This window comes from Alligator mississippiensis, chromosome 1 (genome assembly GCF_030867095.1).
Source record: "Alligator mississippiensis isolate rAllMis1 chromosome 1, rAllMis1, whole genome shotgun sequence".
NCBI classification, from domain to species: Eukaryota; Metazoa; Chordata; order Crocodylia; family Alligatoridae; genus Alligator; species Alligator mississippiensis.
Window position 1 is genome coordinate 251,429,002 of NC_081824.1, and position 60,948 is coordinate 251,489,949.

General features: G+C 45.9%; 2 protein-coding genes across 5 annotated transcripts; both read left to right on the plus strand.

The window, feature by feature from the left end:
- Positions 1-22,614: 22,614 nt before the first annotated feature.
- Positions 22,615-30,113, plus strand: TEX55 (testis expressed 55). 2 transcript variants are annotated; one of them, XM_014603919.3, is made up of 4 exons: positions 22,615-22,742; positions 25,302-25,790; positions 26,211-26,273; positions 27,060-30,113. In XM_014603919.3, exons 1-4 carry the CDS (start codon positions 22,725-22,727, stop codon positions 27,141-27,143), a joined length of 654 nt encoding a protein of 217 aa, XP_014459405.1. In that variant the 5' UTR covers positions 22,615-22,724; the 3' UTR covers positions 27,144-30,113. The 2 variants fall into 2 exon arrangements, 1 of the variants encoding a protein (XP_014459405.1); XR_002086750.2 differs by lacking the exon at positions 25,302-25,790 and having other exon boundaries at positions 22,621-22,742.
- Positions 30,114-43,152: 13,039 nt separating this feature from the next.
- On the plus strand, positions 43,153-59,877 carry UPK1B (uroplakin 1B). 3 transcript variants are annotated; one of them, XM_006271528.4, is made up of 8 exons: positions 43,153-43,259; positions 50,116-50,203; positions 51,056-51,256; positions 53,249-53,323; positions 54,001-54,123; positions 54,736-54,915; positions 57,201-57,284; positions 58,299-59,877. In XM_006271528.4, exons 2-8 carry the CDS (start codon positions 50,135-50,137, stop codon positions 58,347-58,349), a joined length of 783 nt encoding a protein of 260 aa, XP_006271590.1. In that variant the 5' UTR covers positions 43,153-43,259; positions 50,116-50,134; the 3' UTR covers positions 58,350-59,877. The 3 variants fall into 3 exon arrangements, with proteins under 3 accessions (XP_006271590.1, XP_059576460.1, XP_059576459.1); XM_059720477.1 differs by lacking the exon at positions 43,153-43,259 and adding an exon at positions 45,090-45,184; XM_059720476.1 differs by lacking the exon at positions 43,153-43,259 and adding an exon at positions 48,607-48,820.
- Positions 59,878-60,948: the final 1,071 nt, after the last annotated feature.

Genomic DNA, 60,948 nt, shown 5'->3' on the forward strand with positions numbered 1-60,948 from the left:
AATTCATGTGGACACTATATTCTGTTAGCTGGTTCCTAATTAACTTTGCCAAGTGCTTGGGGAAGATTCTTGATTTGAAACAGAGAGAAGGGCTTGATGCAGGCAGCTTTTGCATCAGTTTGATTCTGCCTGGACCAAATACTCTGTGCATGATGCACAGCACCTTCCACTGCAGCAACTAGTGCAAAACCTGTTTGGATGGCAGCAGCCCTTCTCAGGATTAGAACATTCACGTGCACCTTCCAAAACAGAAAATGGGAGAGAGGCATTCAAGTCTCCCCTTGAATTGCTGCCTATAGCCATTTCTGTGACAGTCTTGTGGGAATCACAGAAGCTGGGATGGTTTCTGATAAACTAAGTTCTTGGAGGCCAGGAAGTAAGAAACCAAACTCCTGCATTTGACCTCTGCTAGTTGTTCAGGTAGCTTTCTCTGTGGAGAAGACAGCATTCTTCTTCCAGTTCTTGATATGATAGCATCTCAGAAAGCTACGTTTTCCTGGAAGAAAATGGTCTCTTCCAGACCTCTTTTCCTATGAGTGTATTTCCTCGTTATGTGAACATCAGATGTTTAAACACTAGAACTGGTCACCTTCATTCTCTCTTAATCCCGACTAATTCTGAATGTATGTAATTACCGATGTGCCTTTGGTTTGAGCTGCTTCCCTGTATTCTGGCTTGATTTTTGAGCCAGGTTCTCACCACAGTTTACTGGTGTAACTCCACTAAAGAGCTGTCCTATGCTTTTAAAAACTGTCTAAGACCCAGGTGGTCATGACAAACAATATAATGCACAATCATCACAACCATTTCAAAAAAAGTACAATCCACCAGGAGCGCCACACCCACAGTACCATGACTTACACAAATGGAATGGGGAAGGTTGCCTTGCAAGGCAGATGAGTGTAATGGATACATTTTACTGGCCAGTCAGCCCTCATTGTGTACCAATACCACAAGGCTGGATTGGGGATGCATGAATGAGCAATCAACTAGTGAACTCTGCAGGCTGCTTCTGCCTTCCTGAAGCACTCCATGGAATTCACAGGAGCTTGGTTGTGCAAGAAAAATTGCCCCGGGCTCTGGGCAATTTAGATGGGGAGAAGTCTAAAATTTGGGAATCAGAGATCTGTCCTGACTGGATGTTATCCATATAAAATTCATTTGTGATGGTGGAGGCAATTACCAGTGACAGCAGAATTCGACCTACTAATTCTGTTGTTACCCATGTCTCACCTGGAAAACACCCATTATCATTAGGGAGTTTGCCTCTCACATAGGGATGCTATCACTTTGATTCCTCTCTTCAAAGGAGCATTGCAAACAACTCTTTAATGCACTGCCACTTCTAACCATTTAAGAGCCATTTTCCTTCTCCTGCTAACCTGCAATCTGCCTAAATATCAACAGTAGTCACCAGAAGCAGAAACCGCACAAGATTCCTTTGCACTCAGACTCTCTTCCGGGATGCTGCTACCCCGCTATTTCTCCCTGCGCACAGGATCTGACAGACAGGGTTTGCTGCCTTGCAACAGAGCTGCAACGACAGAGTCTTGGAGCCAGCCTACTCCAAGAGTTTAGCAGCTGGACTTTCACCGGCCCATACAGAACAGGGTCTTGGATGGACTTTCTTGGTGCTGTCTGTGACATTCGCTTGTCCTTTTCACATCTGTCACAGCCAGTTGCCAGCTCCTTGACATTATGGAGGATGCAGAGAATCTTCAGGCAGGGCATGAAGGAGTCAGCCTGCTGTTCTCCACAGATGTCACATCATCCACGGTAAAGTTTGATGAGGGGCGGGGAGAAAAGAAGAAAGGATCTGGGGAGGGAAAATGGGTTATTTATGTCCCCTGTGCACAGAGACGAGGAATAAGGGAAGGGATAAGCTGGTGGGTTTGAAATCCTTGTAAACATCTGGACCCAAACCCCCCAGAGTCGAAAGGCAATTTAGTCTTACGTAATGATTTAGGCTTATTTCTACCAGAAATAGGCTTGGCCTGTCCAACCACAGAAGGCAGCAACCCCAATGACAGGCTGAAGCTTTGAGGCCAGGGAACCACCCATTTCTACTGAAGGCCTTTTGAAATGCATTTTGAAACACTCAAGATGCAATTCTGAGTCACTCTGAGGAGTTTGAGCCAGCAGAGGCTATACTTATCTTGTCATATGACCCTTCTCAGGTGCTGTATACCAAAATGTATCCCTTTGCATCACCATCCCCCTTTGCTGATTCAGTCCAGAGAGAATCATTACCACCAACTCTAGTTTGAGCCATTTGCTGTCTGAGGAAGTCAGGTCAAAGATACTGTTTGGAGTTGACAAGGGTGCCCAGCATACATGCCCCACTATGCCAGCTACGGTTCTAACAACTGCGAGGCAACATAACATGTGGGGGGAACAGAATTTGCCAGTTGGACAGCGTAATGTAACCTGTCCCTTCATCTCAGTCCAATCCCCTCCTCCATCTCTCTCAAATCTTTCTTCCAAGACCTTCACAGCTCTCCTAGAAGTGACCCTACAAGCCTGCCATCTGTAGACTGCAATTTATGCAAGAGTACAGGGCAGAACTTCCTCGCGCGTCTAAGCTGTTCCTTTGCCATCAGGCGTGCTTCAAAAATGCCCTGGACCTCAACCAAGAGTATATGAAGATTCATCAGGAATACAGCCCCCACTTCCAGTGCCCCAGCTCAGCCAACTGACAGACAAGAAGAGACTGGTAGCCCCATGTGCAATACCCAAGAGGGTGCACCCAGTAGCCAGCACCATGATGCTGCTATCTGTCTCCCTCAGCCAGCTGAGCACCTGTGTGAGATCTCAGAAAGGAGGAAGGGTTGGGTTTGGCTGTTTGGCTGTTTGCCACAACTACAGAGTGAGAAGAGTGAAAGTGATCCTCCTGACAGAGTGAGGAACTGCGAACAAGTAACACCTCTGTAACTGGTGACAGATGTGTGCCGCTCTCTCTCCCCTCCTGCCTCCCCACCCCCTTCTCCTATGACCCCCCCTGCCAAACTGCTCTTTCTATCTTTTCCATTGCAGAACTGAGAGTGTTTTTCTTTCAAAAACAGTTCCACTTCAATAAATTGAAACTGGAAAAATCAAAGCGGCTCCCACCTCAGAAGTAGCCAACACAACTGGAAAAGAAGTCATCTAGTGGTGCTCAATGCTGAGCCCACCAACAGCAGTTCAGATCCCAAGTAACTTCCCTAAATGCAGTGGGGTTCTTCTGCATTTAATGGTGTGGGTGTAACAGTGTGGACTGCGTAATTAGTGGCATAGAAATAATGAATAAATGAATGAACATGCTAGCCCTTCAGAAGTGAACTACTCTTACTGGAGATAAAAAGTCAGCCCAGACTTTTATCAGGCACTTTTGCTTTCTTCTCATACAAGCCCTTAAGCTCATATTAAGTCTTTGAAAAAATTATCAAGGCTCACATTTGTGAGAGCCCAGCAGGACAAATTATGCTGAGGGGAAATCAGCATAGGTTCGTGGCAGGCAGATCGTGCCTGACCAATCTAGTCTCTTTTTATGACCAGGTTACGAAACACCTGGACACAGGAGGGGTGGATGTCGTATACTTAGACTTCAGGAAGGCCTTCGATACGGTATCCCACCCCATACTGGTGAACAAGTTAAGAGGCTGTGACTTGGATGACTACACAGTCCGGTGGGTGGCAAATTGGCTGGAGGGTCGCACCCAGAGAGTCGTGGTGGATGAGTCGGTTTCGACCTGGAAGGGTGTGGGCAGTGGGGTCCCGCAGGGCTCGGTCCTTGGACTGATACTCTTTAATGTCTTCATCAGTGACTTGGACGAGGGAGTGAAATGTACTCTGTCCAAGTTTGCAGATGACACAAAGCTATGGGGAGATGTGGACACGCCGGAAGGCAGGGAACAGCTGCAAGCAGATCTGGACAGATTGGACAAGTGGGCAGAAAACAACAGGATGCAGTTCAACAAGGAGAAATGCAAAGTGCTGCACCTAGGGAGGAAAAATGTCCAGCACACCTACTGCCTAGGGAATGACCTGCTGGGTGGCACGGAAGTGGAAAGGGATCTTGGAGTCTTAGTGGACTCCAAGATGAACATGAGTCGGCAGTGTGACGAAGCCATCAAAAAAGCCAATGGCACTTTATCGTGCATCAGCAGATGCATGACGAATAGGTCCAAGGAGGTGATACTTCCCCTCTATCGGGCGCTGGTCAGACCGCAGTTGGAGTACTGCGTGCAATTCGGGGCGCCACAATTCAAGAGGGATGCAGATAACCTGGAGAGGGTCCAGAGAAGGGCCACTCGTATGGTTAAGGACCTACAGACCAAGCCCTACAAGGAGAGACTAGAGAAACTGGATCTTTTCAACCTCCGCAAGAGAAGGTTGAGAGGCGACCTTGTGGCTGCCTATAAGTTCATCACGGGGGCACAGAAAGGAATTGGTGAGTATTTATTCACCAAGGCGCCCCCGGGGGTTACAAGAAATAATGGCCACAAGCTAGCAGAGAGCAGATTTAGATTGGACAATAGGAAGAACTTCTTCACAGTTCGAGTGGCCAGGGTCTGGAACGGGCTCCCAAGGGAGGTGGTGCTCTCCCCTACCCTGGGGGTCTTCAAGAGGAGGTTAGACGAGCATCTAGCTGGGGTCATCTAGACCCAGCACTCTTTCCTGCTTATGCAGGGGGTCAGACTCGATGATCTATTGAGGTCCCTTCCGACCCTAACATCTATGAATCTATGAATCTATAAGCCCCTGCTTATTTAATATTTGCTATTTTGCTTCTCTCCTTCCACCCCCTTCTACTTTTATCTATATCAAATTCATCCTTATCTTCCCAAACCCACCTTCTTAACACACTGGAACCTCAAAGTCTATGGGCTTATCTATGTATGACATTTGTAGAAGACTAGAAGAGGTAGGACATGACATTTAAAACCTAAGTAGTTATACTGCCATAATGTTCCTTGCGATGGTCTCTTGTGTCGCTTTGGAAGGGAGTTACTGTTAATCAGAAAAAAGCACTTATTCTAAAGCAAGAAACCACCCACAAGAAGAAACAATTACACAATTTTTCCCCTTAGGAATGGTGTTAGTTTCTGGAGACTGGGATTGGGGATTCACCTTCTTTAGAGGTATTGGGATGTTGGCCACAGCAAAAGGGTTTTGACTGGGGTGCAGCTGGAATTCAAATGATTGCATCAGCAATTCAGCTAAAATGCCTTTATTAATTCAAAAGCCAATAGCAGTTATACAGTCACGATAAACATGTGATTCTCAACCAGGGTGCTAGGACACCTTGGGATCCTGCAAGCAGTGATGTAATTTAGGGTGGGACGACCAGGGCAGCCGCAGAAAAAAATGGCTGCAGCCACAACCATGCAATTGCATCTGTGTTAGTGGCAACCTGAAGTAACTGCTGCCCTCACATGTGACAGGTGCCCTCAGCACCTGGCCTAGTCATTACACCTATGGCTGCAAGATCTTTTGAAAGATACCACAAGGTATGTGGAGATAACTATGACTCAGACTCGTACTTGCCTGCCCCACTGCTCCTCTGCAAGGAGGTAACCACTGTAATAAATAAATGAGCTTTTGAAGTGGGGTGCTGCTCAATTCACAGGAGGAACGGAGGGGTGCCTTGAGTCATAGGAGGGGTATGTCGAGTCTAAAAGTGATGAGAAGCACTGCTTTAAATGAATGATCTACCATACTATAACAAAACACTAACCCTCCATTAAATAGCAGCATTACAATACTTACTAATGACTGTACCCCCACAGTAATTACAGTCACAAAGCATTGGCTCAGGATACTTGCAACCAGATTAGCGAGGGGGGTTCTAGCTGCCCCACACGTTGGTTACCTCCAGCAGATCAGGTCTCATACTCCACTTTAATCCCCCAAGGTTTCTCATGACATCCCCTTCCTCTGAGTTCTAGAAACTGGTCAGAACTAGACAGACCTTCCAAAGAGACTTATTTTCTGCCTTGTAGTTCTGTGTAGTGATGATTTTAGGATGCTAGGATTAATAATAGCCAGCAAATGCAGGGGACTAGATGCCTTTTGCCATCCTGTGTTCTTAGGTATAGCAAAAGTATACTTTCTTTTATAGTTATACTGGTAAAAAAGAACTTTTCCAGCTGGGTATCCCCAAAGACAAAGCCAGTTCAGTCAACAAGGCTATAGCATAGGTTGTAGGTGAGCTAAGCTGACCCTTGCTGGAACCCTGCAATGGGAGTAAAAACTTCTGGCACTATTGGGATCCTTTCCCCCCCCTCCCCCCCCCCCCCCCCCCAATGCTAGTGGGCATGACAGAAACAAGTTTTGTTTCAGGAAAAAATATATTGATATATGAGAAGGGACTTTGTTTACTTCTTTAAAAAGTGCATCACCAGCATGGATGAAGCAGGACTTAAGCTGTCGTGAGTAACAACAGTATGGGAGTGAGAAATGTTTCTCTAGGGAGGGATGAGTGGGAGATTTAAAATAGTCTCACATGAGCCCCTTATTTCTCACCTTCAAAAGAGCTTGTTTTGGCCCTCCTGAAATGAAAGGAAGGAAGCTCTCATCAGCATTCTTTGCTGCTATTGCTTTCTTCTTCAACAGGGCACAAAGGTGTAATATTTCAAAGGGCAAAAATTTAGCATTCAGAACTTTAGGTATTGTCAATTTGGGGATGAAGAACTTTATGTGCAAGCAGGTTAGGCCAATAAAATCTTTGGCCATGAATATTTGGCTATGAGTGGCACATCTGATGGGTGCTGGAAACAAGCAACCATCAGATGATGAATTCTCCAGTTTATATGTTTCTTAATATAGTACTAATTTCTGTCTATTACCTTAGAGGGCCCTTTTAATAATTTTAACATGTATCAGCACTGAAACCTTTGTTACAGACTTATTGTAATAGTGATGGGAACCCAAAAATGTAACCTATGTTACAGAGTTTTTGTCAAGGTGATGGGGACAATGATCCTTGACTAGGAATACCATAATAGAGAGAAGGAAGGGACTAACTTGCCCATGGGGCAAGTTTCTTCCAAATGCCTACAAATTTACCTTTGACTTGTGTGTTGCAATATGATAATTCAGGTCCTTTAATAATCTGGATCATAAATATGGTCTGATGCAACAGGTGACAATCTGTATCTTATAGGTAACATATTTTAAATCATCTCATTAGATATTTGAATGCCATAACCTTTGTGAAACCAGTGTACTCAATGCTATCTTGGATCTCTGAGTCCACAGGTGAGCAGGGATGCTTTTGCTGCAGCTCCTTCTCAGTGACTCAGGGAAACCCTCAAAAAGTCAACCAAAAAAGGCAATTCTGAGGGCCATCCACCAGCTGAATTACTTCCCCTCCTCCTAAGTTAGGAATCAAGCCTCAGGTACACAAGGGAGCAAAGTATAGCAGCACTCAGCACTTTCACACCTAACTCTTAGGCTTCCAGATTGCAACTCATGAAACTTCAGGTTCAGTTGAAGGAAGGGTTCAACGTTAAAATTAAACCAATACTCCAATTTGACTGCTCCAGACTTTGCTTACTATCACCTCCCTGCAGCCGCCATAAAATTAAGGCTCTCTCACTTAAAGCTAGCCTTGGTATATCAACACACTACGCTGCAATATAGACATACCCACTGTAAATCCCAATGAATCTGGCTGCCCAAAATTATATAGCTAGTATGTAAAAGATGTATGGGCCAAAGTCTCCTCTTATAAGCCCAATCTAGGGACAGTGTAATTAATTTACCTCAGGGGTGGCTAACCCACAACACTTGTGTCATAAATGGCTCAGGCAGCTACTGTGTGTGGCAGACAAGCTCTGGGCACTCAGTAAAGTGGCATGCAAGTGGGGGGCCTTGAGCAGAGTGTGGGCAGGGGCAGGCCAGTACTGTGAAAGGATCTGGTGTTATCACCGCGAGCCAGGTTAATCCTTCTCTGGCCCTGTGGCTGCTTGCTGAATTCAAGAGTTTGAATCCTCACTAGCCATATAAAGTGGTTGTGGGGCCAGTGGAGGGTTAACCTGGCTTTTGGCCATGACATCTATCTCACAGCAGTGTCCTGCCCCTACTTAGCTCCATGGGGCCAGAGGCTCAAGCCCCATTGCAGTGCCCCAGGCTACAAACTTGAAGGTACACCTCTAGGGGTAGAGATCAGAGCACCCCTCGGGGGGGGGTCAGGGCTCAACTTGTGGAATACCTGCCAAAAACGGAAAGCTTGTCTAACTTTATTCCCACCAGGCAGCTGGTCCAATAAAAGATATCACCCCCCAAAAAATCCTTGCCCCTCACATAATTCCTGGACCATCACAGCTACAGCTTCACTCTAACACTACCATTACCTGATATAAGATACTTGAAAGGATGACAAACAATATCAGCTATATGTTCAGCTGTAACATTCACCATTCAAACTACTGCTAGACCAAGAGTCAGTCACAAATGTCCTTGTTGACTACAAAAGATGAGTTTTCTGCAAATTCTACAAACACTGCCCAGTCCTCCCCCTTCTCCCCAGTGCAAATAAAGGTGTTGGAAGGTCAATCCCTGGTTAACCAGGACAGAAAGAACAAAATCTAGAGAATATAGCAGTTCTTAGAACAAAAGAAGTATCTCTTTTATTGTAGCAGGATCCATTCTGCATATTCCTTGTTCCTCAAGCACAATTAAAGTCTTTATTTCCCTTCCAGGAACCCAGATTGCAGATCAGGGTCAAACCCCTGCTTAAGTACCCTCCTTTCAAAAAAAGCATGTCTCATTCTCCAGTGCTCTGTTCCATCCCACTCCTCAACTGCTCATCTGTCTGGATGCACCCAGCATCCACCAGATACCAGACACAGAATAGGCCCTTCTTAAAAACAACTCTCTTACCACTTAATGTATGATGATCCCAGACTCCGCCTGTCCCAGTAGCCTTGCCGAATATGAATGGTTCATTAGAGTCAGCTGGATTGTGTCCTGTTTCTCATTTCCTGTGGGTAGGAGTTCAGTATCTATTGCTGCTAGCGTATACGAGGATATGCAGGACAGTTAAGGTAAATTAATTGAAGAGGTGAAATGAATGTTTATAAATTAACGTGCACTGGGCTGCGTAGGGGATATATCATCCAAAAACAAACTGTCCTGGGTTTAATCCTCATGACAATGAACTAAGGCCACTTCACTTCTGGCTTACGGCACCCACTCAAAGTTTTAATGCCCTTCAATTTATGCACATTCACTTACACCTTTAGTTAATTTGTCTTAGCTCTCCATGTAAATAAGCCTGGAGATGACTTGAGGTTTTTTCCACCCATGTGACAGTTCACTGTATCACAAAGTGAAATGTGTGGAATAAATGATTTGCTGTGAATGCTTCCCTCTGTTATATCTGTGAAGATCTTCCTATTATCTGATGCAGATCTCTTCCCTGATTCTAACCTTCTGTCTGTTTAGACATTTTCTCACAACAGCAGCTGTACATCTCCCGGTAATTGAAGGACCTTCTCCTCAGTTAAACAGCAAAGTAGAAAATGTTTCTCCCCATTTCACAGATGGAAAACTGAGGAACAGAGTAGATTTAATTCCTTATCAAAAGCAACACAGGAATTTTGCATTTCAGACAGGAACTGAGCCCACATCTTTTAGTCCTGACTTAAAGTCTGATGCCCTTTCCTTCACCTTTTGCTGTTTTTCTTCCTTATCAAACATGGCTGATGCACTTCTTCAAATCACAGCTCCATGTCAGAAATGTGGGAGAGAAATAAACAAAAGCAACAGCCATCTGCATGACTCCTGCATGGAAACAAACCTTCCTCTCTAGCTGTCTTTCTCTCCTTCCTCCTTTCCCTCCTTCTTGCTGGAGAGCAACAGGATAGCTTCCCATTAAGAAACTGAACCCAGCACATTATGAAGAGACAAAGCCAGAGCAAGAAGGGGGGCTGAGACAAGGTATTTTTAGTCACTTCGATAAATTATGGAGATGTGAAGTTGATAATTTATTGAAGAAGGGAAACGGGGGACTCTATGTAAATGTTTTCAAATGAATAATTAATGTGGCTTTCTAACATCAGGGGGTCTTTAATTAAAGCCTCTGTTAAACAAGGCAAGGCAGACAGGCCTAGCTAACAGAGGCAGCTAATTACACCTTTCCCATATATGGTGGCAATTCAGAGATGAAGCGCCGCTTGCATCCTTAAAAGAGGTCAGATCCCACCTGGAGTGAGCATTGTAATGCTGTCCAGGATAACCCAGTAGCCCTGAGGCTGGTGTGCCACAGGTCACGTGTTCAATTTGGGTCAGCATCTGTGCCAGGTGCTGGGCAAGTCAGTGGGTGCAAGGCTTCTGAGGAATACAGAAAGCAAAATGTAACCTTAAAAAGGGTGCCAGGGCACTTCCTGTTCTGCATCTGACAGTCCTCAAGGCCTTCACCTGCCCCACATCTACCTGTTCCCATGGGCCCATCTCCCTCCATGCCTGCCATCCTGGGCAGTAGCTGGGGGTGTGGGTCGTGAGGAGTGGAGCACAGATGTAACATCCCCAGTGGTGCCGTCATAGAACTAGCGATGGCTTTTCCCACTACCCAACTGCTGAAAAGCCCTTTCTCCCCAGCTCAGCACCCCTCTGTGAGGCTTCAAAGAAGCCCTGACTTCTACTGGGGCTTCTGTTTTCTTTGGTCAATTCAGATTATGCCATCTTTCTCCTTGTTATTTTAATTCCAACTCTGGTGGCTGAGGATGGGACTTTGGGGGAAGGTTCATTACAGCCAAGGCAGAATCCAGCAGTGGCTCCATCCTCTTCCTCCTGTCCCTGTTAGAGTGCAGTTCTGCGCATTAGCCACATATCGGGCAGTGGTGGCTTTTGGGCTCCCTGCAGCACAACTAGCTACCAATTGCAATGCATCTGGCTGGCAGCTACGGTAGCTATTATTTTGGTGCCCCCACCTAAGTGTGTGCCCATGGCTGCTGCTCCAGTCGGTCCCCCTTAGTTACACTTCTAAGGAATAGTTGGGAGGAGTGTTGGAAGAGGGCTGTCTGACCTGGCACTGCATCCTTGGCGATGCAACAAGGAAAAACAGAAGGGCCTCGTTGCTTTTGGACTTTGACGACAAGAGTGGAAAAATAATGGAAAGACAGAAGTGGCTCCAGAGTTAGGACTGCAGTTGACTTTCTACCATAAACCCAATGTGGGTTCCAAATCTAAACAGCTACAGATGGGCCTCCAAGCTGACAGGTTAAAGATGGGTCCAAAGGTCTTTTTTTGCCTAGGAATCTCAACTGGAAGGAAGAGATGTTAAATCTCTAATATGTTTTCCTTCCTTTGTAGCAAAAAGCAAGAGAAACAGAAATGAGACAGAGGAAATCTGCTTCACTAGACTCCCCTAGTTTAGATTTAGTGCCCAGGACTGTTGTTTAACTCATTTCAAAACACAAGCTTTCTTGTGTTTAAGCTTTCTCTTCAGTAGTATTGCTAAGAAACATCCTCTCTCTCCAGCTGCCATGACATCAGGATAATCCATACTCAGAGCAGATCTATACAACTTCCCTCCTGGCCTGTGGCCAAGGCTGCCAAAATAGGCACCACGTACTCATTCCCGCTGGGTACAGCAAAGCCCAGCAATTAGGTTGAGTAGACATTTTACAGTGGCCCTGAGCACACTTTGTTTTGGACAGTTGCAGAGCGGTGCCAAAGGCACTTTGAGCTACTCAGGGCTGCTCCAAACATCCAACTGGCCCAGATGCTGTTCTCTGCTGCACTCCAGCTGGAGCAAGATGACAGGGCTTAGTTTGTCAGCAGGGGTCCCCGAATTGGGACATGGCCTGACAAGCACAGAGAGGCATTGTGAGAGTCAAGGGGGGCTTTAGGGATGGAGAAGGGAGCCAAGGCAAGAAGGGAGTCAAAGGGGGCTTTAGTTTAGGAATGATACGTATGTGCTTCATCACCCTGGGCCACAATGTAGACCAGACTGTGTGGATGCTCAAAGGTCACCCAGGGACACTGATGGGGTCAAAGGGAACCATTATCTTTTCCCAGCTTTCTCCATCCAGCAAAGCTCCTGTAGTTCCCCCAAGAACATTCCCGCTGCTGGAAACCACAGGGATTTCCTTGGCTGCAGAAGTCATGTTTGGGGACGCCTACTTTTGGCCTGTGAAGCAAAGGAACTAAGAGGCTGGCATTTCCATATTCTCAAGGTAGGGTAGTTTGGGTGCTTTCTCTGTGACTTTCAATGTTTCAAAGGGTTGAGATGACTTTTTCTTTGTTTGCTTTTTGTGAGTTTAGCTCTGCCTTCCCTGGATTTCAAGCACATGTTGGTTCTTTATTTGTTACTTGTTAATTGCTGTTACGTGTTATTTGTTAAACATGCCAGTGTTCTTGAGAGGTATGATTCCTGCCTGCCACCTGAGCAAAGTTTCTCTGTAGAGGAATGAACTATAAAAAGTAGTGGAGAATACATTGTCAAGTCCCGTCCTGCAGTGATGATCTTCTGCTGCCCTCTGGAGGGGAGAACTGGAATAGATACTGGAAGTGACTTTCTTTACTTAGTAAAGGAGTTGTTTGGGCTACACACACACTCAACCTCTATGATACTCAGCCAGTAAAAAGCTACATGAATGCATACAGCTCTGTTCTTGTGCAAGAGCTTTAGAGAATAGCACATATCCAAACATTTCACAGTCCTGCTGACTGCCAAACCATCCAGGGGTCTACTATGCTGTGAAGCCCCCTACTCATATGTCTTCCCTTTTCCCTGCTTCCAGCATATTCCTCCCTTTTCTCTTCCCCTGGGAATCTCTTCTCTCTTTCCCTCCATGAGCTCATTTGAGATTAAAATAGGAAAAGTTGCTCAGGGGAGGGCTTCAATTTTGAGTTTTGCTCCATCAAGTGGGAGGCCAGTTGAAGGCATTTTGGTTGCCGTTTCGGTGACATTAGCTGCAGGACCAGAATTCAAAAATTCACAAATTCAAGAAATTCAAGAAGTCAAGAGACCGTTTAACAGGGTGGGCCATGAGAAGGCTGTCACATAGTTTCATAGTTGGTAGGGTCGGAAGGGACCTGAGCAGATCATCAAGTCCGATCCCCTGCCATGGGCAAGAGAGAATGCTGGGGTCAAATGGCCCCAGCTAGGTGATTATCTAGCCTCCTTTTGAAGGCCCCCAGGGTAGGAGTGAGCACCCTTGGAAGTTGATTCCAGATCCTAGCCGCACTAACAGTGAAGTAGTGCCTCCTGATGTCTAGCCTGACCTACTCTCAGTCAACTTGTGGCTGTTATTCCTAGTTACTCCTGGTAGCGCTCAGGGCAACAGGGACTCTCCCATTCCCCACTAGTCCCCCCGGTGAGTTTATAGATGGCCACCAGGTCCCCTCTCAGCCTTCTCTTGTGGAGACTGAACAGGTTCAGGTCCCATAGCCTGTCCTTGTAGGGCCTGCCCTGCTGCCCCCTGATCATGCGGGTGGCCCTTCTTTGGAGCCTCTCAGTGCTGTCCACATCCTTCCTGTGGATGTATGACAAGGTGCGGTTAGCCCTACTGACGGCATCCTCACATTGGCGGCCCATGTTCATCTTGGAATCAATAATGACTCCAAGATCCTTTTCTGCCTCTGTGCTGACAAGAAGGGAGTTCCCCAGCCTGTAGGTATGCTGCTGATTCTTCCTCCCCAGGTGCAGCACCTTGCACTTCTCAGTACTGAATCCCATCCTATTCTCATCCACCCACCCCTGTAACCTGTCCAGATCTAGTTGTAGCCTGTCCCTCCCTTCTAGCATGCCCACTTCTCCCCACATCTTAGTGTCATCCACGAATTTGAACAAGGTGCTTTTCACCCCATCGTCCAAGTCGCTGATGAAGATGTTGAACAGTGCGGGCCCGAGGACCAAGCCCTGGGAGACCCCACTGCCCACATCCCTCCAGGTCAAAAATGACCCGTCCACAACACTCTCTGGGTGCGGCCCTCCAGTCAGTTAGCAACCCATCTGACTGTGTAGGCATCGACACCTGAGTTGCCTAATTTTTTAATGAGAATGGGGTGAGAGACAGTGTCGAAGGCCTTCCTAAAGTCCAGAAAGACTACGTCCACCGTGACACCTGCATCTAAGGCTTTTGTGACCTGGTCACAGAAGGCCACCAGGTTGGTCTGACAGGACCTGCCTCTAATGAACCCATGCTGGTTGCCCCTAAGCATAATCTCCCCTGCTGGTTCCTCGCAGATGTGCACCTGGATAATTTCCTCAAAGAGCTTCCCCAGGACCTAGGTAAGACTAATGGGCCTATAGTTTCCCGGGTCCTCCTTCCTCCACTTTTTGAAAATGGGAACCTTTTCCTGTCCTCTGGCACCTTGCCAGAGCACCACGAGTGCTCATAAAACTATGCCAGGGGTCCTGCAATGACCTCTGCCAATTCCCTCAGCACCCTGGGGTGGAGGTCGTCAGGACCTGCTGATTTGAACACGTCCACCCCTCCACAAGTTCCCTGACTAGGTCCTGTCTAACCCTAGGCCTGGGTGTGCCTCTCCTGAGTCCGTCCAAAGTCCCGGTGGGGGGGGATGTCCCAGTCCCTGCTCAGAAAAATGGAGGCAAAGAATTTGTTAAAGAGGTCAGCTTTATCATTTGGTGCAACCACCAGATTGCCAAGCGTGTCCTGCAGGGCCCCACATTACCCGGTGCCTTCTTTTTACTCCCTACATATTTAAAAAAGGACTTATTTTTGATCCTGGTCGCTAGTCCTAGTTCTGTCTCTGCCCCCTACAGTCTCAAGCAATGGAGGTATAATCCTCCTTGGTGATGGCCCCTCCCTTCCATCAGGTGTGCATCTCCATTTTAGCTTTCAGATGTTCCTGAATGCCTTTGGTGAGCCATGGGGGCTTTTGAGCACTCTTGCCCCATTTGATTTGCAAGGACTATCACCCTTTGGGCTCGGAGTGTCGTCTCCTTAAGGAACAACCACTCGTCTTGGACTCCCAACTCCCCTACCCTCTGGGACCTCAGTACCTCCCCGACTAATCTCCTTAACACATTGAAATCAGCCCTCCTGAAGTCAAGGGCTACTGCCTTGCTGCAGGCCTTTGACACCCTGCACTGGATGGAGAATTCGAGTAGGCAATGATCGCTATTGCCCAGGTGGTCGAGAACCTGCAGTCCCCTCACCAGGTCATCGCCTGTGGCCAGGACCAGGTCCAGCAAGTCACCATCCACTCCACAAGCTCGGGTGCAAAAGCCATCGTCCTCCACACTTCTGCTATACGCCTGGTCTTCTCAACAGCTGAGTACTGTGTGCACCCATCTGAGCCTCAAGTCGACATGCCAAACACATGGACACATAACTCTACTCGGTAATGAGGACTATCTCGGGAACTTCAATATCAACTCCAGTGCAGTGGCTACCTGTATTTTCAAACATTACTCCTCCCTCTATTTGACAGAAGGCAGAAACATACAAAGAAATAATGCATATCAATAGTAATCCAGACCTTCCCATTCACAGAGACCTGCAAGATCTCCCAACTCAACACATGATTTCACGAAAACGTTTTTGGACACAAACTGAGCACCTCCTATACCGCAACACTGAAGAATCTTGGAGGAAGGCTTGGGCAGAAAACACTTTCCCAAATAAACACCTTGTTTCTGACCCAACAATGCAACAACCGGGCTTCAACCTTCCACGGGGCATGTGGACAACCCTTAATAGGATGCACACTGAACATGGCCGGTGTGGCCACCTGATGTATAAGTGGCGCCTAAAAACCTTGCCTGGCTGCAACTGTGGAAACCCTGACTAAACCATGGAGCCCATAATAACATCCTGCCCCAGATACAAGTTTGAGGGCAACACCCTAGAGTTACACTTGCTTTCCAGCAGGGCATTGGTCTGGTTGGGGAATTTGGAATTAAAACTGTGACCAAAGCTCTTGCTCCTAAAACCATACGAAAGAAAGAAAAGAAGAAAGGGGAAGGATGGGATCTCCTTTGTTGGAGTTGCAAGAAGAGACTGGGTGGGTGTCTGTCTAAGGACGGGTTAGGAACAAGGGATTGGACTAATGATCCCTGAGGTCACATTCCCCCTACCCCAACTGTAGGAGTCTATGACTTAGAGAACTCATAGGATACCAGTACTGCAGTATCCATGCACCTCACAAGTTTTAACACCCAATTCCAATCTTCCCCACACTTGGGAAATAGGCAGTGCTCTTATCTCCACTGGATGTAAGGGGAACAGAGACAGAGGCTCTGCCTGCATTGATAGTCAGGGTCATCCTTAAGCCCACACCTACCCGTTGTCCACACTGCAAGAGGAGCTTGAGCATATTAGGTTTGTCTACACTGTATTGGCAGCATGTTCCCACCAGGCTGTTTCTGAGCATGCCCTGCCCACTGACACCCACTTCTAATGCCAGTACACTGGTGAAACCACTCCAGGGTCATCCCCAGAAGTTGCTCTCGACCACAGCAGAGTCCAAGGTCTGGGGAACAACTATGAAGGGATGCCCAGGATAGAGTTCTGGATTTGGAGCATGCCTGCAGGCACCGGTTGGTAGGAAGACACTCAGAAATACCTGGCCTGGGACAAACCACTGCTGGTGTTTATCTCAGCCCCATGTATATGATTTTGGTGAAGGCTCCAAGAAGCGATGCAGATGAGGAAGATGACCTTGGCTGATTGAGGGGCAACCTCACAGTTGTGCCTAAGTATCAGAGTTGGCATTTCCTAAGTGATTTGGTCACTCAGGAAGGCTTTGGCAAAATGTGGACTTGAATGTAGGTCTGTCCTATCCCAGGACAGACCATTCTAAATGCCTTTCCTCTTAAAGGCTCTATAGGGTCAGTGAGGAAAGTCTTGCTTAACCATCTGGACGTGCTGCACAGTTGCTCTTTTTTTCTCCAGTACTGTATATAAGAGGGGATGGAACTGTAGCCACCTGGAGCTGTTTGATGTCCCAGACTGAGTGTGTTTACAGGCTTAATTTAAGATTGTGTGGCTGTAAGCAATTCAACCTACTTTTTAAATTAAAATTATTATGAATATCAACATTTTCCAAAGCAATTTGGAATGGGCACTTATGGTATGTGGAATTTACACATACCACCAAACACCAAACTAGAATAAATAAGAACTATTCAACATGCACAGGACATGAAAATATTCCCTGAATACTTGCAAAGAACAAGTACTATCAGTGCAAGTCAGAAGCGAGTTGGGCATTATTTGACAACGAAAAAGAGGCTCCATTGGTAACCAGCATTATTTACAATGAACAGCGCAGCCAGCTCTCTCAAATGACGTGTGCGTAAAAACGTGGAGAACAAATGCTAGCAGTGACTTACTACACAGACAGGACAAAACCAGCATCTGCTCTCTGGTGCAGCTGCAAAAGAAGTGTCCCCGAGGGAGAGAGACTGAATCTCTAACGGTTATCTTATTTCTCTGACAATCTATTTAAGTTTTAACTCAACAGCAGGAATGATGGCTCTGGCAACACCGTGACTCCCAATAAAAGAGTACGTTGCTGAGCTGCAGCTGGTGTTTTCTTATTTATCACAAAATGTTTAAGTTCCAGGCCTAGCATATGGCGTGATATAAATAATAATATAATAATGCATTTTTACTTTCGGTGTGCCTGGGCAGAGGAGGCCGCGTGATTTATGTGACGTGAGCATTGTGCGGAAGGCATTATTTTACTTAGAATGTTAATGTATTTAAAACGCATCTTCTGCTTTTTTGTAATCTATTCCTTTGAAAGAGTAAACAGAGTGGTGATGTATATTTAATGGAGTCATTCATCTTACTTCCTTGTACAGAATCCCAGGTCTCTAGGCCCAGCAGCCAGATCCCAGCAGCAGACATGATGTTACAAATGAAGAGATCTGCTGTTTACCAATGAGGTTCAGAGGAAGGGAGATGCTGAAAACACAACATGGTGCTCAAAATATACCACAGCAGAGCTGCTTGAGACTGCCAAGGCAGTACTGATCTGTTCAGTGCGGCATAAGACGAGGGTGGCAGGAGGAGACTGGAGCTAAACACCAATCTCCATGAGGAGTCATCCTGGGGAAGAAACAAAATTTTTAACTTCTAACACTTGCCCACTTTGCCTATAAAGCCAGAGTAAATATGTACTTGGACTAAAATGAACACTACTTTGTAGTAGATGCTGCCCCTATTGTGTGACAGGGAAATTACATCCTCACCTTTACGACAAAATTAATCAAAGCAGCAGCTAACAATGAGGATACTTACATTGTTCACAATAGGTTTCAGAGGGAATGTCCCAATTTATGAAAAAGGAACATTTCATACCACACACAGCACTGCAGTTTCAGGCCATCTTTCTTCCTTTGCAGTGTACCAGCAGGCATGTTTAGCAAGTTTTCTTTGCAACCAAACAAGTTAGAAGCTTAACTTGAAAATATAATGAAAGCATAGAGGAATATTTAATAGCCACAGCAAAAATTAGAGCTTCGATTTTAAGACCTACCTGCCCACTTCCATGTCAAGGTACTTTTATACCCTCCGCCAGAGTATCCAAGGATGGGGTTTTCAAAGAAGACTGAAAAAGTCAGGCACCACAACCTGACTGAAATACAATACAAGCTGGTTCCTAATACCCTTGGACCTGACTGAAAATCCCATGACTACCCAAGTGAATACAAGCAGTGTGTTTTCCAGCTCTTCCACTTGTTCCATGGGTTGGCTTGTAAGTATGTGGTACGTTTTTGTGAGGAGGCTCAGCTGAAGACATTTGCTTTTGCTTTGAGGTTGGTAAGATTTATGCTCATACAACTCTTTTCCAGAAATGTCTTCCAGACTCACAAGAGTCATTGAAAACACTCCATCTACTACACATGCCAGATCTCACGCAGTACGTTGACATTGACCTTATCTCAGTAGAACATGGCTATCACAGGATATCACGATGGTACAGTTTGAGGACCCTCTCACACAGTATCAGCCAATCTCCCCTGGGAAGGGCTTTGAACATGAGGACCAAGGCCTGGAATGTGACCTGGGATACCAGAGTACAGGTACTCCTCACTTAAAGTCATCCTGGTTACCATTGTTTTGTTATTACATCGCTGATCTATTAGAGAACAAACTCGTTTAAAGTCATGCAATGTTTGATTATAACGTTGTTTGGCCGCCACCTACCAGTAGGTAACTACTGTGACATAATTGGATTCGCTTAACATCGTTTCACTTGAAGTCGCATTTTTCAAGAACATAACTATGACGTTAAGCAAGGAGTAGCTGTATGTGAGTTTGGAGCGCAGTGCTCTAGGCTGGTGGGTCTATGTTATTAAGATGGGCCACAGTATTCTGAAAAAACCCACACCCTTTCTGAGTTTAAAGGTCAGCCTGATCATGTGAAAGCCACATACAACCTGAATGGCACAGAACCTAACCTATGTCTTTTAGCTTACCATGCTTTTTAAGCCCTGGGTCTCTCTCACTCTCCCTCCCAATGGCTACCCTAGACACTCCTGCTGTTTGGCTCTGTCATGCTGAAGTGTGAACTGAACTACTTCAGAAAGCCAGTTACTGTGGTAACACAGCACAGCTTTTATCTCTGTTCCTTTCATTTGCTCTTTGGGGGAAACTGGCAATCTGTTTATTTGTGTCTTCTGAGGAGTCCAGAGCACAATGCGCCAACTGTCAGGATTTGTATAGCAGGGGAGGAGAGGAGGGAAAGGACATGTCTCTCCCATGTAAGTGTACACACACCCCGCTTCTCGCTTTACACCCATCTGTTCCACTGTACTGCTGATGCTAGCCAGCCTCATTGGCCTTCTTCCTTTACCAGCATCTTTATGCCTGTTCCACACTGCCACACTCATGAAACTCTTCTCTTTCTTGATTTATAAGGGCTCCTACTTTCTGGGTCTTCAACTCCCTTGTCAAGGTCCACTGCAAGACTTGCAAATAATAAGGGTAAAAGTCAGCTTGAAAGACAAGCATTAACTAACTTGTCCTTTGCACAAGCTTTTCAGGGCAGGAGCTGAGTGTGAAACAGTGAAACTGTTGACAAATGAAGATTGTTATATAGGGAAGATTGACACTTGAGAGACCTTAGACTGAGAATAGACTACTAGATGGAGTAAGAATGGCCACTAAATTTCACTGTATTCAAACCTAATGCAAACTTTAGCTCCTCTCCCTAGTTATCCTGCAGCAGAATTGTCACTCACTCCAACACTCCCAACTTGATAAGAATTTTTTTTTTTTTAAAACTCAGTTTTTCTTGCTAGCAAGGAAGGGAAAGAATATTCCTGCCATTTTTTACCCCTGAGAGATATGCAGATGCTAGCGTGACAGGTACTATTATAGGAAGATAGATTAAGGCAATCGATCAATCTTTTCAGACTCAATTCTACCATTTCCATGCTCTGTGCACTATTTTGTCTTTGGTTTGCCCTCTAGCATCCAAAATGAAATAAAAACTATCTAGAGGACAATTCACAGCAAAGACAGCGAGCCAAGTTCTGCTTTTGGACACAACAATGGGAAGCTGGAGCAAGTCACGAAAGTCAGGAGTCAATCTGCGTTTACACAGACAAAATTGAGAGTGGAATTTAATGTGTTCATTCTTCAGGCAGTGGATCACAGCAGAACTCTCCTAGTTAATGTTTCACAAGGTATTTATCCCAGCAGCAGTTGCAATAAAGTTATTGGCAGGAGAGGGAGGAATAACACTGAAACGTTTGGCGATACCGTGAGAAAGGAGGCAAGAGGTCTAGACATGTAGAATTAATGGAACTTACTGGGACTCTGAGCAGGTGAAGTGTGTGGGCATTACCTAAATCACCCTCAAACCCCAGGAAGCCCAAACAAGGGAAAAGCCCCAAGGCCACTGATCCTTGATACATCATGGTACAGACTGCATTTGCGCCCCCTGAGAGGGAGGTGTAGCAGATGCAGTGCCAGTGTACATTGTTGTCATCGGCAGCAGCAATCCTTCAGTTAGAGGATGATCCACTGATGGGTCTCGAGGTGATTTAAGAATCCAATCCTTGAGCCACAAACACATCCGCAGAAGTTGCAGGTCTTTCCACAGGGGACCAGGATTTCTCTGTTCCTTCCTCCACTGATTTGAGGGCAAGACACATTACCTCAAGATGCTTGGTTGAGGTTGCTGTACTATTGGATTTGGTTAGCAGCCAGCTCCTCCCAAGTCTTGATGTTGGCATTCGTTTTCTTGAAGTGTGCCTTCAGTGTGTCCTTATAGCATTTCCTCTGACCACAAGATCTCAGGCCATTACTAAGCTGGGAGCAGAGCACTTGTTTTGGGAATCGTGAATTAGGCATCTGCATGCAAAGTCCGGTCCAGCAAATTGGTGCTTGAGGATCACTGACTCAATGCTGGTAATACTGGCTTCAGCACAGATGCTAGCATTTGTGCAATGATCTTCCCATTTGATGTGGAGAATTTTCCAGGGACATCGTTGGTGATATCTCTTCAGGCTTTTGAGATGACAACAGTAGGTCACCCAAGTTTCGCATCTTTAGAGGACAGTGGGGATGACGACTGGATCTTGGTGTCTTTCCAGATGTTGTGATGAATAAAGACATGCCTAAGCAATTTCCCAAAGGAGGCACTTGCACACCAGATCCTGTGGTGGATCTCTTCATCAATGTTCACTCTCTGAGAGCGGTAGCTATCAAGGTCGAAGTGCTCAACTAGCTCCTGGGTCTCTCTCTCAATGGTAATTTAGAAAGGGGGGGGGGGGGTCACATTCATGGCCTGAGGAAGGCTGATACCGCTCTTTCGTTTTCTCAATGTTGAGAGAGAGGCCCCAAGTTTGGTAGGCTTCTCCAAAAAGATCCAGAGCAGTCTGGAGGTTGTCCTCAGTGTGTGCAAGGACGGCGCAGACATCTAGGTATTGAAGATCAAGGATGGTTGTTTTGAGTGTTTTGGCCTTAGAGTGAAAACATCCCAGACTGAAGAGCCCTCCACCTGTTCAGTGCTCTCGCTCAATGCCAGAAGGAAGGCGGTCCTTAACAAGGACCAAGACGACTGTCAGAAAAATGGAGAAGAGAGTTGGGGCGATACACATCCTTGCTTGACCCCAGTTCAGATGAAAACGCATCTGCCTCTGATCCGCTCCATATTGCCGCTCCTACGTAGTGCCAGTGAACGTGACTATTGTAGCACCCGGGAGTCACGGGTCTCGGGGCTGCCATTTCAGCCAAACCTAACATATGAAAGTGAAGTCAAGGTCTGACTTGGCCAGCCTTGAAACACCGCGTACGTTTTTCCGTCTCTCTCTAAGCTACCTCCTGCTAGGTCCCTGCAGGGTCCCCGCAGCCCCCGCACAGGCAGGCACTCGGGGCTTTTATACCATGCTGCAGCAAGTGCGCTGTAATTACAGCTGCTCCGTAATTACAAAGCGTTGCAGCAGCTCCCTGCTCCTCTATAGCCGCCCTCAGAGTCCAAGGGGCTGCTACCATTCTGGCAGCCAGGCTCCGGCCAGAGCTCCGCCCCCGCACCCAGGCAGCGCGTGGCAGGAGCCTGCCAGTCCACTCCTTGCACCACCCACTTTCCGCCCGGTTCCAAAATGGCCGCTGGGGTGACGCGTGGGGCTGTCATGTGACCTGCCTGGGCTTCTCCCTGGATACTCACCCCCACCGGCTGACCAAGGGGGCGGGGCATCGTGGTGGCGTCCGTCCCCATGGCGACCGTCGCTAGTTGGCGGCTACGGGGCTCGCCGAGAGTCATAAAGCCTCCGGCGGGTGTGGGGCGGAACGCGCTCCCGCTCCAGCATGGAAGGGCAGGCGCAGGTGAGACCCAGGGAGGAGCGGGCCGAGCTTCCCCACCCCCACCCCCTGGCTGGCCTGGCCTGGCCTGGGAGATGTAAGCGGTGTGGGGTGCTGCTGCATTATTATGATTCTAATTAGAATAGTTATAATGACCATAACCACAATTTTTAAAATTATGATCATTATTGTAATGATTATGACCATCGTCGTTATTCTCATGTCCTTAATTACATGTTGTATTTTATTAGTCGATATCGCACGCATTACGCGGGCTGTTTATCAAGCCCTCATGCAACTGGAAACTTCAGTAACTTTGCACGTGCACCTATGATAGGAGCAAACTGTAAGTGGTGACTGGAAGCATCATTCATTCCAGTTTTGCACCGCATAAGCTGCATGGAGGGGCAGGATCTCACATGCGGGTTGTGACATCGCGCACCAGCACCTGGAATATTTTTGCTACAGGTTGCGTGTTTTCTACAGTCCGAGGTGGAAAATTGGGTTGAGCAATGATGTGTCACGAAAGCTGGCGGTTATGTTGATGTCTAGAAATCTGAGCCATGCTGTGTCAAAACTTAATGAATGATGCTTTAGGTTGCCATTTACAGTTTGTTTGTATCATGTGTGCATCCAAAGTTTATTAAAGTTTCCAGTTGCACAAGGACTTTATAAACACCCTGTATGCTATGTACTATGTGTTTGTAATATAATATTTAATAATGCCATAATCATTATTATCATCATTACGCATATCATTGTATTTTATTATATGGCAATTATTATGGCTATCGTTATCATCATTATTATATAATACATTGTTATATTTTTCTACTTTTATATTATATAATAGTTACTGTTGTTATTGTTATCATTATCATCACTGTTGTTGCCCTTATTGCTCTGATTATTAATATCATTGTTACTATTCTTGCTATTATTGTTCATGTTAGCATAGGGTAATAATACATAAAATAATTAAAATGTGATTATGATAAATAATGCAATGACCAGTATTATTAATCGGGTGACTGTAGTCATTATTCTCGTGACTGTTGTTGTTTTGTTGCTGCCCATGCATGTCAGATGCAGCCCCAATCACAAAGTCACACCGCACAGCCAGGCAGGGTAGTGACACCTTTGGCACTGGAGCAGCGTGGCGTAGTGTGGCAACTTGGTGGGTGGGGAGTCAGGGAAGTTGCTTATCACTGTACTTAGTGTTGCCCCGCTCTGCAACGGAGAAGGGCAACCTTGTCTGTCCCCACAATGCAACCCTTGATGGAAAGGACAGGGGTGGTGCTGTAGCCATACTGGTTCAGGAAGCTTAGGAGAGGCAGAGGATTTTTGTGGTATCTTTTGTTGGGCTAACTGTGCAGAGAGTCCAGTGTTGTTTTTTTCTTTCTGTATAGTTGGTCCAATAAAAGATATCAAAAAAGCACCCTTGTCTCTCCATGAAAAAGGACCACTGCCCTTCTGCATCCCATTTGTGTACCAGTTTCTTCCCTGGGATGTTCCTCTTTCCAAATAAGTACGTGCTGTAGGGTTTTCAAAATCCACACCTGTTGGTGGCTGTCTGCTGCAGTTCTTTGATATGAGGATAACCATCTTCCAGTAGATAGGGAAGTCATCAGTGAGTTTGGAGATGACCAAAGAGGACAATACAAGATCTACGTGTTCAACTGCAGACCTGGCAAACAGTTTCAGAAGGAAGGAGTGGATCCTGGTGATATCAGGTCACAGCTCTTTTCTTTGCCTCTCTCACTTACCTCCCTCCAGAGTGAGGCAAGTTTGTGATGCCCTTCTGAAAACAGCGAATTGATGAGAATAGGTGGCAGGACCTTCCTTCTCAGGAAGAAGAGGAAAGGGTGAAATTTGGGCTTTGCTGAAGTCAAGTGAGAATGTCTTCACTGATGTCCTGGGGCCAGGATACCACCTAGCACAGGGGAGTCAAAGGTATGGTCCACAAGCCGGATCCAGGCTATGAAGCCATATCATCTGGCCCCCAGTGCTGCCCATGGGACTCAGTGATCCACAAGCAGCATGCAGGATGTGCCAGACAACACCACACGTGGTGCCTGCTCCAGCTTATGTCCTGGAGCAGCAGAGTGGCTGCCATGTTCAGCACAGCCCCAGAGCAGCCGCGTGCCACGCTGGGGTCATGCAACACAGTCCCCGTGGCGGGGCTCGGGATCATGCAGCACAGTCCCATGATGGTAGTGGCTTCAGGGCAATACAGCACAGCTATGGAGCAACCAGAGCAGGACCCAGCTGTGCAGGGCACCCATTCCAGCCACTCCAGGACATGGGTTGGATGAGTTAGACACCCCTGACCTAGCAAATGGAGAACAGGAAACATATTTCCCTGCTTAGTCATTTGACAAAGGAATGGGTGAGACCCAGTCAGGTCCCAGCCCTCATGCCAGAATCTGCAGTAGGGAAGAGTAGTCCTGGCTGTTGGAGCCCTACGTACAAAGGAACCCTAATCCAAGGCCAGCTGTTAAAGCATTCAATAGTGATGATGTATCTAATGCACAATTCAGTGTATTTAAAACCTCCTTTACTTGTATTTGTTAAATGTCATAGCCAGAGCTTAAAGATATGCAGGTGACTGAGGTGCAAGAGCCTGCCAAGCCTATTGTTACAGATACATCAGATGAGGACCCATCCCCCATAGTTGAATTTCCACCATCTGTGAAACCGTCCCCAGAGGTTGAAACGCCTACATCTGTGGAACAGCCCCATGTAGTAGAGTTGCCAGCATCTGTAGAACAGCTTCCTGTGGCTGAAGCACAACAATTCGTGGACGATTCCTCCGTAGCTGAAACACGAGGGTCTATAGACCAGTCCCCTGCTGCCACTGCATCTGTGGACAAGTCTGGAAGCATGCCACAAGCCTCCGTGGACAAGTCCCCTAGAGCTATGCTAAGAGCATCCGTGGACCAGGCAGGCGGGGCTGAATTGAAAGCATTAGGTGATGAATTTCCTGAGATTGAACAGCCTATGGTGTACGAAGACCCCTTTGAAGTCTCCCTTATGTACATGGAGAAACATAATATTCTACAGATATTCCAGGTGAACTTTCCTTTTCCGTCTCCTCCTTACAGGTATTTGCTTGGAGCTCTTAGCCTAAAATTAAGTTGCAAGCTTAACATTAAGTCAACTGTTTCCCCAGGTACCCTCTCCATTCCTTGCCTTGTACCCCCTCAAGAAAAGACCATGGGAATGAGAAGGGTGATAACCTCCAGTGGTTAAAGGAGGCAGAATTTGGGCATCCAAGCGTTTTATTGCAGCTAGTGCTTAGGCTCTCTGTTCTTCAGTTCCCAATCTCCTGCTCTAATACTATTTTTTTTTCTTCTACCATGTTCTCAGTAATCATATCTGCAAAAAGACAGCATTGCTGCCTACAGTAAAGCAGTTCATATCCTTGTACCTGTTACCTAGTCAGAGTAGAGAAACTCAACACCATGCTCTCTCTCTCTCTCTCTCTCTCAGGAGATCACTGAAAACCTGGTGTACAAGAAGCCTGATGAGCCCTTGCAGTTTATGTTGCTGCAGGTAGGATAATTTTGTTGAGATCACAGAGACTTTGGCGACAATCCCAACCTGGCTAACACGTGCAAAGAGAGGCATATGGCAGGGGAAGAGAGTGCTGAGGGAAAAGGTGTTCTAACAGGAAAAGACATGACAAATGCAAGCATGGAGTGGTGGGCATGATGTGTGGAAGGGATGGAAAGAGCAGAGAAGAGTGAGGTAGTTGGTCCCCGGGTGACAGTGTGGGATGGATGGTGAGGGAAGGGTATAGGTAGACATTAAGGGCTGTTTCTGTGTCTCCTCTCATTTACCCACCTGGATCCCCTCTGCCCTACACTAGGAAGGTTTTAAAATCCAGGGAAAGAAATGCCTGTGAAGCTAGAGCATTGGTTTTCAACTTGGGGTCCACAGATGGGTCTATGAAAACTGACTATGATCAATCAAAAGTATGTGAATACCCACACTTACAATTCAAAGGGGTCCGCACCTCCATTTGAATTTTTTTAGGGGTCCGCAACTGAAAAAAGGTTGAGAACAACTGACCTAGAGTAATTTGAGAGTGGGAGGGAAGGTGGGTGGATCATAGGAGATGGGAAGGGATTAGGGTAAAGACAGAAGAGAAGAAAGGATTCCTTGGCTATCCTTCTGTCAGCTAGTTATGAAGCCCTCTTCTGCTTTCAAGGAAGCCTTGCCTTGCCCTGTGTCTCAGTCTACAGAGCTGGCAGGAGGGATCCTGGGGCCTGCTCCAGGCTCCATTGCTAGGGTACTGTGTGGCACCAAACTGACCCTTGTCTTTTTGCTCCTGCCCAGATACAGTCCATGATGAATGCCCAACAGCTGGGAGACTCTGGGGAGGAAAAGGAGGAAGAGCCAGATCTAGACATAATACTGTGACACCTACAGAGCAGGAAGCACTCCTTGTGGCTTCTGGCCCTGCCGTGGCTTCTGGCCCTGCCAAGATAGGTGTCAGCTCTGGCCTTCAACCAGTACTGTGCGCTCACACTATGTGGATATAAGTTTGAAAAGGCCTGAGGGTATTTATACTTTCTGGTTTTACTCTGGGTGCTGGGCTTCCAGCTGCGTGTAAACTGTATTACTGTATATCATTATGGATACACAGACCTACCCAACATATCAGTATACACCCACCTGGACATTTCCTGCCACATCTACCACACATCATATACCCGTGTACACATCCCGCAGCTAGGACTCATATCAACTTTGCATTTCTGTACATGCAAACCCCCTGACCCAGCATAAACTGCACAGCTTCCAGGCTTTATGCACATAAGTTCAAAGCAGCCCTCAGACACCTCAACACTTCCCTGCCTTTTCTGTTCTGCTTTGGTGGGTGACCTGTCACAATCTATCATGTAGTCATTTGCTTCTAAAACAGTTTAGAACTCCACACTAGGAGGAACCACCTCTGTGTCTCTCTCACCAAGAGCCCCCTCTTCTCCATCTGACTCTCTGCCATCCCTGCTAACTTAAGATCACTCTCACCTTCTGTACTGCGCTGTTGCAACATGTTCAGTTCCTATAAAGACAACTGTAAGGGAATGTTAAGCTTGCAGGAGCATATCTATGGCTTCTGAGCCTGTAGCTGTGCAAGACTGCTACAGCTGAATTAAAAAACGAGTGTTCAAAACCCTGAAAATTCAGAGTTAAAGCACACTTCATAAACACATAACTCAAATTATCATTATCTAAGCACTCATAATCTGCTTCAACTCTTTCCCAGAGTGTGCTTTGCATACTCATGGCAGAGCTGCTCTGTAGGGGCATTCAGAGCAATAGCTGCTGTCAGCACTTTCCGACGTGAGACCAGGCCCGTGTACACGTTGCCTGAGAGTCTGAGGCCCTTAGCAAAACAAGAAGCATAATTGTTTCAACTCTGGTATTTAATCAAAAGTGTATGAAAAAAATCTCCTAGGGAAGGTATTACATCAGTAGCAGCAGCCACAGTGGTATTACTATAGGGTCAGGTGAGGTAGTTTAGCTTTGTGGGTCAGTAAGCAAATGCAGCTTGGCCAAAGAAAGATAACTTAGTACTTGTTTCTGACTCATGCTTAGGGTGCTTCTAGGAAACAGCATCAGGAGGGTTTTGGGTGCCCTGGAGTACAGCTATAACTGACTTTCCTCCATTTTTGGCACTTAACTGTTTTGTGTTTTTAATTTCTGACCTCCTTGAGTTGTAACATGACCTAAGATGACTGGTATTTGTCTGCAAACTTAATTCACATTAAGGGTATCTTTTGTAAGCAGAATTTCCTTGGGGTTTTTTTCTTTGTAAACAGTTCTGAAGGCAACTGGATAGGACTCATGTTCCCACAAACCCTCTGAGGTCTGCAAAAGAGGAGACTCAATCTTGCAGTCTTTAAAAATCTCAGGAAATTGAATATCCTTTTGGTGTGCTGGCCACATCATCTCCTGCTATCAGTCCCCATCCCTCATTCTGTGGAGTGCACATAAAGGAAGCTTCTCTCTTACAATCTCAGAAATTCCTCAGGTTGAAGGCTTCTGTCCTGCCAAAAACGCATTTCCACCTCTGTCAAGTGCCTCATGTTTGAAGGACTAGAGCTGGTTGTTGGAGGACAGTAGAATTAGAGTTCAAACCTCTTTCCTGCTCCTCCAGACCTCAGACTGCCTGAAAACAGGGCTTTGATTAGGGAGCATTGTCCCTTCGCTCAAATGAACAACAGAAATAGAGGAAGTCACTTGGGAACCTTTTGATGGAAAAGGCTTTTCTACCTCTTTGACCAGTTTTTCTAGTGACCAGCCCATATGTTCAGCTCACCCTCTGCAAGTAAAAGAGCTAGAGACTTACACTTTACAAAAATGAAGCTGCAAGCCTCCAAAAATGGTATGAACTGCTACTGTGTTTTCCTTTGTCTGATTTGCTTCCAGGTTTGCTGAAAAAAGTTCTACCTCAGCCCCACATCTAACCAACCACTTTTGAGGCTGAGCTGCTATTCAGGTGTACTAACTTCTTTTTTGAAGACAGAAAGCAAGCTGAGTTTAAATTGGAAATGTAATTTCAGCCTGAACTCTGGAGTGGTTGTCCACTTTCCACATGTGCCCCCAAGCTGGAGAGCCATTGTTTCCTGTAGATAAGCTGCATACCTATTTTTAATGGCAAAATAGCAAACATCTTGTTCTCAGGGCTCTGCATGGATTCACATTTCACTCCCTGAGGCTATCCTATATACATTCCCATACCGTACTTGATACCTGTAGCATCTGGGTGTCTTCCATGAGTGTGCTGAGCAACATGACTAATATCTGTCTCATATTGTTTGTTCTTTCATCTTTGTTCTTTATGTGTATGTAGTGGTGTGCATACTTTTGGCAGGGTGCTTTGTTTTTGTTTTAGTTTTTGTCTGTACTATCCTGTTGCTATATGTATATAGTGGAGAAGGAGTACAGATGGTGAGGTCAAAGGCAGGCACCTTGCCCATGGAGCCGAAGGTGGTAGGGCTTGGGATGGTCATTATTTGCCATTGTTCATTCCAGCAGTCTTAGACACCAAGAAAGGCCTGCCTTCCACATGGAAGAGCTTCATCTTTACAGCAAAGAGTTTCACTAACTGACTTTCACAGGTTCAGTCCAGCCAGCAAATAACCTGGTAATAGCATGTGCTCCAGTCGCTATCTGATGATAATCACCCATGGGCAGAATCTGTAGGGAGTAACCGGAAGTTATCACGTTGGCCTCAAATTGACTTAGATCAGCAACATGTCTGCACCCAACTTAAAATGGACTGGGCTTCTCAACAATATTAAAGGCTCATCTGCGTACAGTTTTTAATCATGTGTATAAATGTGTTAAAAGTCTCCTGATTAAAGTTCCTTTGCAAAGATCGCTCACTTCCTTAGTTGTCCTTTTTACATGGGGCTGAATGTATAAAGGGATCAGCTGTGTATGGCGTGAGATGTTGCTACTTAATAATGACTCACTGAATCTGAATCCCCAGTGCATAATGCTAGGTATGGTCTGGTGTAAATCTGTTGATTTCAAAGAAGTTATGCCACTGTAAAACTTGAATTAGGGAGTAGTGAATCTTGAGGGGCCAAAACTGGAGTGCTGCCTTTTAACTTTTACAGATGTGATTAGCTGTTTGAGGGACTCAGTGTTGGTATGTGTTGCAGATTCAGGACATTTGGTGGGAATGTGTTCTGCTATGAGTGTTCACAAGAATAACACCAAAAAAAGGAGGTGTTTGGTAAGTAAGCGTGTTCCAAAATGAGTTCCCAGGCTGTCTGCTGCATCACCCTGCTGTCGGATACTAGCACCCTGTCATACCAGTGGAGTCCTCTTTGCTTCAGCTCATGGTATGGATAAATTCTGGTCTCTATCTGAAACAGAAGGAACCCAGGGCAGAGACAGAAAGATCTTTCAGGGAAAACCCTGGAACAGCTTAGCTCAGAAGAAAGCTTAGGCTGAGATTTATGTTATATTGCTCTTAAAGTCAAATCTAAGTATGCAGGTAAGTTTGAACCAAATCCACTGTGTATGTTCCCTGGAGTGGAGTGGGAATGCTACTGGCTTCCAAAGAGAATAAAACAGGACAAAGTGCCTCTCTCCTAACTCATGTTGACGATCTTTGCATGCATTGGTCTCCTTATATATCTTCATCTTAATGTGGATGTAAAGAAGAACGAACCCTATCTGTACTATGCTCAGAGCAAAGTGAAAGACACATCTTTTCTCAAGAGAAACTTTTGCTTTTCCATGTGTCACCACGAAGGGGCAGCATTACCTTTCAGAGCCTTCTGTCTGCAAGCCCTCAGCCAAATTGAAAATTAATCGAGCTACACATAGGAATGAGTCTGTTCGGAGCTTTGCGAGCCAAGCCACATTTTCACGTGTCATCAACCTGGAACTACAACCAATCCCTGAACTCACTTGAAACCTGGCCCCAGGCTCACTCCACAGTTCACAAACCTTGCAAAAATTCTCCAGAAATCCAGCTCAAGTTTCAGATTAGTTACCAAAATCCTAATGTGAAGTTTCATCTGCCCTGTGGTTCTATTCAAAGTATTATGGGCAGTCCCTAACCCTCTGTCCAAGCTCACTGTTGGGACAAGATTTCACGAAGCCCTCATCAGTACCCAAGAAGCCAGAGAGGGTGCATTATCATTTCAGCCCAATGAAAATGGCATGATTATTGCACGTGATTACCACAATGCTGAGAGCAACAGTTTCTCCTCAAGGCAAAATGTGCCTCCCTGCCCTCCCATTCTGCAGCCTTCACTTACCATGCTTATTAAGAGGGATGTTCAGATCCTATGGCACGGAGCCTAGTATAGATGCACAGATGCTCACTACGCTTGACTTCCAACAAATGCATCAGAAATTGAATGGTGACAGGCAAGCATATGCAGCTGGCAACAGTCCTCTTCCGTTCTGGCACCAACTTTGGGCCTGGAAGCAACTATTGCTAAGGGAGGTAAGATGAAAAGATGAGAAGGAACCAGGTATCCCCAAGCAGCGTTTAAATACTTGTTTGCCAAGGTAAAGACAAACAGTTGGAACAATTTGCAAATATGTGTTTGACGCCCCCTGAGCCAGGAGAAAAAGCAACATGGCCAGAGTCCAATTTTCACCATGAACAGTGAACGGTGCTGCCTGAACAGTGCAGACTGGGAAGCACATGGGCAATTTTGTTCAGAGAATTTACATTTTAACTATAATAAGGCAATCACTAGAGCTGGCTACTGCAGCTTGAATCTCATCTGTACAATATATCTCAACTGGAATATCAGCAACAAACCACCCTACATCTCCACGACAATATGACATCTGGAACGTCTTCCTGGCTATAGGTCTCTGCCAGAAACACTTCAGTCTCCTTAAGCCCTTGTCATCAAGGAGGCTACAGCTTTACCGCAGCATGTAACACTGAGCAAAGGGAGAGACTTCAGCAGCTCTGCTGTATTCCCTGCCACTCTTAGGAAGGAACTAAGCCATAGGTACAAGACCTGCTTCTAATTTTTCACCCTTTTTTTTTGCTCTTTGTTTTGCAACATATCTACCAATACTTGGTCATGTTTGGCCAAGAGCCATTTCGACCCAACTGAACTTCAATTCTCTTCACCCAGCTGCCTCACAGGATGCCATGGCTAAGTTGTAGCAATTGTGCTGTGTATAACTGAGTCTCATGCAGTGCCTGTCTAGACTCCTGTTAATTCCCCCTGGCCCGGCACTCAGTAACAGTGAACTAACCTGTTCTCCAGAGCACCTGCTCCCAGCCATTCCTGGTGTCAGGCCTCTATTAGCATGTCCTTTCAGAGTCTTTGGGGCAGGATCCTTTGACAAAGATCCCTTAAGGTCTTGCTTAGACTCGGGCATTGTGCAATATCCTCTTGGGTCTCCAATTTGGGCCCTGCTTATCAAGAAACAATTCTTTCCTCTTTTATGCCTTTAAAGCCACTGACACCCAGACTCACCAGGCTGGGTCATTGGCATGCCAGAAACCTGTGGATCCAGTTCAGACTTGTGTTTCCTTTGTTTCCAAGGAGGGACCCGTACCAGCTTAGCCATGTCCAGACCATCCCTTAAAAAAGTAACCCAAAGTGAGATCAACCACTGTGCCTACACCATGAGCCTCATGACTCTCTAGCTGAGTTATATGGGACAAAGGCTAGAAACAGACATTGCCAAATGAAACGAAACAGATGTGCCAGGATGTGTTCCAGTGCACCCAATCCATGTCATGAGTGAAACACACGTCACCCGTTGTCCCACGTGTTGATGCTGCAGGACACCAGGCGGTGCGTTCTCTCAGGGCTTGATGGTCCCAGTCCTGCACACTCCAGGAATTCCCACACCAGACTGAGCCCATCAAGCCCTGGGAGTGCCAGTCTGGTTTTCTCCACTTACTGAGACACACCCCTGGGATCTCATAGGGTTTCCCTGCTTACCAAGATGTGCCCTGGAGGTCCCAGGAGCACATCATTTCTGTAAGCAGTGACACCTTGGCAGGTGCTCCCTTGGCAGGGCTTGAGGGGCCCAAACCTGCATGGGAATTTCTGGGGTGCACAGGATCAGGCCCCATAAACCTCCAGAGCACCTGCCAAGGGCAGCTGGGGAGCATAGGCAACTCCACGCTGCCTGTGCTCTCACTCCACAAAGTAAACAGATGCCCACTCCTAACTAGCGGCACAAATTCATACCACCTTCATCGCAGGCATTATTTGTGATGCAACAAGGGGTTTACGAGTGCTTGTACATGTGTTGCCATTACCATATACACATGACAAAAATGTCACTTTGTGTGGCTTAATGTTGTCACACTGTACATGTGCAAGAGTTTTGGGGGGTTTAAATGAGTTAGCATTGTTGCAAACTAAACTACATTCTGATGTAGTTTAGTCTGCAACAGTGCATTGCAGCTACAGCTGTTAGTCAGCTCACCAACCAGCCACTGGAGAAGCAAGCAGGCTCCACAGAAAAAAAGGATCAGATCCCTCGCTACTTCTGCCTTTAGCAAGCACCTGGTGAAGGCAAAAGCAGCGAGGGGCCCAATGCTTTTTTTTTCCCCAGCAGAACCTGCCCACTTCTCCTGCAGGCAGGGGATGAGCTTACAGTGGGCCAAGCAGCCCCATAGCTGTGGAGAGCCCTGGTCCTTCCCTCCACGGTGGTCGCACCCCTGGGGCCACTCAGGAAGGCTGCTAGTGGGCTGGGTGCTGCCCCAGCTTGGGGTTGGGCCAGGTGCTGCATCCAAGCTGGGGCAGCACCCAGCCTGATACCAGCCTGCCTAGGCAGCCCCAGGGGACACCACTGCTATGGAGGGAAGGACCAGGCCCCTGTAACTCAGGGGCGACTTGGCCTGCCAGCAGCTCACCCCCCGGCTGAAGGCAGGCTCTGCTGGAAAAAAAAGAAAAAGAGATCAGGCCCCTTGCCATAACATGACAGAAAAATAAAAACCCCTAAATTGAAATGGTGGGTTTTAATTAAAAACCCACTGTTTCAATTTTGGGGACACAGAATGCAACCCTAAGGACTAAACCCCCATCACGTGTACAAGCACCCTGTATGTCTGTTTGTTTGGCCTTTGTGCCTCCATAAAAATTTTTATGGAGGCACAAAGGCAATGACAGGAGATGTATGCTTCCACCATAAGGGACACTTTGATGCTTGCCCTTTCATTGGAAGAGATGTACTTATTCAGGCTGTAATACTGTTGCTGTGTGCCACAGGCCTCTCCCAGCACGTGAGAGCCACAATCTTGGCTGCTGTAAATGTCTGTGAGCTTGCATCAGTGGAATGCTCCTAGAGCAATTTGCAAGTTCTGATGAATGATAGTGCAGCTCATTTTAAAGTATTCAGATGCCAAGAATGCAAGCCACTGATATGCTCAGCTCACTGCAAGGGGTAGAATATAAGCTTCTGTTAAAGCAGTGGTCTTCGACCTTTTTAAATAGATGACCTTTGGCATTCAAAAGCAACCCAAAATTTACTGTGTGCGGCCACCACCCCTTACCCCATGATCCTTTTCTCCCGCCCAGCAGGTTAGTCTGTGGGGAGGGAAGGGGGGGCAGATTGAGGCAGAAGGAGAAACAATGATTTGGAGGCATGCCTGCCCAGGAGGTAAGTCCCACCTGGCTGGGACCCCACTCAACTTATCCCTGCTCCTGCCTCTGCAGCACTGTCCCTCACTGTGGGGGCCTCCATCTAGTCCCTACTACTTCCCATGCCCACGGACTGACCTGCTGGGCTGGGCACATGCATGCATGCGGGCACTCAGCCTCCCTATCCCAGCCTTGTATCAACTCCAAGAGGCTCCGAGAGCCTGGTTGGTGACCATTGTATTAGAGGAAGCCCTGTCCCAATTAATATGAGTACAGGACTTGGGGTTCACTCCCATTGATTTTATGGAGCAGGATCAAGTTGCTGGTCCTCGGATCTGCTGTCAAAGGGTCCTTACTAATTGCTTTCCTCTAAGAAAAAAATTATCTAGGGCGTTGGAAGTCTTTGTCGTGGAAACACACACAGAGTACTTTTGGGTCAGGTCAGCAGAAGCTTTTATTCAAAAGAAACTACAGCTGTAGGGGGAGTTCCAAAGTGACATGGATTTCCCAAGCACTTGGAAGGGGTCCCCCCCCAAGAGCAAAATCAGGAGGCTTATATACTTTTTAACAGTCGCTTACAACTCACGTGATCATATAGTGAAATTAGCATGAAAAGCGGCTATAATATTACTTCATTATTTCTTTGCTGTTATCAGGATGGGAATTATGGGGGAGATAGGGTTAGTTCACAAACCTCCTTCTTGCACCTGGAAATCTACTTTGTACATACTTTTTTTTTTTTTTACCTTCAAGGCCGCGGTGAGCGAAGCATTTGCAGAAGAGTTACAAAGAACAAACACTTGCCCTTATCTGTTCTACTGTACCGAGCCAGCAATTCTACACAAAGCGGTTATGTCATCTTATAACTAAAATAATCAAAGTTTAAGGCATATATTTTTTCTGATTCCACATCTTAAATTAACTTAAAAATGAGCACCTTTTGTCACCAAGCAGTTACCCCATGTTCCAGGATGATCCATCCACCAGCCTGGATGGGGCAGGATAGAGAGAGATGAAGGAAGCCAAGAATAGGTGAGGTAGCTCTCCAAAAGGAGCCTATGAGTATTTCATTTATCATCATCTACACGCAACATCTATGCCCACTTCCAGTGAAGCTTCCAATGAGGCTTCTTACTTCTCTGGTCATACAAAACCTTCTATGGAGACAGGCTTAGACTACTAGTTCTTCCCTAACTTAGTCCCTTTTCCTAAGCTGTTTTTCTCTTCTACAGGTCCTTCCTGGAACGGATCTCCTTCTGGCTGACCCACATTATGCCATGCTGCAGTCTTCTCCTCTCTCTAGGATAACCTGGGTCTACCTTATGTAAAGTACCTTGTACCTAGTTCCTCCTCCTTCCAGCAAACTCTGGGAAGGATTCACAGTTAATTGGAGTAAACTTTTTAAGCTTCCTCTATGGTGACAGTTCACTTTGTTACACGCTGCCACAATTATTTGTGGAAATATGAGTAAAAGAATTCAAAAGAAAAATTAGGAAAAATAAAAGTCTTGCAAAAGCATTTACCTAACCTTCAAAAAAAATATGACTATCACTGTTCACCTGGGAAACTGCACAAGAACAAATTCATAAAGTATGTTTTTCAGAGGAAAAAATAACCCAAAACCTTGAATCTCCTTTCTTCAGATATACTAAGGAAAGAAGATGCAAATCAGATTCGGTCCAAAATACCAGGATCAGCAACATCACAGAGATGCCTCAAGCTAAGCTCTCCAAGGCACTAATCAACAGGGCATCTGAAGAAAGAACCGTTTTACTGCCTTCCATATTACACTAAATATATACAGACAATTCTGCTTTTTGTGACACATTTTTGAAGATGTATATGGAGTGGTTAGTGAGAAGATCCAGCAGTTTATTCCAGTTCCCTGTAATTAGCCTCAGTCAGAATTGTTGCTAATAATATGCAATTCATCTCTTAGCACTCAGCATTGTTTAGGAAATGTTTTAAGGGATGGCATGGAGTTCCCCTGATCTCCCTAGGTGGCATTCACTTATATATTGTCTGTCCCCTGAAGTTATTTCTCCAAGGCTAGATGGTATAGAAATGACCACTGGCGGGGGAATTGCTTCAGAAAGAAAGCGGTCTTCCAAGTGAAATGATGATCTTGCCTCCTATTAGTGTGGGGGGAGCTGGAGGTCAGAGGAGCGGAGGTAGTGGGTGGATATGATCGCAGAGAGGTGACCTGGGGCCAGACCAGAGTGAACCTGGAAGTCTAAGTAGTTGAACAAGCATCTGTCTCAGAAAATCCCACATCCTCACCCTCAACACACAGATGCAATGAGAGAGGGAAAGGCAGCTGCAAGAAATCTCCTCACCTCTCAGGAGAACTGGCTCACAGCCACAATACTTGGAAGACACAAACATGACAGGCCCAAGATGTAGCCTCAAAGACAAATCTGGCTCGAGGAAGAAGGGTGGGCTGTGGTCTGAGAGCAGCTGTCCTTCTTTCATGGGAGGCAGAGATGTCTAGGGAGAAAGACCCTAGGCTTAGTGCATAACTAGGGGCGGGCAACCAGGGCACCTACCCTGAGTACCAATTTAGAGATGGGCACAAGATTGGCAACCACCGCTGCCACCCAGGGCACAGAAATTATTTGTTACACTTCTGCCCACAGCACCGAATCCCTCACAACTGCACGCCTTCAGGAAGGTCATTGATACACCTCAAAAAATATTAACTCCATTGGCATAGTCCCCAAGCCTTCTATTTTCACAACTTGTTTGGGTGACATGGAGACAGAAGCTTTGGGCTTCATTTCCAGATACATTAAAGTCCCTTTACAGGGCAGTTGTGGGACCTTCCTCTAGAAAGAGGAGGAGATTTTATAGCAAGAAGATAGCACCCTTCATAAATGATCTAAGCTGATTTTAGCCAGACTGTCCAAAGTGATTTCTGTTCAGCACCCCACTGGAAAACACAAAAGCTCCTGGAAAAAAAATCAGTTAGGGTGCATAGTTGAACCCACATACTTAAGCAATAATTGCTTGCAGACAACACCTAGAAACATAGGATTTCCAGTTTTCTATCAGTCATTTGCCTATCAAGTTGAGTGCCTTGCCTTCTGCATTGACTAATGTCTAAGGCAGGAGCAGGCAAAGTCTGGCCTGCAGGCCAGATCCGGCCAGCAGCGGGACTCCATTTCCCAGCAGCCCCTGCCCGCATGGCTGGGTCTATGTTGACCCCAGCCGCAACTGCACTGTGATAGTGCAATGCTGGGGTTGCCATAGAGACCTACCCCAGCTGTGCTGGCAGGGCATGTGGCAGGGCAGGGTAGAGGGCTGCTACGGAGCTTCTGGCATCTTGCAGGGGGGACAGCATGGGCCAGGGCCAGGGCAGAGCCACGATCTGTAGCCTGCATGCTGCAGGGCCAGGGCAGAGTTCCAGCCTGTAGCCCTTGGCCAGATTGTGGCTCTGCCCTGGCCCTGGCCCAAACTGCACCCGCTCCAAGATCCCAGCAGCTCTGGAGCAGCCCCCTGCCCTGCGCTTCCAGCACAGCTGGGGCTGGTCTCCGTGGCAATCCCAGCCTTGTGCTATCACAGCGCAGCTATGGCTTGGGTCTTCATAGAGATCAGCCCCAGCCGTGCAACCAGGGGCTGCTGGGAAATGGAATCCGGCTGCCAACCAGATCCCACATTTTGCCCACCCCTGATCTAAGGCAAATGCAATGTATGGAGAAAAATAAAACACAGTGTACCTAGCCAGTGAAGTCTGAGGGCTGGGATTTCTCTCCAAGTGATGTCCCCTTAACATGTGAGATTTTTAACCTGTTTTCTTCCCATGCAAAGCTGAAAGTGTAGTCAACAGCATGGAAATGAGGAGGGCCTTTATCTTCTTTTGACATAGAAGGGATGCAGGTGTAGGAATGACTCATGAGGTCCAGATAGTTTGGCTGGTGCTGTCTGTTCTCCTCGTGTGCAATCTCTCTCTGGATGCTGAATCACTGCTTATCTCATGGCGTGGAAGCAAAGGGAGCAGGAGGGTGTGGAGGAGTTCATCCCTTTGTAGTTCAAAATGCGTAGATTCTGGGGTACTAGCCACAGGGTCGAATGAGGTGTTTATAATCATCCTTTTCTTGCAAGCAACCTCTGATGTCCTTCCAAATGCAAACATTAGAAAGCAAGGAAACGCCATGATCTGGGGCACCCTTTACTTGTAACTAAATGCTCCCACAGGACATTTCCAAGGTCAGTGAATTTTCTTCTGCATCCCCCCAATAAGGAATACATTGTACACACCCCACACCCTGGCATCCCCTCCTCACAGTGTAACACGCAGCCTTAGTTAACAGAGCAGCTTGACATTTTTCCCCCCAAAATTATTTTGACAACAAATGGCTTTAAAAAAAAACATTTCAATTAATTATTAAAGGCTTTTAAATAATTTTTCAAAGCTCTTTATTTTGTTAGATGAAAATCAGAAACAAAAACATTTAGTTAGTTAGTAGTTTTTCAGATATTTTCATTTTTCCTTTTATTTTCCTTTTTCCTCTTTTCTTTTGGCTCAATTCTTCCCTTTGGCTTTCTCCTTTAAAATTGAATATAACCTTGTTTCCCTGTCATTTATAAAACAAAGAAAAACATTTAAAGATGGGAAAAATAAGTCATAAAAATGGAGGGGACCCCACAAAACTGAAAGCACTTGCAACATTTTTCACCTAGTTAATTCTTATTTTTTCAACCACTATTGTTAATTCCAAATTTATATGACCCCCCCCCCCCCCAACACACACATCCTCACCCGGTAAATAACCTGTGTGTTGGGTTGTATCTGGACAGGTGTGTATTCAGGGATTTGTGTGTGTGTGCATTTGTGTACATGCACATGCATGCACTTGCATGCCCATAGACCATGAGTGAATGTGTGGGTCTGCATGTGTGTGTGTGTGTATGAAAGGGTCTGAGCATGTATGTATCCACATTCACATGCTTGTACACGTGTATGAGTCTGCATGTGTGTAGGCCTGGACATGTGTACGTATAGGTCTGCATGTGTGTGCTTGTAGCATGCACCTGGAAATTCATGTACCTATGTGTCTGGATGTATGTCCCTACATCTGGACATGTAAATATGGGTCTGGGCATGCATATAGACTTGTGTATCTAGGTGTGTATTTGTATGCATTCATGTGAACATATGGGCATGTACAGGTCTAGGTCTACAGGTGCATAAGTATTTGCTTGTAAGCACAGACTTACCTTATGCAAGTACATGCCTCTGCATGCATGTGCACTCAAGCAAACACTGAGCTTTCCTTTAAAAAAATATATTCTGCCGCCCTCTTTTCTGACACCAGCATTCTCTCCTAATCTGATCAATGGGCCTGCTGAGCCAGTTCAGCAGAAAGCTTTCTCTATCTTAGGCAAACCACTGCGACAGCAAAGGAGCGAATGCCATCCACCCCACCCTTCCGCACCCTTTTCTACCCCAGGAAATGTCTGCCTGACACTTTGTGAATGGAATAGGATTATACCAACTGCAAGAAGGTGCTTTCTTGAAAGCCTCTCTTCCTGCTGGTGACTAGCTGGTTAAGCCCAGGTACTCCAAAAAACTGACCTCTCCACCTTTTTTCTTTGACAGGCTCTTTCCTCACCTGCTTTTCTCAGATAGACTTCCAATGTACAGTGCCTTATTCTGGAAAGAGATGGAGTTTCCATTTCTCACCCTCTTCTCTCCTGCATCCCCTCTTGGGCTATAGCAAGCCATCTTACCATGGCAGCCAACAGATGGAAGCCCATGTTCAATTGCTGCTGCATACACTGCCTCGTGTGGGGCACTTACAGCTAGGCATCCTTAGTCACCACTAGGCTTCCTCAACAGCCAACTGAGAAGATCACACATAGGCTTTTGGACTAAGTTTAGACAGTCAAAAAGCCCTGGCTGAATCAGTTCAGTCTTTGCAGGTTTGTCTAAGCTGCACAGATTAAATTGAAACAGAAGTGGCAGACATTTACCTTTGATTCAGGAAATGCAGTCACATGCCTGCAGTGGCTCAGGCCAGAAGATGGGGGCACTAGAGTACAGCTCTCTGGCATGCAGCTAGCATGGGCTAAGTGTTTGCTTCCTCTTTCTGCTTCCCGAGGGCTCTGGGATTTGCAGTCCACAATCACAACAGTAGGACTCTACAAGGGTGCTCATCACCTCCTCTTACTGCTTCCAGGTGCCTCTGGGATTTGTAGTCCAGACTTGCAGCCAGCAGTAAATTTGAGTGGGGGAATGGGTGGTTAACCCCTTCCCTGGCCCCAGACCCCAGTTGGGGGTTGACTGAGCTGTATCCCCAGCTAGGCTTGGGCCACCCCTTCTCTGTGGAGCAGACAGTAGAGCCCAGCTCAGGGCTGGAAAGCATGCTGGGAAACTGTGATTTAACTTGAACCAGGAAGGGGTTTGGGACAGAAGTTTCATAAACCAGCTTGACACAAATCAGTTAAGTCTAATTCAGTCTACATTCTAATTAAGTCTACATTCAACCAGGTTTATCTTGAACCAGTTTCAGCCATTTTGAAACTGGTTTATGTTCACTGATCCTCTATTCTGTTACAAGTTTAAACCAGTTTCTGATCACTTAAACCGGTTTATGTGTACGGCCCTTGAAGTCTTCCTCGAAGACTCACACCCACTAGACTTCATGAAACACATTTTCTTTCTAGTACGTTGGAAGAGTGAAATAAGCCAACCTAGCTGGGCTTGGGACAGATCACTGTAGGGAGTGTCAATACCCTCTATAGTGTGATGAATTGTTCTGAGACGGACATAGCCTCACCACTACCCTTAAGATGTTCTCCTACCAGGGAACCTTCCTTTGGTGAGGTGGAGGCTCTGTCTTCTCCAACAGGCACTGGAACCACAACAGGAAATGCCCATCTCACACCATAACACCACAAATGACAAATACTCTTTCCTAAAACCTCCCTTTCCCCAGCCGTCTGCAGCCCAATGTACCCTGTGTGTCACAGAGACAGTTACTCTATGGTACAGTTAGGTCCTCTTCTACTCCTCTTAATGACAACTCAGTGCAAGCTCTTGTGGCAGCAGTAGAAAGGATTCTCCAAACTCAGATGAAACCTAAAATCCTTCCCCAGAATGCAATTGCATTCAATGTAAACTCTAGCATACATTCTCTGGGAGCCCAGCTTTTCTTTGGCACGTTCTCAGCTCTGGTCAGATACCTGAAGGGGTGGTTTCTAGAATACTGGACCTTCCACAATCCTCATTGACTTCCCTAAGGCTCTTTAAGTGGGGCCAGTAAATATTTTTTAATGGGGGTATTACTTCCTGACTTGTAAAAAGGAACTGAAAGGTCAGAGTCTCCTCTTCCCCCAGTGTTGTATCTGTTTGTTTGGTCTTAAAGCATGAAGAAGGTCAGGTCTCATATTCCCAAGAGTTTGCAGTAGACCTGTTGGAGTTATCAATAATGGAGATCACAAATTTTAATTGGGATGGAATGGGGGCAGGGGAAAGAAGTTGAGATACAGCCTTTGTTCCACAAGTTTCTTAGTCTTGTCCCCTCTCAGTTGACCAGTTCTCAGCGCCCGACTGGAAAGACTGACACACCTTTCCACATTGTGATTAGGGCCAAGTGTGCAAAATGAAATGCCTACAGAAGACAGGGTCAATGTGTGAAGTCATAACACTGATACTACTAGTTCTCCTGTCATCCAGGGAGTCTTCAAGAGGAGACTAGACAGTCACCTTTTCGGGGTCAACTGACCCCCCAATTGTCTTTCCTGCTTGGTGCAGGGGACTGGACCCAATGATCTTCCGAGGTCCCTTCCAGCCTTACAATCTATGAATTCTTAGGGGAAATGATACCTGAATGGGGGGACCCAAAAAACAAGCAAGTAAAAAAAATGTAAAACCCCACCCCAAGCAAACTTGCCTCCAGCTTTCTCAATACAACATGAAGAAATGGAGCAGAGAGCTATTAGAATTACTTCCCCTACCTTTTGCAATCCTCACTTAGTGAAGGCCCTTTTCAAAAATCCCTTTCCCCTCTTTTCTAGAACATGCTCTCTGTAGACACAAATACTAATGAAAGTAACAGTTCATCAATACCTATTAGTCATATGTAGGTGCTACTAATTTATCCATCATCTTTAAAGTTCAAAGATCTCTTAGGAGTGAGTCACTTGTTCATTCCTGATAGAACATAAAATAGTAACCCCTCAGTGCTGGCATTTTCAGTACAACAGCATTCCAGCGCAACCTAGCATCACACAGACACTGTGGTCCCATCCCAAGAGAGGAACAGGTTTGGCTAGAAACAGGTCCATTGCATGTGATGTGCACCCCACCAATCACAAACTGCTTTTCTCAAGCTCCTTGGGCCCTTTAAAGATCAGGCTGAGAAAGGAGGGAGTTGCTGTGTTTTACAGGTGTGTGTGGATTTTTGTTGGAGTCAACAGCACAGCAAGGAGGGTGAGTTAATTGCCTTGGTTGCTGTGTTTCCTCTAATGAGGTTTTTGAGCTACAAGTATCTGTTATACAAAGACTGAAGCTTTCATGCTTAATGGTTTATTTTAGTCCTGAAGCACTATTAAGTGAGTAGGAGTTTAGTGACTGTGTGGGGTTAACTGCAGGGGATTATTAAGGATTTCTTTTCTACCTTCAGGCTGCTTCCTTGAGATCATTATTTTAATTTTGCTCCTTGGAGGGATAGTCTTTCTCTCTTTCCTTTGGAAAAAAAAGATGATAAAGAGCTAACTGTGCTGCTAAGCATGTCAGGGGAGGGAGGCAGTGAGTTTTGCAGAGAAAGGGGAGGGGGGGGCAAAGCCTAAAGGGGGGTTGTGGCTCAACTGAGCTAATCAGAGGAAAAATTTTTCTCCCTCTTCCCCTTCTAGCTTTATTTCCTAAATCCCTCATTGTTAGGATGTACTTATTAGGTGTTCCAGCGTTCTCATGAGATTTATTCCACAGCAGTTTCTCTTTTTTTTTTAATAGTGTTCTTTGTATTAAGACCTGTGCTTTGAGGTTGTCTGTCTCCTTGCTGAAATCACAGACTGGCTTTCTTGTACTTCTTCTAAACCTTCCCATGCTGGAATACTGTTAAAACAAGTTGTTTCACCATGGAGCTGGGTGCATTTCAGTTGAGTCAGGGTGGCAGGTTGGGGGATGAAGCTACCGTGTTGGGCATTACTTAAATCAATGACTTTTTCATGATGAAACAATGTTTGTAAATGCACTACTTGGACTGTTCACAGAATTCAATGTGTTAGTCTATGTTTTGGCTTAAAACTTGCATCTCTCTCTAGCTCTAGTTACCTTACATATTTTTAGTAGAAACTGCTTCTCTATTTCCTTCCTCAAGGCTTCTGTTTTCCACTAACTCTTAACTCCCAGTCCCCTTTAATGAAAAATGCATATTTCAAGCTATTGAGAGCCCTGACCTGTTGGGGCTAAGGCTTAGCTACTCAGCCTGGGAGCCCTCTCATTGACCAGAGGGAGAAGTCAGCAACTCCCCATGGCTATTACCTTGGGTGAGAGTATGAAGAGCCACACCTTAGTGTTTGTTCCACATGACTGGCTTTTTTTTTTTCTCTCTCACCCCACTTAAGCACTGTGTTTTTTCCAGTGCTTGAAGGGACATGTTTAGTGATCTGGGCTCAGCTCACCAGAGATGGTGAGGAAGGTGCGTCTCTTGCCACATCAAAATGAATGGGGCTAAGGGCAAGTTAGCATAGGGTGGGTGAGCTGCAACCTTTCCACTGCTGTGAGGCTTGGCTTCGTTAGTTATGCCTGACTGATTCTTAAGGCAACTGCTGAAGCATCTGGAATCCATGCCTGGGGTTTGAATGAGCAATAAGATAAGTGGCTCCCTTGTCTCCCACCACTTACCCCATACAGTAAGAATGCAGTGCCTGTACAGTAACACTGAAGGGAGTGCTTAATAAGTTCAGCAGCTGCTATGAAGGCATACCAGTATAATGGCTTAATTGAGGGTGAAAGTGGATGAGGTGCATCTTCCCTCTACACCCCCCACCCCCCCTTGATTGGCTGTGCTTGCAGAATGCAAGACAGCAGAGTTTCTTAAAAGATAAGGTTCATTGCCTACAGGTTCCTCCTCAAAGGCACCTGTGACAGTCTTGATACTTAGTGGGTCACCTGGGTCCTGTCTCTCTGGGAGAGTTGAATACATTGCTATCTAGATCACTGCCCAAACTGAGTGGGGATGGCTTAATTTGTCAGCCTTCCACATGGGTGGCAAATGTAGGTTGGAGAAAGTCTAGAGGACAGAAACCAGAAGAAGAAGCTGATGAAACAGGACCTAGGAGAACAGCTGAAAGAACTGACCTTTGTCTCTCTAGAAAAGAAAAGACCTGGGGACAGGCAGGACGGAAGAAGAGGTAAATGTCTTCCAGTATGTAAATGAGTCATGAGGAGAATGGCCAATAGACTTATCCCTTGTGGATATGGAGAGCAAGAAGAAAATATTTTAATTTGTAGCAAAAATAATCTAGGTTAAATATCAGAATAACAGAACAGTGGATCAGGCTCTCTAGAAAGTGGTAGAATAGTCTTAACAGGATGCTTTTAAGAACAGGTTGGACAAAGGTTGATCAGGAAAAGTTGATCTGATCCCGTGACAGGCTACAGGAATATAAAAAGAACAGACCCATCCCTAAGTTGCTGATAGGCAGGTTTGGGGCAGTGGCATTTCACTTTCAGTAGCCTGAAAGGCTGATATGGTCTTGCCTGCTCTCTTGAAAGGAGATTGGCTGCAATCTGGGTTGTGGCCAGATGTCTTCAGGTGGGGGGAGTACAGTATAGTGAGTTGTGTGGCAGCAGTGAAGAACTAGTCTGAGCTGTGCATTTGGCTCTAAACTGTGGAGGGATCCCTAAAATAGGCAAACCCTAGGGTGCCTGTAGCTGTGCTGTGGAGCAGACTCAATTAACTGAGTCTGCTGGAGAATGGTAATTACTGTTCCAGGCAGCCTCCACATCTCATGTATGCTGCAAGCACCCCTACCACCATTTTGAATTAAAGCTTATTGAATGAGCTTTAGTTCAAGCATTCCCACCACTGTTGAAGTTCAGCAGTGCTAATACATGAGATGCTGTGGTGCTATAATTAAAGCAGCTCTAATTAAAGCACCCCTTTTCCCCCCAACCCCAGAGTACATGTGAAAGTGCCTGTAGGGTCCAGCAGGAGTGTCTCATAACAGGGATGGTGTTTGCCTTAACTAAGAGCTTGATTCCATTCAAACTAAGGGCCTAGATTTCCCTGGAGGTTGAGGCAACCCAGCTGTTGGCCTTCCTGCTCTTTCAGGTAGGACTTGCACATGAAATCTACAAGTTGTCATTTGCCTTCTGTCCTACCAAAAGCTCCACTTCTCCACCCCCACCCCCTGTTCAAAGAGGTATTAAGTTAGACTGAAGACCTGTCCAAACTACCGATGTATGGAAAATTTAACAAGAGGCCTCCAACCATCCAGCTTATCCTCTACCCTGCACTATGCTGCCTCCACGTAACTGTAGTCCAGGGTCTCCTAGTAAAGGTCTCTTCTCTGTGCCTACTTAATTTTTTCTTGCCTTCAATTTCCTTTAGAACATTTTTCCTAGTAAAGAATGGAGAGCTGGCCCATTATATCATGCCTGCTTTGCTACAGCTTTGATATACTCCATCTGTTCAATCTTCATCCTGTCCTGAATACAGCCCTTTGAAAAGCTGACCCTTCTTCCACATGAAAATCCCTGCTTTACTCTCATAGGCTTGTGTGTACAATATTTGCAGGTTAGGGGCAAGCAGGATCTGCCTAGTCACGAAGGCATCTTTACACAAACAGGAGGGGTGCATTTTTTAAAATTGAAGCGGCTCCAAGAGCTGCTCCAATTAAAGTGCTTGCAGTGTCACATGTATTCAATGTCTCAGTGCTTTAAAATGGTGGCAGTGGTGCTTTTAACTAAAGCTCCTTTGACAGACTTTGGTTAAAGCACCCCTGCCACCATTTTGAAGTGCAGGGACACTGAATACACCTGTTATGGAGGCTGCTGGAGCATGTTAATTAACATGCTCCAGCAGACACAGTTAAACAGGTCTGTTTCCACACATGCCAATTGACACGTGGGAGCAGGTATCCAGCATGTGTATAGGTATTACTGGCAGTATTTCCAGCATTTACCAAATAAATTTAGTTAACTAGAGAGGATGCAGGAGATTTCGTAAGTGAAATTCCCTAAATAACTGCCTAGCTTCATATGTTTGGGCTGGGGCCCTGCTTGATCCAGACATGGCATCTTTTGATCCTGTACCTTCTCTGTAAAGCATAAAGAGCTTAGGTCAGGCACTAATGGAGATGATTTATTTCCTTTCCACTCTGTCTCCCAATCTGTTATTAGCCAAGGAAATGTTGCACAAGGCTTTGGAATTAAGTGTGCGAATTTCAGAGTCCTAAAGTGCTACCACCAGATGACAGCCTTAACAGTAGCCACAGGACTGTAGAAACTTGTCCAACATCAGCTTGGCAGGTTCTGCAGCACTGCTGTGGTAGGGGTCCTGATACAGTCTGGATGAGATGATGGTAAAATGCTTGAGGTCTCTCTTTGTTAACACTTTGGCTTCTGCAGTAGTATGGTGTTCTGGCTATGTCTGCATTTGTTGTGCAAGCACAGCAGCTGCTGTAGAGAGGGCAGAAATTGGTAGATCTAGTTACTAGGCCTGTGTGAATAGGGAACTATTCGATTTGGATGCCAGAGATTTGATTTGGATATCCGAATCGTTTTTCCGATTCTATTCGGCCGAATCTTCAGAAGATTCAGAGCTGGTTCGGCCACAGAGTATAATGGGGAATCAATTAAATATCTATAACTTTGTTGTCTTTTGGCTAATTTCAGATTAAACTTGCAGAGGTGATAGGCACTGCTGAAAGCATGATACATGCCACGTTTCAAGATGATAGGTGCAGGGGTTTCTGGGAAACTCCACCTCAAAGTCCTGAAAGCAAAACTCATGGGGGGGAGGGGGGTGAAGGCACAGGGGGATGAAAACTGCTGGGATGGTAGTCCCTGCTGAGGCCACAGAGCCTGCCAAGTTTCAAGGAGATAGATGCAGGGGTTTGTGGGAAACTGTACCTCAAGCTGCGGACAAGCAAAACTCGTAACATGGGTGACACTGTGTGTTAAGGTGCAGCAGGGTGAAAGCTGCAGGCATGCTAGCCCCTGATGAGGCCATGAAGCCTGCTAGCTGTTGAGGAGATCAGTGTAGGGGGGTTCTGGAGCCCTGCACCCCTAGCTGCTGTCAGGCAAAACTCACGACATGGGTGCTTGTGTAAGGATTTGGGGTGCAGTTTCCCACAAACCCCTGCACCTATCACCTTGAAACTTGGTACATGTCATGCACTCAGCAGAGGCTACCACTCCTGCAAGTTTCAGCTGAATCAGCCAACAGACAACAAAGTTACAGATATTTAATTGATTTTTTTTTTTTTTTTTTTTCCCCCCATTATACCCTATGGCCGAATTGCTGAATCTTTTCCAAATTGATTTGGAAAGCCTAAAGCTTCCCGCATCTGAATCGTGATCTGAAGCTTTGCACAGCCTTACCAGTTACTCTCTATCCCTGATGTCTTTCTGTGTTCTGTTGTCCAGAAAACTTCCTGTGACTTCCTGGCAGCCACACTGAGGACATCTGTGGAGAAGAGGATAACCTTATATCTCTCTTAATAGTGGACATCATGGCCTTGTCTGTACTAATGCTTCTAAAACTTCCCAGGATGGTTTCCTGAAGTGAGGAAGCCTGAGAACGTGACAGCTCTCATAATTTCTCTAGGAGAGGAGGGATTGAGTCACCTTCTCTTGTTTGCACCCTGGATCAGCTGTAGCTCCATAAAACCATAGTGGTTTTTCTGTTCTTCCCTGTCCACCCCTGCTCCCTGACGGAAGGACTCTATATGGGACTCTTGGCTGGATTCCTCCAGAGAGGTTGGCCCTGTGGCCATTGCCTCTGGAGAGCACGCATTCCATGAGGAGTACCGGGCCCTAGGGTGAGGACACAGTCATGAGAAGCATGGCTGGAATGCTACCCAGCTTGTTTTCCTTGTCCCATCCGTAGCTGGCTTGGCATCTCCATGCTTGAACACCTATCCTGTTTCAGGTGACTACATGGCTTCACATTGGGAACTGAAGCTGACCTCTAGCTAGGAGAACATTTGGGGTGGAAATGGACCTCAAGTGGGGTGGCTCAAAGCAAAAGCAAATGGTCATCCATACCCTTTGTCACCACAATATGTGGTTATGCCAAAAAGTAATAATAATTTGTGCTGCTTTATTGTGGTAGACATCCACTCATTTTATGGCAGGAGACCAAAGGGAGCTTGGAGCTCCCTATGCTCTGCAGCTACCCCAGGCAGGTGCTCCAGGGACTTGAGGAGCTGATTTCTGTGCACTCTGGGAATTCCTGGATCAGCAAGCCTTGGGAGCTCCTGCCTGCTTACCAAGATACACTCCTGGGGTGTGCCACAGTAAGCGGGGAGAAGTCGGGCTTTCCATGCTTACAGCCTTTAGGGTCTCCAAAACAGGCAATTCCAGAGACCATGGCAGCCACATCTCTGTATACATAGTTGGAGAAAGGCTCATAGTGGTAGAGATGGGGATGAGTTGCCAAGAGAGACATCACAAGGATGTATATGGTAACTATGAACTAAAGCCCAGAGATTTCTGCTTTGAACAAAGTTTTATGGAAGGGGAATGGGGACGGGTGATGGAATATAGTGGGTTACTATGAAATTGAAGCTAGTGTAATGCAGTTGGGAAGAAGGAAAATGGGTTACAGACTGAACAGCATGATCTAAGGGCGCACTGCTTCCAAGCAGAAGGGCAAGGTATGTCCAACACAGGCATTGCTATTCTGGTTTACACATGTACGCCAGCCACTGGTGTAGCTGTGCTGGTGTCAGCAGCCCTTCTGCAAGGGGAATTATGTTGCTGGTACCTTGTTAATGATGGAAATCTCATTCTAAATTAGGCTCAAGCCACCAGCAACCTACAAAATGCTGGTGAACTCCCTGTGAGCTGGGGATAAGAAGCTTGGATTGCTCTGCCACTTGCTGCTGTTAGTCTAGGTAAACATTTAGTTGGACCCAATATGGAAGGGTTGCATTATATAGTTTTATTTAGTCTGCTGCCTAAATACTTCCTATAACTCCAAGGCAGGGCAAGGAAGTAAGTGGAAGTTGATGGCATCCTGGCTGGTTCTCCTTGATAATCTCCCTGGATAATTTCTTTTTCTAGTCTAAACCTGTTGGACTTGTTCTGAATGCTATTATTTTTCCCCCTCCAGGTTGCATGAAGTGTTGAAGATGGCAAAAGGCGATAATGGTGTGCGCTGTTTTCAAGGTCTGCTAGTTCTAGGCAACGTGATTATTGGGGTAAGTGGCTCAGGGCTGTAAGGGACAGTGATGATGTTTGAGGGTTCTCCAGAGCAGTTCCTCTTTTTACAAGGCAAATCCCAGCAATGGACTCATTCTTTATATGAACCTTGTAATGTAAGAAGGATAAATGTAACACTACATCAGAGAAACCTGAACAGACCATGTGAGCAAATGGTTTCAGATGGATATTTCGTAGAAGAGAGGATAATATGACCTGTGGAGGAAGCAAAGGCTCAAGTACCTTGTCTAGTAGAATAGGCTTAAACATGTATTCTGTTTAAGCCTGATCCCTTTGCTTTCCCAGACAGATGCCTTCCCTTAAAAGGGAAAAAAAAAATCATCAATGTAACTGTTCCAATCCAAAATGCACACTCAGTGTCCAAAGACTTGTGGGAACAGGGGTCTGGGATAGGAGAGCACTTCTGGCATGTTTCCATTGCAGCTGTAGGGCTGTCCACCTGGAATCTACTAAGCAAGCCCTACACATCTGTTCGCGCACACGTTCTAAACCTGGAAGTTTGCTGGTGAGGTCACTGCAAGGAGAGAATGTCCACTCGAGACTGGGTCTCTAAGGTGCTTGCAAGTAGTCCCTGGGGATGACTTCAGAGCTTCCAGTATACCAAGTTGAATATCTGTGGGAGCAGAGGGGAAGGAGAAGGCTGAGCTTCCTTGGGGCCATGCTGGTAGACATGCAGCTGGAATAATATAGACCTGTCTCTAAGTCCACTATGATAAAACCTGTGCTCATAAGAGGCGGGGATTGAAAAAGGCTCTCCTTGTAAGTGGTTGTGGTATGGCTTCTGAGCTGGTCTGGCCTGAACTAATGGGATTCTGATTTCTGGTTCTCAGTTGTGTGGCATTGCACTGACAGCAGAGTGCATCTTCTTTGTGTCGGATCAGCAGACTCTGTACCCTCTGTTGGAAGCCACAAACAATGATGACATCTATGGTGCTGCCTGGATTGGCATATTTGTTGGCTTTGCTCTCTTCAATCTGGCTGTTCTTGGTATCGTTGGAGTCATTAAGTCAAATAGGGCAATGCTACTGGCGGTAAGTGGTGTGATATGGTGTTCTCTAAATCTTCTCTCTGCTAGCCTGAGCCTACAGTAAGACCTTCCTATATGTGCATGCATTTAGCAAACAAAGCTAGATTGAGATAGTTTGGTTGGGGAGGAATCTTTCATTTTTATTTTTTTTATTTTTTTTTGTTCCCCTTCTTTCTTTTTTGGTAAGTATTCTAATAACCTTTTAAAAGGTTTTGTTCTTTTGTTGCTCTCCTGTCCTATCAGGGGTTTTTTTCCTCTTATTGTGAGCTGCTGAGTCTTCACTGGGAAGGATGACATTAGTTGAATGGATGAATAAAAAGCAATTAAAGGCCTGGCCTTCAGTCACTGATAGCCTTGACAATTATAACTCAAAGGCTACCCCTTCCTGGGGCTGTTAGCAATCCTAGGCTGTGAGAGGGAAGAAAGGAATCCCTACCAGGAGATGGGAGGCAAGTGAGAGACTCATCTGCCAACAAGTGGCACACTTCTACATTTGGTTCTTGGTCAGGGGTTCCATGATGGATTCCATGGCACCAAATCCACAATCTACCAAAAGGGCAAAAGAGGGAAACTTATTATGACTGTGGTGTTGAAGATGGGGAGGTGCTCACATCCAAAGGGACTCCCCACTTCTCCCCTACCTTAGCTTTACTGGAGTTAGATGAAGATCTGGTGGGTGGGACAACCTTCCTCCACCTCTAGGCACTGCATGCAAAATCCTGTGGCAGCTTTGCAGCTGTCTGGACCATGTTCTTGGACAGTGGGGTTGCCCCTTGTTCCTTAATTTCTGGTATGCCAGCATGTTGCCAGATGTGGTGCAAATGCTTCACGTGGTCCTAGAGAAATAGAATTGACATGGCACGGTCATTTAGTGTAAACTCCTAGTAAGTGCTCATGTCCTTAATTTCCATTGGATGTCATAAGATAATGACCCGGTTCCTTTATAGCAGCTAGTCAATATGACTTTAAAGGAACCTTTTCCCAACCAGAGGCTTTGGAGGGCAGGTGCTTTGGAGCTATTGGACTAGCCATGGACTAGTATTCTCGGGTAGTGCTTATCAGATTATTAATCAATGGGACCTTTGAACAAATTTGTTCAAAAGCTGAACAGAGAGGAAAAAAGTGGAGCTGGACTGCCCTCCCTCAGTGCAGATACAGAGGCTCTGGCAAACCCCTCCAAGAAAGGATCATTTCCTATTCCAGGACAATGGTGAATCACTAATGCCATGGTGAGATTACCCAAAGGGGTGAGATCCCTTTTGGAATGCTGTGTGCAGATTTGGTCACCCATGTTTGAAGAGAAGGAAACAGAAGAGGTTGCTAGGATGATTGGGGGATGATGAGCTTATCTAAGAGGAGGCTAAAGCAGTACTTGATTAGTGTGGCAAACTCATGGGCTAGAAGGGGATCTGATTGCTGTCTTGGGGGTAAACACCAGAAAAGAGAATGAGTTCTGTCCTCCAGCCTAAGGCTGGCACAAGAACAAAAGGGCCATCAATGAACTGAAAACCCCTAATCTTCAGAGTGGTGGTCATTAAAAGGTTGTCCCAAACAGAGTCCTAGTTGCTTAGAATTAGAAGCCTATTTGATACCCTGGTTAAGGCCCACCAGTTTCTGCATCCAGTGGCACATAAGGGAGTCCTGTGGCCAGCATCAGGTCCTGCCTTTTGAGTGTCCAGCTTAAATGACCTGAGCCCTGTTTTCAGGTGGGTCAGCTTAGGTAACCTTTGGTAGGAGCATGGAGTAAAGTTTCAACTGCCACCTCTAGAACTGTAGCAGGATGTCCTGATACTGTTGCCCCCCCCCCCCCCCCCCCCCCCCCCCCCGGCGTTCCTCCTGAAACTGGAGTCATAAGGACAGAACCTTCTCTTATTGAGCTTGGGATATTCAGCAGGGGATTGGACTTGGCCCTGGGGGAGTCTGCCAATCCCTTGACTTGCTTCCTAGTAACTTGGGTCTGAGAGATAACAGTACCTTCTACTCTTGGTGTCTCCAGTATATCATCCTGATGTTGATCACATATGCCTTTGAGACGGCCTCTTGCATCACAGCAGCAACTCATCGAGACTTTGTGAGTATCTGTTTCCCCATGCATACTTTTGCTAGAGAGTGCAAGTTGAAAGGGGTGGAGGGGTAGCGTTAACAGCTTCTGGTACTTCTGTACATGTTCCAGGCAGAAGAAAAGGAAACCCGAGGAGGGCTAGTTACTTTAGTAAGGGCTGAACCAATGGAAGGATGGTACAGTCTCTAGAGTGTTTATACCATCCCTCCAATCCAGGAAATGAGGTGCTCTATTCATGCATGTTCGGATCAAATGCTAATGGAGCCTTTCATATGACATTTTTCAGACACAGATTGACAGTGCTGTTGTAGAGGGCAGAGGGAAGACATGACTTGATGTGGGTGGGGGGTGGATAAAACTGGGTTCTCACAATGGATGGCAGGGGAAAAGACTGCCTATGTTAACTTCTACATTGGAATTAATCACAACAAATTATCTGTCTGTGCCTTCTCTCAAGAAATTTCTCTTGACAGCATTCAAAAGCTAGACTTCAAGATCTGTCGAGGTTATGCCAGATTTATTTAACTTTATTTTGTGTTTTAAATCCAATCTAATGCTAGAAGTTAGAAAGACTTGTTGGGCCCCAAACATTGTGTGGCTTGCTTCCAATGGGGAAGACCCCCCACCCCTTTTTTTTTCTGAACCTCCTAATAAGGTGTATGCACCCTGCCCTGTTTATATTATAGTTCACTCGCAATCTCTTCCTGAAGCAAATGCTGGAGAAGTATCAGAACCCAGAGCCACTCAACAATGATGACAAGTGGATGAGTGAAGGGGTCACCAGGACATGGGACCGCCTCATGCTTCAGGTAATTAAAAAAAAAAAAAAAACAAATAAAAACAGCTCACAATGAAAGACCGTATCCAAGCTCCTCGTGTCTCTAGAATTTCACACCTACCCCCTAGACCAGTGATTTGATTTAATTTTTTTTTTCCAGCCTGTGTTCTGCAGACCTCTAGAGTTCCACAGACTATATGTAAGGGCTCCACAAAAGATGACTATGATCAATCAAGTGTGTGAATACCCACACTTGCAATTCAGAGGGGTCCACACCTCCATTTGAATTTTTTTAGGAGTCTGCAAATGAGAAAAGGCTTAGGGCTGTGGCTTTTAACCTTTCAGTAACATTAGGTCAGTAGGAACTGAAATTGGATCGGTCTCAAATGAAGTCTTTTCTCATCCCTCCAGCCTTTCAATCTTGCTGGTCCCCAAGATAATGCTTTTAGTATCTCCAGTACTGGCCAGTGCTCTGCATTCCCACACCCACAAATGCATTTATCACCTGTGATGTGAGCTAGTACCCATAGGATGGCATCAATTTTGTGGAATATTGGGAGTGGGTCCCAGATCCTGTATAATACCACAGCCTTATCTTTACAAAGAACTTCTCTCTCTCTCTCTCTCTCTCTCTCAAATCCAGCATGAGTGCTGTGGTGTGAATGGCCCGTCTGACTGGCAGAACTACATGTCCAAGTTCAGAAACATTAACAGTGATTCAGAATTCCCTTGGCCACGCCAGTGTTGTGTCATGAATGTTCAAGGGATACCTGTCAATTTGGATGGCTGCAAACTAGGAGTCTCTGGCTACTACAATGATAAGGTAGGAATCCCTCTGCATATCTGATGTTCAATAATTGGTTATCTTGCTGGAGTGAAATTGCATTAATCAGTGATATGCTGGGAAGAGGATGATGGTTGCAACAGTGCAATTCAGTTCAATGGGAGCTGGAAGCCCAGACCTCCAGACTGAGAACCTTTTGAGAACTAGCTATCCTACCTTCTCAAAGAAAGATAAGCATTCAGAATTTCTCCATATTACCATGCCCAGAATAGAGGCATGGGGCATTCCTGGTAGAGTGGTGGAACATAGTGGATGGATGCTGTCTGAATGGAACTGGTAGGCAATGGTTCCAGACATAGTTCAGTCCAGCTCCATGGTGCTCAGTGGGCATTACATTTGAAGGATGGCTGGTGTTCTAACAAGATAGTGACACCCTGATAGAGGCTGTGGCAGAAAACGGGGTGTTTTCTCACAGAATCATAGAATATTAAGGTTGGAAGGGAACTTGGGAGGTCATCTACTCCAACCCCCTGCTCAAAGCAGGACCAGCCCCAACTAGATTGTTACAGCCAAGGCTTTGTCACGCTGGGGAAAAAGATGGAGATTCCACCGCCTCTCTAGGTAACCTATTCCAGTGCTTTGCCACCCTTCTAGTGAACAAGTTTTTCCTAATATACAACCTAAGCCTCCCTTGCTGCAACTTGAGACCACTGCTTCTTATTCTGTCATCTGCCACCACTGAAAATAGTCCAGCTCCATCCTCTTTGGAATCAACCTTCAGGGAGTTGAATAATGCTATTAAATCCCCCCTCAGTCTTCTCTTCTGCAGACTAAATAAGCCCAGTTCATAAACTGAGCTATCCTAACACCTCTCACTGATAACTCTGATATATAATGGGCAGTGGGGCAACTTCAAATGTCTGTTTTGCTAAGCTCTTTTGTGGACTTGGCAAAATCAGTTCTAATGTGGCAGCCTAGTCACAGAACATGGATCTTCCCTTCAGCCAGTCTGTCTGGAGGAGTTTGAAATGACCAGGCTAGTGTGCAGCCTCCAAAAAACTGGCCTTTGTGTGGCTACTAGGAAGAAGTGGTGGGGGGGGAAGATTCTTCAGGCTTCTGCAACACTTGCCAGGAATGGTACGAGTTTGAGATGGGTTTCCTTCTAGAAAGAGATCCACAGTATGAATTTGGATGTTTTTGCCAGCTCCTAAGTAGGAGTCCTGGGTGACAGGGGTGACATGTAGGGAGTGCACGTGGCAGTGCATCCCCTGCAAAAAGGTGCCACCAACACTGCCGGCGGCACTTGTGGGCAGTTGCCGCTCACCACCCTGGCACTGGCACCACCAGTGGTGTCTGCAGGTGGTCCCTGATTGCCCCTGGCCACCACTGCCAGTGGCACCTGCAGGTGGCTGCTGACCCATGGTCGGCACTTGCCACCACCAACAGTGCTGGTAGTGTCCGCAGGAGCTCCCCGCTTCCCGCCGCCAAGCTCCAGCCACCACTGTGCTCCCATTGCCAGCGGCACAGCTATGCCCCCCCCCACCTCCCCCCAGCTGCTTGAGGCACGTGCCATTCATGTTGGGTGGAGGTGGCTCTGAAAGCTGTTTTCTAGTTCAAAGCTTGGTCCTGGGATATGACTGTAAATTGCATTTGACTGGATAGCCTGGTGGCAACACGGTGGAGCTACTAGTGGCAGGGTAGCTCCTATAAAATACTGCGATGTTGCAATCTCCAGAGTAAGGGGAGTATAGGGTGCCTCAAAACCCTAGTCCCCACTGCCTTGTGGGTACTTCTGGGTTGGAGAGGCTAAGGGACAGCATCCTGACAAATGCACCTTCACTGAGGTGTTAGGCAGTCAGCAGCAGTTCTTGTCTGAGCTCTGGCAGAAGCTACAGCCATCAAGGCACTGAATATCTAGATTTGGTCTGGCCTTTGGATTTTGTCTCAATGGTCTAAATGGGCATGATAGGTCTTTCACAGCTTCCATGCCTCCATATTCTTGCCTAGGCGTACACGTCTAAAGTTTTGGTGTGATGGTTGCAGGACTCTATACAAGCAAATTCATCAGACACCTGACTAGACCTCTTATGTGTACACCATGATTCAGATGATCAATGGTTGCCTATTAGTTCAAAACTGAACATCTTGACAGATGGCTGTGATTCAGGGGCATGTTCTATTTGCTTGTAAATGCCTTGACACCTACCTACCTTAACGTGTAGATGGTCCCTGGAAAGGGGATCCTGCTGCTGCTTTCCGAAATATCTGAGCTTGCATATGACTGGTACAAGCTCTAACTCCCCTCTTGCCTGTGATTCCCACAGGGTTGTTACGAGCTTATCGCTGGACCAATGGACAGACATGCCTGGGGTGTAGCTTGGTTTGGCTTTGCCATTCTCTGCTGGACTGTGAGTACTAAATCTGCTATATATTTTTTTTTTCTTTCTTCACTATTCACCCAGCATAAGGGTGAAGAGTTTAGCGTGGGTGAAAGGGCTGCCACCTAGAGAACAATTCTTTCAACCTTGGAATCCTTCCAAGTGGATGACAATGGGAATGTGCAGGGAGGGCCTTTTTTGAAGGGCGGTTTTCAGACAAAGCTGCTCTTCAGGCCTGTGTTCCAAAAATAGCCCCACTTCAAGCCTATCCACTGTGTAAAGAGGGTCAGTGGTATTTAGGGTTAATAGCAGAGATGTCCAGTCTTTGAGCATAACCTGCTGAAACTGAAGGACCTCTGCTAAGGCAGGTAAGCTATGCTGTGCATAAGTTTTTAGCAAGGGGTTGATTACACAGCCCATGAAGTGAAACTACTTGCATGAACAACTTGGCTCCATTATCCCATGTGCAACTAGATGGGAAGGGATGCCACGAGCATATCTGTTTTAATGCAGATGTTCACTTAAGTGGCTGTCACTTCATAATGGCCTCCCAAACATGTTTTTTGAAGGGGCTGAGGTCTCTCTTGTAGAGAAGCATCTATTTTCCTTTGTTGGACACCTCCAGTACAGGGGTACTATGTGACAGCTTCCAGCTTCAAAGCTCTCTGGGCTGGAGTCATGCAGTAACTGCAGAAACAATGCTATTTGTGTTAGGGAATAGATCATCCTCATATGACCTAGTATCATGGAAAATGGGTCACCAAAAACCTTTACATAATCCATAAAACAAGCATAAGAAATACTTAAACAGCAGATAAATTTTAAACTGGTTTTAAAACTTTCCAGAAAAACCACTGGAACCAAATTAACTTGTCTGCTTTAACTTCTGCATCAAATAGTTAAATTCCTCCGTACAGACTTTCAGATCCCTGTAGTTCCTTGGAGCTGATTCTGTCACAGGAATCCTTGACCTAATTCAGCAGAAAGCTGACAGTGAAGCAAGCTTTGAGACAGTCCCACTAAACAACTTCTCTTTCCTTTCAGTTCTGGGTTCTTCTCTGTACCATGTTCTACTGGAGCAGAATTGAATATTGAAGGCGCAGCATCTTCCAACAAACTTTCTGAAGTAGTGCATGGAAAAGGCATTAATTTTGATATCTCCATATTCCCTCTGTACTGGGGAGGATTTGAGGCTCTAGGTTACTTTCCCCCTCCATGTACATGCTTCCCCAAACACCTAACAGATGAGTTCAATGAGCTGACACCTCCACAAAAGAAACTCTTCTCCCTAGGCTTTTTTCTAGTTTTGCAGCTTTCATGCCTATGAATGGATACTATTTTTTTCCTCTCCTCCTCCCTCACTGTTCTGAGGCCTTTTTGAAAATGAGGTTACAAGAAATGATCTAATCCTTCTGGTGATGGCTTTAGAAGGGGAATGGCCTATGTATATACTTGCTTCAGAAAACCCTTCTCTCTAAACTAGGACTTTTACGAAAGAACTCTGGAACAAATGAGATGCAAAAGACTCATGTAAGGTACAGGAAAAATACTAGGAATTCCTCTGACCAGTAGATATGGATACTGCTGCCTTTACTCCCTGCAAGAAAGGGGAAATTTAGGCACAACCCTGCCAAAAGGAAAAAAAACCCCCTCTGAATGCATCTTAATTTCCAGGTTTGGTTTGCCAACTTAATTGGAAACATACCTGTGTCAACAGGTAGAAAATGACATCAAAGATGAAAGTTGCTAATCAGTCCATTCCAAAGGTAGTTCTACAAGCTGCAGTATGCTCCCTACATTCAGACCTACTTCTACTCACTAGCTAATTAATGCAAACCTATTTGGTATAGATTAACCACCATTGTAATTCTTCATTTCCTAAGAGTAGGACTCATTCAGGGAACAACAGAAATATTTTTTTGCCTTGATGAAGAAAAATCTTGCACTGAGATGTCAGAGGGGAATATATTGTCCCTCTGCTTTTGCCACTTCCAGCCTACCCCATCTTTCTACCTCTAGCTCTCCTAATTGGGTAGGACATTTAGTGGTAAAGGGAATTAGAAACTCTTTTAGTCATGTTTTATCCATGACTGACTTGCTGCATCCCATTCAGTCCTTGCATTGGCAGATTACAATTCCCACTTAAGTCAGAAAAAGGATTTGTTTACAGTGGTCCTTTTCTGTGCCAGTTGGTTTCTTAGTATCCTGTGACTTAAATTATGCAAAACGTGCTCCTCTACAAAATAATTTTTGAGATGAAACCTATTGCTAAGCATGCTGGGTTAGCTCCTAAGAGCTTGCTAGCTGCCCAGATTTTTGATTTTTTTTTTTTGGGGGGGGGGGGGGGGGGGTCTGTATATTTTCCCCCAAAGCTTTATTAAAAAAACCAAATTGGAAAAATCTCATTGCCAAGGATCTTGAATAAATTCAGGGGTGGAGTGGTGAACACCTGCATGAGACTGTGGACCTGTGTTTGAAAAGTTTGCAACTCCATGCTTGCCTCGCTGTGAGCTGCTGGTGTCTGCATAAGGAGTATAGTACTGTAGAAACACTGGGTATCTGCATTGGAAAGGAGACCTTTCTTTTACTTGTCACAAAAAGGGGTAAAGGACTTGAACATGAATGTATCCTCTCACCTTTGTGGAGTCATCATCAGTGTCCAGCCTGAGGGATGGTATCTTGTGCATGCAGTCCGCTTTGGAAGAGAACAGCGGAACGCTTCCAGCCTTGATGAAGTGGCAGGGGCTTTTTATGCATTCAGACTTTACTGCGTGATCATAAGCACTGTTGGTTCTGAATACTCCTGCAGGTGTTGGCCCAAGCAGATGTGTCGGTGGTTCTCAGATTTTTTTTAAATACATCCTCTAGTGCTGACTACTGCAAGGGACTGCTAAGTGGTCTGGTGCTAGTAAATAGTTGCTTCTGAGCTGATGCTGACCCCTTTCCCTTTGTAAACTCAAACTGTTCTGCCCTGTAGATTTATACCTCCTCCAGGTTTCCATGCTGAGTGCTTGCTTGATCTGACTACCCCAAAAGCTTCTGCAAGCTGATGATATCTAATGGATTGGTACAGCCCTTTCCAGAAGCTGTTTCTCACACTGATGTGCCTGAAGAAGTGGCTTTCAGGATGAAAACCTCTAAAGCAGCATGTGCTGAAATTGCTGGGCTTTGAGAACTGCTGGGTTCCCCTTTTATGATCTCCCATTTTTTTCATAGCTGAAGGTAGGGAGGGATTGTACATATGCATGCTGCTTTCCCACCATCTCTGAAAATGCTTTGATTTAGTACTGACTTTTGCATAGAGATAAATAAGATAGCAGATTCCTCTCCATTGCAGAACAGGGAGTAAGAGCCAGGCTGCTTCTTTCTCAATGTTATCTACCCCAAGCGATCCAAAATCTTCAGATTAGCTTAAACTGATGATCTAAAACACCCCCAAACTTGTGTTCTACTTTGAACTTTTAGGTCAGGGGTTGGCACCCTACAGTCCAAGAGCTGATCCAGCCCATGTTGGTCTTCTGGGGAGGGCAGGGGAGCCTCCTGGAGGTTCCCTGTGCTACCATGGAGAACAGTGGTGGCAGCCAGGGCCAGGTGCTTGCCTAGGGCAGGTCCTTCCTACCCACAGCCAGAAAAATTTGCCTACACTTGCTTTTGTTTTTTTGCCAATTGTAATCTGTTTCCCATTCATGCAGGG

Bases quoted from the DNA above. Each gene is read 5' to 3' on its own strand.
- TEX55 (XM_014603919.3), top strand. The intron at 25,791-26,210 runs GTGAACTTTCCT...TCTCTCTCTCAG, and splicing joins ATATTCTACAGATATTCCAG to GAGATCACTGAAAACCTGGT. The intron at 26,274-27,059 runs GTAGGATAATTT...GCTCCTGCCCAG, and splicing joins TGCAGTTTATGTTGCTGCAG to ATACAGTCCATGATGAATGC.
- UPK1B (XM_006271528.4), top strand. From the start codon at position 50,135: ATGGCAAAAGGCGATAATGGTGTGCGCTGTTTTCAAGGTCTGCTAGTT. The intron at 53,324-54,000 runs GTGAGTATCTGT...TTTATATTATAG, and splicing joins CAGCAACTCATCGAGACTTT to TTCACTCGCAATCTCTTCCT. The intron at 57,285-58,298 runs GTGAGTACTAAA...CTTTCCTTTCAG, and splicing joins TTGCCATTCTCTGCTGGACT to TTCTGGGTTCTTCTCTGTAC.